This window comes from Aegilops tauschii, chromosome 5 (assembly GCF_002575655.3).
Source record: "Aegilops tauschii subsp. strangulata cultivar AL8/78 chromosome 5, Aet v6.0, whole genome shotgun sequence".
NCBI classification, from domain to species: Eukaryota; Viridiplantae; Streptophyta; class Magnoliopsida; order Poales; family Poaceae; genus Aegilops; species Aegilops tauschii.
This window is the reverse complement of record NC_053039.3, coordinates 510,105,503-510,166,450: the sequence shown is the minus strand read 5'-3', so window position 1 is coordinate 510,166,450 and position 60,948 is coordinate 510,105,503. Positions and strand designations below refer to the sequence as shown.

At 44.7% G+C, this 60,948-nt stretch overlaps 13 protein-coding genes and 1 pseudogene across 13 annotated transcripts; all 14 read right to left on the bottom strand.

Annotated features, from left to right (window-relative positions):
- Nucleotides 1–13,491: 13,491 nt before the first annotated feature.
- Nucleotides 13,492–14,982, bottom strand: LOC109746655 (putative ripening-related protein 4). The gene is made up of 2 exons (XM_073498706.1): nucleotides 14,447–14,982; nucleotides 13,492–13,861 (listed from the first exon to the last, which is right to left on the bottom strand). Exons 1-2 carry the CDS (start codon nucleotides 14,980–14,982, stop codon nucleotides 13,747–13,749), a joined length of 651 nt encoding a protein of 216 aa, XP_073354807.1. The 3' UTR covers nucleotides 13,492–13,746.
- Nucleotides 14,983–15,944: 962 nt separating this feature from the next.
- Nucleotides 15,945–17,457, bottom strand: LOC141022449 (putative ripening-related protein 4). Its single transcript, XM_073498707.1, has 2 exons — nucleotides 16,922–17,457; nucleotides 15,945–16,342 (listed from the first exon to the last, which is right to left on the bottom strand). The coding sequence occupies exons 1-2, from the start codon at nucleotides 17,455–17,457 to the stop codon at nucleotides 16,228–16,230; spliced, it is 651 nt and encodes a 216-aa protein (XP_073354808.1). The 3' UTR covers nucleotides 15,945–16,227.
- Nucleotides 17,458–19,326: 1,869 nt separating this feature from the next.
- LOC109746654 (putative ripening-related protein 4) lies at nucleotides 19,327–19,935 on the bottom strand. The gene is made up of 2 exons (XM_073498705.1): nucleotides 19,856–19,935; nucleotides 19,327–19,801 (listed from the first exon to the last, which is right to left on the bottom strand). The coding sequence occupies exons 1-2, from the start codon at nucleotides 19,933–19,935 to the stop codon at nucleotides 19,327–19,329; spliced, it is 555 nt and encodes a 184-aa protein (XP_073354806.1).
- Nucleotides 19,936–21,804: 1,869 nt separating this feature from the next.
- Nucleotides 21,805–22,416, bottom strand: LOC141020574 (putative ripening-related protein 4). The gene is made up of 2 exons (XM_073498704.1): nucleotides 22,337–22,416; nucleotides 21,805–22,282 (listed from the first exon to the last, which is right to left on the bottom strand). Exons 1-2 carry the CDS (start codon nucleotides 22,414–22,416, stop codon nucleotides 21,805–21,807), a joined length of 558 nt encoding a protein of 185 aa, XP_073354805.1.
- Nucleotides 22,417–24,286: 1,870 nt separating this feature from the next.
- LOC109746653 (putative ripening-related protein 4) lies at nucleotides 24,287–24,898 on the bottom strand. Its single transcript, XM_073498702.1, has 2 exons — nucleotides 24,819–24,898; nucleotides 24,287–24,764 (listed from the first exon to the last, which is right to left on the bottom strand). Exons 1-2 carry the CDS (start codon nucleotides 24,896–24,898, stop codon nucleotides 24,287–24,289), a joined length of 558 nt encoding a protein of 185 aa, XP_073354803.1.
- Nucleotides 24,899–26,770: 1,872 nt separating this feature from the next.
- LOC141022448 (putative ripening-related protein 4) lies at nucleotides 26,771–27,382 on the bottom strand. Its single transcript, XM_073498703.1, has 2 exons — nucleotides 27,303–27,382; nucleotides 26,771–27,248 (listed from the first exon to the last, which is right to left on the bottom strand). Exons 1-2 carry the CDS (start codon nucleotides 27,380–27,382, stop codon nucleotides 26,771–26,773), a joined length of 558 nt encoding a protein of 185 aa, XP_073354804.1.
- Nucleotides 27,383–29,253: 1,871 nt separating this feature from the next.
- On the bottom strand, nucleotides 29,254–29,865 carry LOC141022447 (putative ripening-related protein 4). The gene is made up of 2 exons (XM_073498701.1): nucleotides 29,786–29,865; nucleotides 29,254–29,731 (listed from the first exon to the last, which is right to left on the bottom strand). The coding sequence occupies exons 1-2, from the start codon at nucleotides 29,863–29,865 to the stop codon at nucleotides 29,254–29,256; spliced, it is 558 nt and encodes a 185-aa protein (XP_073354802.1).
- Nucleotides 29,866–31,737: 1,872 nt separating this feature from the next.
- Nucleotides 31,738–32,349, bottom strand: LOC141022446 (putative ripening-related protein 4). The gene is made up of 2 exons (XM_073498700.1): nucleotides 32,270–32,349; nucleotides 31,738–32,215 (listed from the first exon to the last, which is right to left on the bottom strand). Exons 1-2 carry the CDS (start codon nucleotides 32,347–32,349, stop codon nucleotides 31,738–31,740), a joined length of 558 nt encoding a protein of 185 aa, XP_073354801.1.
- A 1,871-nt stretch (nucleotides 32,350–34,220) lies between these two features.
- Nucleotides 34,221–34,832, bottom strand: LOC109746651 (putative ripening-related protein 4). Its single transcript, XM_073498698.1, has 2 exons — nucleotides 34,753–34,832; nucleotides 34,221–34,698 (listed from the first exon to the last, which is right to left on the bottom strand). The coding sequence occupies exons 1-2, from the start codon at nucleotides 34,830–34,832 to the stop codon at nucleotides 34,221–34,223; spliced, it is 558 nt and encodes a 185-aa protein (XP_073354799.1).
- Nucleotides 34,833–36,700: 1,868 nt separating this feature from the next.
- On the bottom strand, nucleotides 36,701–37,312 carry LOC141022445 (putative ripening-related protein 4). Its single transcript, XM_073498699.1, has 2 exons — nucleotides 37,233–37,312; nucleotides 36,701–37,178 (listed from the first exon to the last, which is right to left on the bottom strand). The coding sequence occupies exons 1-2, from the start codon at nucleotides 37,310–37,312 to the stop codon at nucleotides 36,701–36,703; spliced, it is 558 nt and encodes a 185-aa protein (XP_073354800.1).
- A 1,176-nt stretch (nucleotides 37,313–38,488) lies between these two features.
- Nucleotides 38,489–39,801, bottom strand: LOC109746650 (putative ripening-related protein 4). The gene is made up of 2 exons (XM_073498697.1): nucleotides 39,269–39,801; nucleotides 38,489–38,673 (listed from the first exon to the last, which is right to left on the bottom strand). The coding sequence occupies exons 1-2, from the start codon at nucleotides 39,799–39,801 to the stop codon at nucleotides 38,559–38,561; spliced, it is 648 nt and encodes a 215-aa protein (XP_073354798.1). The 3' UTR covers nucleotides 38,489–38,558.
- Nucleotides 39,802–41,644: 1,843 nt separating this feature from the next.
- Nucleotides 41,645–42,256, bottom strand: LOC141020575 (putative ripening-related protein 4). The gene is made up of 2 exons (XM_073498696.1): nucleotides 42,177–42,256; nucleotides 41,645–42,122 (listed from the first exon to the last, which is right to left on the bottom strand). The coding sequence occupies exons 1-2, from the start codon at nucleotides 42,254–42,256 to the stop codon at nucleotides 41,645–41,647; spliced, it is 558 nt and encodes a 185-aa protein (XP_073354797.1).
- A 1,822-nt stretch (nucleotides 42,257–44,078) lies between these two features.
- On the bottom strand, nucleotides 44,079–44,691 carry LOC109746649 (putative ripening-related protein 4; annotated as a pseudogene).
- A 1,859-nt stretch (nucleotides 44,692–46,550) lies between these two features.
- LOC109746648 (putative ripening-related protein 4) lies at nucleotides 46,551–47,162 on the bottom strand. Its single transcript, XM_020305763.1, has one exon. It carries the CDS (start codon nucleotides 47,160–47,162, stop codon nucleotides 46,551–46,553), a length of 612 nt encoding a protein of 203 aa, XP_020161352.1.
- Nucleotides 47,163–60,948: the final 13,786 nt, after the last annotated feature.

The following is a 60,948-nucleotide window of genomic DNA, read 5'->3' as shown; positions in this document are numbered from 1 at the left end:
TTACACCAGCCACTATGCATTCGCCTGCCATCGGGGAGAGTGAGATGAAGCCATCGAGATGGTTGTGGAGTATCTCAAGGCTCTGGAGGAATCTTTCGACAACCTCGTAGATGATCTTGTGGCTGCCCGCATGGACTTAGTCCGGGGCGGTCCTGCCAGCAGGAAGGAGCTTCTCCACACGGCGCCGCCCCTGACATTCGTCTCGTCTTCAGCCTCTTATGCGCCGGCCATTTTGGCCACTGCTCGCCGTCTGCCTACCACCGAGGAGTTCGACCGAGTCATCGCTCCTACTCCAGTCAGAGCCGCACCGCCTGCCGCACACGTTCTACCACCAGTCGCCCCCGCACCATCACCGCAGCGCAGCGTCACGCGCTAGGAGCCAGCTAGAGAGGAGGTGGAGGTTGACTCTCCTCGACTGCTGAGCCTTGCCATCGGCAAGGGGAAGGAGATCTTCACCATCTCCGACTGAGAGCACCGAGTAGCCGCGTGTTATGTCTGCCTGTATGGTGTGTTGTTTTATCTGTACGCTAGTTTGTATTGATGTGTTTGCTGCCTTCCGGAGTAGTACGCCAGTTTTTAATAACATGTCAGGATGTGTACGCGCATCCTGAGTGCTGTATCACGTGTTTGCTTTTCGCATGTAAGATTTATGTTAAGCACTTCTTCTCCATAAAAAATCATTTGTGTTTCTTTGAAAACCTTGAAGCCTTTTGATTATTGCCTTTGCGAGATTTTTCTTGTGCTACACAGTTTTTCTCATGGGTTTTGCACCCCAGACTGGAAAAATGTCTCGCCCGTGGACTCGCTCCATGCCCAATCAGCCAGAAGAGGTTTACGGGACACAGGCCAGCAATAATTTCACTCAGGGTCAGTCCAGCCAACAGGACAGTGAAGCAGCACTGTCCCAAGTATGCCGTCTCTTCGAGCAAAGCCAGCAATAGCACCAAGAGATGATGAACCATGTCATCAATATGGGAAACCACCGTGAACCCTATCAACCACATTCCAAGTTATCCGAGTTACAGAAGACTCGCCCCTCAACTTTTGCTCACACCGACAGACTGCTGGAAGCCTACGATTGGCTTCGTGAGATTGAAAGGAAACTGATTATTGCTCAGTGCTCAGATCATGAGAAGGTGCTTTATGCACCACACTACCTTACTGGAGCAGCCGCAGCATGGTGGGAAAACTTCCTACACATGCATCCCAGGGAACACAACATCACCTGGGAAGAGTTCAAGGAAGGCTTCCGTGGGGCACACATCCCCAGAAGCGTCCTAAAGATCAAGAAGAGAGAGTTTGATGACCTGAAGCAAAGAGGCATGTCAGTGACAGAGTACAATGGTCAGTTCACCCAGCTGTCTCGTTATGCCTACGACGAGCACATGACAGAAAGCAAGAAGATGGAAAAATTCCTGGACGGCCTGGCACCAGCACTGAGATGCCAACTGATTGTGCACACCTTTTCGGATTTTAAGACGCTGGTGGACAAGGCCATCACCTTGGAGAATGAGCGCCGTAGTCTGGAAGATATCCGTAAGCGGAAGAGGGACAAGACGACTCTTGCCCGCAGCAACCGAGGCAAGACTGAGGTCCCAAGGACAGACGCAAGGAAATCCACGACTACTGAGCCAAGGCCCGTCGGACAGTTTCATGCCAGGGACAAGGAGTTCACATACCGTCCAGGGGTCACCTGCTATGCTTGTGGTCAACAAGGGCATTATTCTAAACAGTGCCCGAAGCCAAGAGACTCGGCACCCAAGCCGAACAATGGTGGAAACAATCCAGCCCCCAAGCGCAACAACTTCAACCCCAGCAACAACCACAGGAAGGGTCACCTGAACCATGTGACCAGGGAAGAAGCGCAGAATGCCCCAGACATCGTGCTCGGTACGTTCCCTGTCAACACAGTACCTGCCACGGTTTTGTTTGATTCTGGAGCTTCCCATTCATTCGTTTCGAAGAATTTTGTTTCGCAACATGATTTTCCGATACTTCCCTTGGAAAAATCTATGATCATCAAGTCCCCCGGAAATAAGCAAATCGCTCAAGCTTACTGCCAAGGAGTGGTCATTGAGTTCGAAGGACTACAATTCCACGCGAATCTCATCGTGTTGGAAAGTAAAGGACTGGATGTCATTTTAGGGATGGACTGGTTGACCACAAACAAAGGATTCATTGACTGCTTCAATCGGACAGTGATTCTCACTCACCATCACGGCTAGACTATAAGAGTTTTCGCTCAAGAAAGGCCACGATCACAGAAACCAAAACTGAACAAAATGGACATTGCAGAACTGAGAAAAGTTCCAGTGGTATGCGAGTTTCCTGATGTGTTCCCTGAAGAACTACCAGGCATGCCACCAGACCGAGAGATCGAATTCAGCATCGAACTAGCACCTGGCACCGCTCCCATCTATAAGAAGCCGTATAGAATGGCACCCTCAGAATTGGTGGAGTTGAAGAAGCAGATAAAGGAATTGTTGGACAAAGGATTTATTCGAGCCAGCTCCTCACCTTGGGGTTCGCCTGTGTTGTTCGCCAAAAAGAAAGATGGGACACTGAGGCTGTGCATAGACTATCGAGCCCTCAGTATGGTCACCATCAAAAACAAATATCCGATGCCACGAATAAATGATTTGTTTGACCAGCTCGCACAGGCCAAGGTATTCTCAAAAATTGATTTGAGATCGGGATATCACCAATTGAAGGTACGGACGGAAGATATCCCCAAGACAGCTTTCACTTCCAGATATGGGTTATACGAGTTCACAGTGATGCCTTTTGGACTAACGAACGCCCCCGCATATTTCGTCCACCTCATGAACAAAGTGTTCATGAAATTCATGGACAAATTTGTGGTGGTATTCATTGACGACATTCTGGTTTACTCAACGACACCAGAAGAGCATGCTGAGCACCTCAGAATTGTTTTGGGAGAATTGAGGAAACATCAGTTGTACGCCAAATTTAGCAAGTGCGAATTTTGGCTAAGACAAGTTGGCTTCTTGGGCCATATACTGAACCAAGAATGCATGGCCGTAGACCCAGAAAAAGTCAAGGCCATACTGGACTGGAAGCCACCTGCCAATGTTACTGATGTGCGGAGTTTCCTGGGAATGGCCGGATATTACAGAAGATTTATTGAAAGTTTCTCCACTGTGGCGAAACCTATGACACAGTTACTCAAGAAGGACAAGAAATTTGTATGGACGGGAGCATGCGAGCAGAGCTTCCAAGAACTCAAGAAGAAGTTGACAACCGCACCGGTCTTAACTGTGCCAGACATACACAAGAGCTTTGAGGTGTATTGTGACGCATCCCGGAAAGGACTCGGATGCGTACTAATGCAGGATGGCAAGGTTGTCGCATATGCCTCCAGGCAGCTGCGAAAACATGAGCAAAATTACCCAACACATGACTTGGAGCTAGCAGCAGTCATACATGCACTCAAGGAGTGGAGGCACTTTCTGTTGGGAAATCACTGTGAAATATATACGGACCATAAGAGCCTCAAATATATTTTCACACAGCCAGAGCTGAATTTACGCCAACGACGCTGGTTGGAACTGGTCAGAGACTATGACGTCGGCATTCACTACCACCCAGGGAAAGCAAATGTAGTGGCCGATGCCCTTAGTCGAAACCCCAGCACGGACAATGAGGGTCCGCAAAACTTGAGGCCTGAGTTTCAGCGAGAGTTCGCTAGGCTCAACATGATATTAGTCTCTGAGGGCACCGTATCAAACCTGGAGATACAACCCACCCTGGTGGAACAAATTAAGAAGGCTCAACAGGGACATCCCAGCATCGAAGGCATAAAGAAGAAAATGAATCTTCGTAAGACTTCCGAGTTCATCACCGACAGTGAAGGAACATTATGGTACCGAGACAGACTTTGCGTGCCTAACATTGAGGAACTCAAGCAACAGATCTTGACGGAAAGCCACACCGCTCCATACTCGATTCATCCTGGAGGAACCAAAATGTACAAGGACATTCAGGAAAGATTTTGGTGGCACGGTATGAAAAGAGATATAGCCACATTCATTGCTTGTTGCGATTCATGTCAGCGCATCAAGGCCGAGCATCAAAAGCCAGCAGGGCTACTCCAACCAAACAAAATACCGGAGTGGAAGTGGGATGAAATAGGAATGGATTTCATCGTCGGATTACCCCGATCACAACGTGGGAATGACGCCATATGGGTTATCACAGACCGACTAACCAAGGTTGCTCATTTCATTCCCGTGAAGACTACCTACTCCACACAAAGACTGGCAAAGCTTTATCTCTCTCGTATAGTTTGCTTGCACGGAGTCCGAAAGACAATAATATCAGACCGAGGCACCCAATTTGTCTCCAAATTTTGGGATCACCTACAACAAGCTCTGGGCACGCAACTAGCTTTCAGTACAACATACCACCCTCAGACTGATGGACAAACGGAACGTGTGAACCAAATCCTAGAGGATATGCTAAGAGCCTGTGTGCTCACCTATGTATCCAGTTGGGAAGAGAGTTTGCCGTATGCCGAATTTGCTTACAACAACAGTTACCAAGCCAGCTTGCAAATGGCACCCTTTGAAGCATTGTACGGACGGAGGTGTCGTACCCCACTGAATTGGTCAAAAACAGGTGACAGCCGTATCTTCGGCCCAGACATGCTTAAAGAGGCCGAGGAGAAAGTTAAACAAATCCGGGACAGACTCAAGACAGCACAGAGCCGCCAAAAGAGCTACTATGCTCAGAAGCACCGTGAGGTCAGCTTTGAACCCGGTGATTCCGTATACCTCCGAGTATCTCCTATGAGGGGTCTGCAAAGGTTCAAAATAAAGGGGAAGCTAGCCCCAAGATTCATTGGACCATTTTGTGTAAAGGCACGAAGAGGCACGGTAGCCTACCAACTAGACCTCCCCAAGGAGCTGTCAGACGTCCATGACGTGTTCCACGTCTCACAGTTAAGAAAATGTGTGAGCAACCCAGAAAAGCATGTACCTCATGAGGACATTGATATGCAGCCAGATCTCACCTACAGAGAAAGACCAGTAAAGATTTTAGAAGAGTCTGAACGGAGGACCCGTCAGAAAACGACAAAGTTTTTCAGGGTTCAGTGGAGCAACCACACTGAGGATGAAGCTACATGGGAAAGGGAAGATTTTCTCCGGGCAGAGTATCCATATCTATTTGAGGATCAGCAGAAATCTCGAGGACGAGATTTTTCCTAAGGGGGTAGGTGTTGTGACACCCAAGTTTTTATTTGGATTTTTTTTAAAGATTTTTATTTGACTTGAGGGGAGTGATTTAAATTTTTCTTCAAGAGAACTCTCACTCTCAAATATTTTCTTTATGGCAAAAGTTTTATTTGGATTCAACCAAGATCTGTCTTTGGTCTTGGAGGTTCTTGCTTTTCACTTGGACTCAAGACAAAATATTTTCACTTGGGAAATGACTTTTGAAAATCTCCTTGAAATTTGCACTATGGCTTTTGGAAAGTCCTTTGCCACTTTCAACAAATTCCTTCTTGCCATGGCCCTAGTGCAAATCCTCTCCCCTAACCCTTCCCTCACCTTTGGATCATGTTTTACACCTAATCCAGCAAGTTGAACCTCCCCATGTATCTATTTCCATTTAAATCTTATTGAAACAAATTTCTGCCTTCTCTTCTAGCACTTGGAGAGTTACAAAGGAACTCCATTTTCTGTTTTGATTTTTGCCACCAAACCTTTTTCCCCTCCTAGTCCTTTGAACCCTCAATCAAGAACCATGAAGATCCACTGGTCTTCAGTTCAAAATTTTCAAACTACACCTGCTGCAAGTTTGGACCAGATTTGTCAAATTTGGTGAAATTTATTCAAAACCTTCTGCAAAAATTCCAAGTAAAATCAGGCAGCCTCTGGGTGCATTGAGTGGTCACCTCACCAAGTTACAGCTCCAGAAAAATTCATCTCATTGCAAAATCTTTTTGTCGAACACCTGCAGTGCACTGTCTATGTCAAGTTCAGAAAGTTCAGAGAACACTGCAGTGGCCTGCTGTCGTTTTCTTCAGAGAAGGACGTCGATCTCGCCCGTACCACCGCGTCGCCTTGCTCCTCGTCCCCGCCCTCTTGTTCCTGCACCGCACGAACGCCTGGCGCCTTGCGGGCGTCGGCGACGAGTAGCAGAAGGTGCGCCGCCCCTTGACCGACGCCGGCGGCGGCTTTGCGGGCGCCAGCGGGAGACACGGCGCCGACGACGCCACCCAGCGCTGCCCAAACCACCGGAGCTCGCCGCGTGGCCTTCCACTCCCCCGAACGCGTTGCCGCTCTCGTCGTGAACCGCAGGGCGCGGAGCGCGCTCTCTGCCGCCGTTGAGCCCGTGCGGTCACCTCACCGTGGACCGACGCCATTACGCCAAGACCGACCCCGTTTAGCTGTGAAACGACTCCAGTAACCTCCACTGATGCTGCCTGGCCACTCAAACCTCCTGCCAATCCACTGCTCCGCCGTAATTCTCCGTTCACGGCCACCCCGTCGATCTGCCTATAAATAGAGGCCCCGAGCTTCAACTCGAGCACCCACAATCCCTGCACTCCCCCTAGAGCAAGCCTAGCCACTGGAAGAGCCCCGAGGAGGTCTCCTTCCTCGACTCCGGCCGCCGCGACCCGCCACGGGATCCAGCCCGATTCGCCCCCGTGTGTGCTCCTCCGCCCCCATTCTCTTGCCAGTAGCTTCACCTTGCATCCCTCGTTCTGACCCGCGCCTCAATTCGTAGTTTGCAGCCCTCCACCGGAGTCCCCCATCCTCACCCGAGCCGCCGTCCGCCGGAGATAGTGTCGCCGTCGACGTGGTGCTCCCCGTTGGACGAGTCCACCACCCACCGACGCGGAAGAAGACGCTGAAGCTCTTGGTACCCTCCGTTTCTCCTAACTCGCCGTGGTTCGACGCCGGCGTCCACCGCAGTCTTCGGGCGCCGGCGAGCCTTTTGAACCTGACAGGTGGACCCCGCCTGTCAGCCTCTATTCTATTCTCCTTCGAACCGTTTTCTGTTGGCGCCTTCGGGCAAATACGTTTTCTCCTTTGCGCTTACGCATTCCCAACCGAAGCGTTTTCTGTTTTCTCAGTTAAAACCCTGGAACTCTTCTGTTTCATTACAGATAAGTCCCTGGACAGAAACCTTTATAACTTTTTAATAAAAAGGAATTTTTGAGTGATTCTTTTTCTGACAATCTTCAAATTTTGTCTAGTTTTTTATGGGATTTATTTGAAAATTATTTGGAAAAGTTTCTGTGCAAGTGTTGGTTTTCACGTTAGTACCCGTTTCGTGATTGCCATAGGTTCCGGAAGAGGTGAAGGAGCCGCGAACTTCGCCGAGCTAGACTCCGACTTCTCCGAACTAGACTCCGACTTCTCCGAACCAGGCAAGCATGTTTTGAACATTTGATATGACAGGTGTTTTGCATGTTCGCATGAAAGTTTGTGCGTGGCATATGAGTGTCGGTAAATACCTCGTTGCTTGTAAGGCAACGACCCGGTTGTTCCAAAGTCGCGATGATCTCTGATGAGAGATGGCCTAATCATGTGGTGACATGAAGGGCAGCAAGGTGGTACTGTTGTAGCATACCAGCCTTGCGTCATCCGACTTTCTCCGACGTTAACGTGGTTGGAGCCACGTTATCGTTCCTTTCCCGCATGTTCCAAAGTTGCGATGATCTCTGATGAGAGATGGCCTAATCATGTGGTGACATGAAGGGCAGCAAGGTGGTACTGTTGTAGCATACCAGCCTTGCGTCATCCGACTTTCTCCGACGTTAACGTGGTTGGAGCCACGTTACCGTTCTTTCCCCTTTCCGTGCTACCACATGTCTCATTGCCAGGATGCGGTTTAGTAAGTTGGTAACCTCTTTCCGTGTACACACCAAACAGAGAGGCCGGGATGATGGTACCTTGGCCCAGGATTAAAGCCAGTCATCCGGTCAGGGGGCATGGGTGTTTCCGATTGGGACCGAGAGGGGGGGCACCCCCTTAAAGCGCGCGTATAGAAATTTGATCCCATGCTACGCGAGGTTGTAGCCTCCCCGTCTCAAGGTTTTTCTTGAATGTTGCCGAGGGTGATCCCTGGCTTCGGATGGTTGAATTGGGTGTGTACTGGTTAGACGTGTTTCTTCCAAAACACCGTAGACGGAACTAGTCCCCGTGACTACTGAAATCCGTTGGCTGTGGTTAAGTACAAACTCTGCAGAGTCAATTCTTTCCAAATCATCGTATCCATGATCAAGTAGTGTAAACATTATATCCATATCTATCCGTGTGAAAAACTTGTCCCCGGTGAACAAGCTCAAGTGGTAAATCCAGTTTTATTGTTATTCCTGTGGATGGACTAACTTTATATTTGTCGCATGCTTGTGATAATTTATGTTCCCGAACGATTGTATTATTGAGCTGGGATATAAGCCCTTTATGTGACGTCGCGCAGACGTCCGACTGTGGCGTGTACTTGTTTCTTACTTTAAATATAAGCACTTTATGTGATGTTGCACAGACGTCCGACTGTGGCATGCACTGTCTTTATTTTCTGTTGCAAGCCCTTTATGTGGTGTCGCCTCGACACCCGACTGTGGCATTATTATTCCGCATTTTCCGCTCGAGGAGTCTTTCAGACACTCGTTTGGCACCCGCATTATTATTCCGCATTTTCCGCTCGAGGAGTCTTTCAGACACTCGTTTGGCACCAGTATTATTATTCCGCATTTTCCGCTCGAGGAGTCTTTCAGACACTCGTTTGGCACCAGTATTATTATTCCGCATTTTCCGCTCGAGGAGTCTTTCAGACATTCGTTTGGCACCAGTATTATTATTCCGCATTTTCCACTCAAGGAGTCTTTCAGACACTCGTTTGGCACCAGTATTACTATTCTGCAGTTTCCGCTCGAGGCGTCATTCAGACCCTCGCTTGGCACCCAGTATTTATTATGTCTATGTCTGATCGCACTGGTTAACTTGTTCATGTGCTTCATGCTTACATTTGTTATACCTTATGTCCGAACTGTCTTGCGAGTACTTTCATAGTACTCACCTGGCTTGTTGATTTGGCCAGATGTTGACGAAGGCGATCTCTTGGATGAAGAGTTTGATAGCGCGTCCGATGCCTAGAGGAGTCCCAGTCAGTCCTGCGCGATCCCGGATATTGGTCACTTGTATTGTATACACTTCCGCCACCCGCTATAAGTCTTCTCGAGCCTCACTCCACCACCGTTATTATCGTGAGTTAGTAGTTTGCCACCCTACCCGCCGTCTTGTTTTAGCGGCGGGCATGTAATAAATTGTTGGGCAGTCTCTGCTCAACCTTGTATTATATTTAGTACTCCTGGTATTTTTCTTCTGTGACCAAGATATTGTCTACCAGTGAGAAGGAATTCTTCCTCGCTGGTCCGTAAAAGGGATTGGTCTCTCAATAATTATTTTATTGAAAAACCGGTCGTGACAATTTTTCCACACTACGCCAGTGTACCACACTGTGGTTTTACATCACTTATTGCCCTCTCACTGTAGCCGTTTTGTTTTTGTGCAATTGAAGGACTTCTTTGATAAAAACAAATTAATTTCAAAACAATTCTTGTTCAAAACAACTTTTAACAAATCTCGAGGACGAGATTTTTCTTAAGGGGGGTAGTGTTGTGACACCCCAAAATTTTGGCCTTGTTTTATCTATTAAAATGTTGCGAGGAAATAAAACTTTTCCATTTGTCAAGATTTACCCTTTTGTTATTATGGATTTTTACTTCAAGTGGAAAAACTCTCAAAGAGTGGATGTTGAACTTGAATACTCTCTATGATGAAACAATTATTTATTAGTGGATTCAAATGTTGCAAGATTTATTTTCTCAGAGTTTTATTCTTTTAAAATGATTTCTTTTTCATTTGGAGCCTGTTTTGCACTGCAACCACTTGACAAATGCATTTAAAATTTCCACCAAAATTTGGGGATGACATGTGATGTTCCCACATCACTTTTATGCAAAATACCTTTTGGCCATTGGGGATTTTGAGCTCTACACCAACTTTTCCAATCTGGTCCAGTAGGCACTTTTGCACTACAACCCATTTAAATATTTCTTTAAAAATTCTTCCAAGTGTTTGGAGATGTCAGTCGATGCATACAATTCATCTTCAAGCAAAAACCCAGTGATGTTCTTTGAAAAATTTGAGTGGATCAACCTCTTTTGCATTCTGGCCCAATTTGGTGATTTGTACTGCAACCATATTTTTCCTTCCTCTAGTAACCCTGAGCTTTTTCCTACTTGTAGCCCTCCCTTCAAAACCCTTAAGTCCAGGAGAGTGGACTCATTAGAGGTTTTTAAGTGCATGCTTTAAACCCTTTTTCTTTCTGTCCAAAACTGGAGTTTTGCAAAACTTGCACTAACAAGTTTCTGGTTTTGCCCAAGTGATCTTACCACCATCTCCTGCATCTAAAGAGACCCTGATCTGGAGACTTTGGCCACTCCAAGAGTTGCCTAAGTGCTTTTGGCATTCTGTCGAACACCTGGTGTGCACAGTCTGTTTTGGCATGAGTTCTTTGTTTGCACTATGATCTTGCTCCAATGACCCAACAACCTTGTCCACTGAGCTCCTAGCCACCCCTACCCTTGTTCTGTTCTTTGCCAGCCTCACCCAAGCTCTCAAGAGCGCGCTGGCATTGCGTCGAACACCTGCCGTGCGTGCTCTGGGCGCGCCCAGAGCGCACGTTTTGCACGCACGCGCACTGAGCCGACACGCCGCACTGCCGCACTTGACGCGACCCGTCCCTGGCCCCTACTGCATCGTTGAACCGCGCACTAGCCCGCTCCCTGCTCCACGGCATCTCTGGCGCCCTGCAGCGCTGCTGGCAGCGCCCTTGGTGGCACGCCGGCGTCGGCAGCGGCCTCTGCCATGTTCGGCACCGCCCAAACCACACCAGCGCGCCAGCTGCCCCTGGGAATAGCTCGATCTTATCCCAAAGCTCGTCGGAACGCATTCGTCGCCGCCACGACGCCCTGCAGCTATAGAAACGGCTGTCGCCGGCGATCTTATCTTCTGCCGCCGCAGAGCCAGCCTTGTCACGCTATAAAAGGGGACCCCGAGCCACTCCGAGAACTCAGGCGACATCAGACCCTCCTCGTAGAGCTCCCCTAGCAGTAGATTGACCGGAGAGGACCGTCTTCACCAACTCCGGCCAGTTCGGCCGCCGCCAAACTCCGGTGCGATACGTCGCAGCCAGCCACCCTTTCGCCCAACCAACGCCACCAGTAGTTTCCTCTAGTCCATGCGGAGCTGCCCAACTACCCAAGCTCGATCGGGGATCACCGGAGCCCAAAGATCACTTCGCCACCGTAGCCCCCTCCGCCGCGGAGCTCGCCGCCGGCGACTCCTCCCACCTCCGACGGCCCAGCGACCACCTAGGGGACCGCCTCGGTCTGGCCGTTCCATCCCCGCCCTTGGATGCCCGTGAGGCGCTGCCGTTCGTCGACGGCGATCGCCGGAGCCCCGCCCCCGTCGGGCAGAAGAGAGGAGAAGGAGGGAAGAACGGTCAAACCTGACCAGTGCGCCCTCTGGACCCACTGTCAGTGACCCGCGCGGCCGTCCTCTCTCTGTTTAAGTGAAGGCGCATAACTCCCGAGTGCGTCTCCTCTGCTGCGAAAGCGTATTTCTTCTGAATCGTTTTCTTTTCTGGTTTTATTTAAAAAACAGAGTTTGACCAGACTTTGACCAGCTTAACTTTTAAAATAGAGCTCCAAATGAGTTGATTCTTTTTCCTACCTCTCTCAAATTTCATCTAGTTTATTTTAAGATTTATTTCAAAAATATTTGAGACAACTTTTGGTACTGTGTTTGAAATATTTGTTATTTGTATATTTTGCAAAATAGGATTTTGGAGAAAAGGGAAAGCTTCCAAAAAGTGCATCCTTTGCATACTCTTGAAGGCAAGCATTTCTGAACTCTGGCATAATATTTTGTTGTGGTGTTCTAATACGATCACAACACCTTTTGACTTGGAGTATGCGTTAGCATTATGTATCGGTATAGTCTCGTACATGAGCACACTTTGGAGTTGTTTTGTGATCAGAGATGGATACACTAGTGACTTGGATCATCCTCGTAAGCTCCTCATGCATACTGGAAGGAAGCCGGGAGAGTCGTGGTCTTGGGTAGACACGAGCTTGTCCCTAGTCCCTCGTCGAGACGAGTATGTCCGGTCTGGCATGGTGAGGCTTGAGGAGTGGTGATTCATTTCACAAGTGGTAATATTGTTGGAGGATACTTGGACCACCTGTGTCGGTCGTAGATCGAGTCTTGATCAGTAGCTTCCCTATTTGTTGGTACCACCACTTGCCCCGGTCGCAGACGGGGTATGGTTCAGTAGGTTGTCAACCCCTTACCAAAGCACACACCGTACAGAGAGGCCATGGTGGAAGATACCGGGTGCATCCGGTAGGCAGGCCACCTGGTCCGGGGGCATGGGTGTTTCCGGTTGGGACCGAGAGGGGGGGCACCCCCTTAGAGCGCGCGAATAGAAATTTGATCCCATGCTACGTCGAGGTTGTAGCCTCCCCACTTAGAGTTTTGCTTGGCAGGTGTCGTGGGTGATTCCAGACACCGGTGAGTTAAGCTGGTGTGTGCAGGTCAGGCGTGTTTTCAATTAAAAGACCGTAGACGGAATTAGTCCCGATGGACTAAGTAAACCCGTCACTCATGGGAAAATGGTAATCCCTCTGCAGAGGATATATCCTGTTGGATAGTCATGTTCTTGAGTAAGGACCATAGTTTGAGTTGAATCTAGCAACGGTATTCGGATGGAGAATGATTTAACTAGAACTCAGTGACTGTTTTCGGATGGAGACACGGCTAACTGGATCATAGTACGGTTTTCGGATGGAGATACGGCTTGATTAGACCAGATTATCGATTTTCGGATGGAGAAACGACTGAACTAAATATTGTTTATGATTATGGCGCATATGGATTGTGATCTTTATTATTTTGGACTAACCATTTATATTATGTATTTTTATTGAGTATCCCTGGGATGGTTCTACCTCCTGGATATTCACCGTGATTATTCTCTTATAAGCCCTTTCTGTGGTGTCGCTCAGACGCCCGACTGCGGCATGCTTGTTGTTCATTTATCTTTTATAAGCCCTTTATGTGGTGTCGCCCCGACGCCCGACTGCGGCATTATTATCCTTGCAGTTTCCTCTCGAGGAGCCATTCAGACCCTCGCTTGGCACCAGTATTACTATTCTTGCAGTTTCCTCTCGAGGAGTCATTCAGACCCTCGTTTGGCACCCAGTACTTTACTTTGGATTATTTTTTAACCACATGTGTGCATCTTGGATTTTCCTGGTCAGCTGTTTTTGTGGGAAATGGAGTCCCATAGACGCAGATGTATCCAACCGCTTCCGCCCTCAACCATTAGAAACCAAGTGTTGTACTCCTAGGCCTAATGGTCTTGTACTACATATTTTTGTACCTCGCTTGGAATTCTTGTATCAAGTTGGTGCCTCATCAGCTAACAGTAATCCTGGGGCTGGTGGGCACAGGGCCGTTTTTCTGGGAAATTATATCCCGAAAACCCGGTCGTGACATATGAGTGACATACGTTTCCAAATTTCTTATATTATATATGGGATGGAATACACCAAGATTAAGGTGTAGCTCGGCAACATCAAAGTAATACACCACCGGATTAAATTATTACAGATGTAACGCACTAGAGTTTCCCTTTGTATATTCACTGGCAATTTGTTGTTTCGTGGTACTCGAAGCGCTTTTTAATTTCACCATCTCCATCCACATCGTTTAGGGTTCTCTCTTTTCTTAATACTGGTGTTTCTTTCCAGGAGGCACTGAAAGAACCGATTCTAGGAACAACTCAAAAATCATCGAGTTTTACCGCCCGAATAATTCAATGTTTTTGTGTATAAATAGTGAAATATATGTCTATGACCAGCATAACATCACATATGGTAGTGTGTGTATGTTTGTGTGTGTGTGTACTCAGTCATATATGCAAGGTCTTGTTGAACTAAAAATTGATGTATTTGACAATTTCATTTCATATTGTACCCAAACTGGGCAAATACATAAATCTCAAAAAAAATTAAATACACGTAAATAATACATATAGCACGGAAACAAGGTAAATACATAAATCAAGAAAAATATCATATACATGTGAATCGTAAATATAGCACCGAGACAGGACAAATACATAAAGTTGTGAAAATATCAAATACAAGCGAGTGGTGGCTTATTTTAATTAGCAGCAACTCTACCACCAAGAGAACAACGCACACATCTACGTTTCCGCATGTCTGCGTGTACATAGCTTAATGCAAGGTCTTAATGGCATAGCTCACACATCAGACCAAGTGATCTTGAACACTCCAATCTTCTCCTTGAGCCCCAACGCCTTCCACACGGCCGGTGACGCGTCTACGTCATTGTATGGGCACGGTGGCTCGAAGTTGTGCTCGGCGTCGCAGCCGTACACCGAGTCACACTCATCGACGACCTTGGCCAGCACGGCACGCCCGTTCCCGTTGATGCGGATCATCTTGTTGCACCTGCGCTTGCCGTCCAGGCGCAGCCACCCCGTGGACAACGCCACCACCAGCTCGGTGTCCTTGTGGAAGCGGTTGTCGCAGAACGATTTGCCGCCGCCGTCTCCACCTCGTGCGAAGCTGTTCAGAGTTAGGATCGCCGGCGTGTCGGCCGACACCGGGGGCGAGCACCTGAATTGCGGGTAGCGGTGACCGTCTTTACAGCAGACCGAGCCGTGATCCCTGTTGCAGTCGCCGGATTTGCCATGCAGGAAGCCACTGATGTGGCACCTGTCACGAAGATGTTTGGTCTCTGTAGTAACGTCCGCGCTGCTGCCCACAGACACGGAGACACCATGGACGCGTAGCTGTGACAGGAACATCACGAGAGCAAACATAGCTAATAGCTTCTTCAAGTTAGCCATGTCTGTGGGGTACTCACCTTGCTTGCAAATCTGCAATTTGTGCTTGTGCGTTTGTGAGGATATATTGGTTGATCCATGTTCTTTATATAGGGCCCAAGCCCCAAGGAACAACAACTGGGTTATCTAAGTCAGTCTCATTTCTTCGGTTTTGTAACCCAGAGATGGTTGATGTTCTCCAACCTTCGGGCTTGTAACATTTGGGCGTGCAACATATACTTTTAAACAACCGTCTCTTCTTTATTTTGTTGAATGAACTTTTGGCATGGAGCTTCAATTAATAGTCGAGGTGGAGACATGCGTGAACGTGCGAGTGAATGACATGCACAGTGAAGTAGTGTAAGTAACTAGTTGAGACTATCTATATCAAGAGTGATGTACGTTTCCTACTTGTATAATATCTGGGGGATGGAAGCCGGCAAGATTAAGGTCTAGCTCGGTAACATCAGAATAATATAAAGATAGATTGAATTGTTACAAATGTAACTCACTTGTGATTAACCTTGTATCTAGTTTTTCTTGTAATTTTCTATTTGGTGTTACTCAAAGCGCTTTGTAATTCCAGCAGCTACCTTCCACGCCCTTCTCCATACCAGGTGTTTTTTGGGAGGCACCGAAAGAATCGGTTTTTGGAAAAACTCAGAAATCTCGGTATTTTACCACCCATAGAATTCAAATGAATTTTGAATTCTATTTTATTGGGTATAAATATAAGTATGTTACCTGTAAATCATCAAATATGGTAGAGCATGCCCTGGTGGGAAATACCCTTTAGTTCATGGGTGTATATACACCTCACATAGAAAATAATAATGATATTAATAAGTCACAAAAGTTTGGAATTTTTTTTTGCAATAAATTTCACTTTCTTTTGCACTAATTGTGTCTCTTTCTTTGGTTTTGCAACCAACAGATGGTTGGTGTTCTGCAACCTTCGGGCTTATAACAACTGGGCGTGCAACAAATATTTTTAAAGAGCCGCCTTCTTTGTTTCACTGAATGGAATTTTGGCATGGAGCTTCCACTAATAGTCATTTTTGAATAACCGAATGAATGAAATTCACGGGAAAGTAGTGCAACTAACTAACTAGTTTATATATCCGTATGAATGACATACGTTTCCAATTTCTTATATTATATATGGGATGGAATACACCAAGATTAAGGTGTAGCTTGGCAACATCAAAGTAATACACCACCGGATTAAATTATTACAGATGTAACGCACTAGAGTTTCCCTTTGTATATTCACTGGCAATTTGTTGTTTCGTGGTACTCAGAGCGCTTTTTAATTTCACCATCTCCATCCACATCGTTTAGGGTTCTCTCTTTTCTTAATACTGGTGTTTCTTTCCAGGAGGCACTGAAAGAACCGATTCTAGGAACAACTCAAAAATCATCGAGTTTTACCACCCAAATAATTCAATGTTTTTGTGTATAAATAGTGAAATATATGTCTATGACCAGCATAACATCACATATGGTAGTGTGTGTATGTTTGTGTGTGTGTACTCAGTCATATATGCAAGGTCTTGTTGAACTAAAAATTGATGTATTTGCCAATTTCATTTCATATTGTACCCAAACTAGGCAAATACATAAATCTCAAAAAAAAATACACGTAAATAATACATATAGCACGTAAACAAGGTAAATACATAAATCAAGAAAAATATCATATACATGTGAATCGTAAATATAGCACCGAGACAGGACAAATACATAAAGTTGTGAAAATATCAAATACAAGCGAGTGGTGGCTTATTTTAATTAGCAGCAACTCCACCACCAAGACAACAACGCACACATCTACGTTTCCGCATGTCTGCGTGTACATAGCTTAATGCAAGGTCTTAATGGCATAGCTCACACATCAGACCAAGTGATCTTGAACACTCCAATCTCCTCCTTGAGCCCCAACGCCTTCCACACGGCCGGTGACGCGTCTACGTCGTTGTATGGGCACGGTGGCTCGAAGTTGTGCTCGGCGTCGCAGCCGTACACCGAGTCACACTCATCGACGACCTTGGCCAGCACGGCACGCCCGTTCCCGTTGATGCGGATCATCTTGTTGCACCTGCGCTTGCCGTCCAGGCGCAGCCACCCCGTGGACAGCGCCACCACCAGCTCGGTGTCCTTGTGGAAGCGGTTGTCGCAGAACGATTTGCCGCCGCCGTCTCCACCTCGTGCGAAGCTATTCAAAGTTAGGATCGCCGGCGTGTCGGCCGACACCGGGGGCGAGCACCTGAATTGCGGGTAGCGATGACCATCTTTACAACAGACCGAGCCGTGATCCCTGTTGCAGTCGCCGGATTTGCCATGCAGGAAGCCACTGATGTGGCACCTGCCGCGAAGATGTTTGGTCTCTGTAGTAACGTTCGCGCTGCTGCCCACAGAGACGGAGACACCATGGACGCGGAGCTGTGACAGGAACATCACGAGAGCAAACATAGCTAATAGCTTCTTCAAGTTAGCCATGTCTGTGAGGTACTCACCTTGCTTGCAAATCTGCAATTTGTGCTTGTGCGTTTGTGAGGATATATTGGTTGATCCATGTTCTTTATATAGGGCCCAAGCCCCAAGGAACAACAACTGGGTTATCTAAGTCAGTCTCATTTCTTCGGTTTTGTAACCCAGAGATGGTTGATGTTCTCCAACCTTCGGGCTTGTAACATTTGGGCGTGCAACATATACTTTTAAACAACCGTCTCTTCTTTATTTTGTTGAATGAACTTTTGGCATGGAGCTTCAATTAATAGTCGAGGTGGAGACATGCGTGAACGTACGAGTGAATGACATGCACAGTGAAGTAGTGTAAGTAACTAGTTGAGACTATCTATCTCAAGAGTGATGTACGTTTCCTACTTGTATTATATCTGGGGGATGGAAGCCGCCAAGATTAAGGTCTAGCTCGGCAACATCAGAATAATATAAAGATAGATTGAATTGTTACAAATGTAACTCACTTGTTATTAACCTTGTATCTAGTTTTTCTTGTAATTTTCTACTTGGTGTTACTCAAAGCGCTTTGTAATTCCTGCAGCTACCTTCCACGCCCTTCTCCATACCAGGTGTTTTTTGGGAGGCACCGAAAGAATCGGTTTTTGGAAAAATTCAGAAATCTCGGTATTTTACCGCCCATAGAATTCATATGAATTTTGTATTCTATTTTATTGGGTATAAATATAAGTATGTAACCTGTAAATCGTCAAATATGGTAGAGCATGCCCTGGTGGGAAATACCCTTTAGTTCGTGGGTGTATATACACCTCACATAGAAAATAATAATGATATTAATAAGTCACAAAAGTTTGGAATTTTTTTTGCAATAAATTTGACTGTCTTTTGCGCTAATTGTGTCTCTTTCTTTGGTTTTGCAACCAACAGATGGTTGGTGTTCTGCAACCTTCGGGCTTATAACAACTGGGCGTGCAACAAATATTTTTAAAGAGCCGCCTTCTTTGTTTCACTGAATGGAATTTTGGCACGGAGCTTCCACTAATAGTCATTTTTGAATAACCGAATGAATGAAATTCACGGGAAAGTAGTGCAACTAACTAACTAGTTTATATATCCGTATGAGTGACATACGTTTCCAAATTTCTTATATTATATATGGGATGGAATACACCAAGATTAAGGTGTAGCTCGGCAACATCAAACTAATACACCACCGGATTAAATTATTACAGATGTAACACACTAGAGTTTTCCTTTGTATATTCACTAGCAATTTGTTGTTTCGTGGTACTCAAAGCGCTTTTTAATTTCAACATCTCCATCCACATCGTTTAGGGTTCTCTCTTTTCTTAATACTGGTGTTTCTTTCCAGGAGGCACTGAAAGAACCGATTCTAGGAACAACTCAAAAATCATCAAGTTTTACTGCCCGAATAATTCAATGTTTTTGTGTATAAATAGTGAAATATATGTCTATGACCAGCATAACATCACATATGGTAGTGTGTGTATGTTTGTGTGTGTGTGTATTCAGTCATATATGCAAGGTCTTGTTGAACTAAAAATTGATGTATTTGCCAATGTCATTTCATATTGTACCCAAACTAGGCAAATACATAAATCTCAAAAAAAATAAAATACACGTAAATAATACATATAGCACATAAACAAGGTAAATACATAAATCAAGAAAAATATCATATACATGTGAATCGTAAATATAGCATCGAGACAGGACAAATACATAAAGTTGTGAAAATATCAAATACAAGCGAGTGGTGGCTTATTTTAATTAGCAGCAACTCCACCACCAAGAGAACAACGCACACATCTACGTTTCCGCATGTCTGCGTGTACATAGCTTAATGCAAGGTCTTAATGGCATAGCTCACACATCAGACCAAGTGATCTTGAACACTCCAATCTCCTCCTTGAGCCCCAACGCCTTCCACACGGCCGGTGACGCGTCTACGTCGTTGTATGGGCACGGTGGCTCGAAGTTGTGCTCGGCGTCGCAGCCGTACACCGAGTCACACTCATCGACGACCTTGGCCAGCACGACACGCCCGTTCCCGTTGATGCGGATCATCTTGTTGCACCTGCGCTTGCCGTCCAGGCGCAGCCACCCCGTGGACAGCGCCACCAGCTCGGTGTCCTTGTGGAAGCGGTTGTCGCAGAACGATTTGCCGCCGCCGTCTCCACCTCGTGCGAAGCTATTCAAAGTTAGGATCGCCGGCGTGTCGGCCGACACCGGGGGCGAGCACCTGAATTGCGGGTAGCGATGACCATCTTTACAACAGACCGAGCCGTGATCCCTGTTGCAGTCGCCGGATTTGCCATGCAGGAAGCCACTGATGTGGCACCTGCCGCGAAGATGTTTGGTCTCTGTAGTAACGTTCGCGCTGCTGCCCACAGACACGGAGACACCATGGACGCGGTGCTGTGACAGGAACATCACGAGAGCAAACATAGCTAATAGCTTCTTCAAGTTAGCCATGTCTGTGAGGTACTCACCTTGCTTGCAAATCTGCAATTTGTGCTTGTGCGTTTGTGAGGATATATTGGTTGATCCATGTTCTTTATATAGGGCCCAAGCCCCAAGGAACAACAACTGGGTTATCTAAGTCAGTCTCATTTCTTCGGTTTTGTAACCCAGAGATGGTTGATGTTCTCCAACCTTCGGGCTTGTAACATTTGGGCGTGCAACATATACTTTTAAACAACCGTCTCTTCTTTATTTTGTTGAATGAACTTTTGGCATGGAGCTTCAATTAATAGTCGAGGTGGAGACATGCGTGAACGTACGAGTGAATGACATGCACAGTGAAGTAGTGTAAGTAACTAGTTGAGACTATCTATATCAAGAGTGATGTACGTTTCCTACTTGTATTATATCTGGGGGATGGAAGCCGCCAAGATTAAGGTCTAGCTCGGCAACATCAGAATAATATAAAGATAGATTGAATTGTTACAAATGTAACTCACTTGTTATTAACCTTGTATCTAGTTTTTCTTGTAATTTTCTATTTGGTGTTACTCAAAGCGCTTTGTAATTCCTGCAGCTACCTTCCACGTCCTTCTCCATACCAGGTGTTTTTTGGGAGGCACCGAAAGAATCGGTTTTTGGAAAAACTCCGATATCTCGGTATTTTACCGCCCATAGAATTCAAATGAATTTTGTATTCTGTTTTATTGGGTATAAATATAAGTATGTAACCTGTAAATCATCAAATATGGTAGAGCATGCCCTGGTGGGAAATACCCTTTAGTTCGTGGGTGTATATACACCTCACATAGAAAATAATAATGATATTAATAAGTCACAAAAGTTTGGATATTTTTTTGCAATAAATTTGACTTTCTTTTGCACTAATTGTGTCTCTTTCTTTGGTTTTGCAACCAACAGATGGTTGGTGTTCTGCAACCTTCAGGCTGATAACAACTGGGCGTGCAACAAATATTTTTAAAGAGCCGCCTTCTTTGTTTCACTGAATGGAATTTTGGCATGGAGCTTCCACTAATAGTCATTTTTGAATAATCGAATGAATGAAATTCACGGGAAAGTAGTGCAACTAACTAACTAGTTTATATATCCGTATGAGTGACATACGTTTCCAAATTTCTTATATTATATATGGGATGGAATACACCAAGATTAAGGTGTAGCTCGGCAACATCAAAGTAATACACCACCGGATTAAATTATTACAGATGTAACGCACTAGAGTTTCCCTTTGTATATTCACTGGCAATTTGTTGTTTCGTGGTACTCAAAGCGCTTTTTAATTTCAACATCTCCATCCACATCGTTTAGGGTTCTCTCTTTTCTTAATAAGTGTGTTTCTTTCTAGGAGGCACTGAAAGAACCGATTCTAGGAACAACTCAAAAATCATCGAGTTTTACCGCCCGAAGAATTCAATGTTTTTGTGTATAAATAGTGAAATATATGTCTATGACCAGCATAACATCACATATGGTAGTGCGTGTGTGTTTGTGTGTGTGTGTACTCAGTCATATGTGCAAGGTCTTGTTGAACTAAAAATTGATGTATTTGCCAATTTCATTTCATATTGTACCCAAACTGGGCAAATACATAAATCTCAAAAAAAATTAAATACACGTAAATAACACATATAGTACAGAAACAAGGTAAATACATAAATCAAGAAAAATATCATATACATGTGAATCGTAAATATAGCACCGAGACAGGACTAATACATAAAGTTGTGAAAATATCAAATACAAGCGAGTGGTGGCTTATTTTAATTAGCAGCAACTCCACCACCAAGAGAACAACACACACATCTACGTTTCCGCATGTCTGCATGTACATAGCTTAATGCAAGGTCTTAATGGCATAGCTCACACATCAGACCAAGTGATCTTGAACACTCCAATCTTCTCCTTGAGCCCCAACGCCTTCCACACGGCCGGTGACGCGTCTACGTCGTTGTATGGGCACGGTGGCTCGAAGTTGTGCTCGGCGTCGCAGCCGTACACCGAGTCACACTCATCGACGACCTTGGCCAGCACGGCACGCCCGTTCCCGTTGATGCGGATCATCTTGTTGCACCTGCGCTTGCCGTCCAGGCGCAGCCACCCCGTGGACAGCGCCACCACCAGCTCGGTGTCCTTGTGGAAGCGGTTGTCGCAGAACGATTTGCCGCCGCCGTCTCCACCTCGTGCGAAGCTGTTCAGAGTTAGGATCGCCGGCGTGTCGGCCGACACCAGGGGCGAGCACCTGAATTGCGGGTAGCGGTGACCGTCTTTACAGCAGACCGAGCCGTGATCCCTGTTGCAGTCGCCGGATTTGCCATGCAGGAAGCCACTGATGTGGCACCTGCCGCGAAGATGTTTGGTCTCTGTAGTAACGTTCGCGCTGCTGCCCACAGACACGGAGACACCATGGACGCGGAGCTGCGACAGGAACATCACGAGAGCAAACATAGCTAATTGCTTCTTCAAGTTAGCCATGTCTGTGAGGTACTCACCTTGCTTGCAAATCTGCAATTTGTGCTTGTGCGTTTGTGAGGATATATTGGTTGATCCATGTTCTTTATATAGGGCCCAAGCCCCAAAGAACAACAACTGGGTTATCTAAGTCAGTCTCATTTCTTCGGTTTTCTAACCCAGAGATGGTTGTTGTTCTCCAACCTTCGGGCTTGTAACATTTGGGCGTGCAACATATACTTTTAAACAACCGTCTCTTCTTTATTTTGTTGAATGAACTTTTGGCATGGAGCTTCAATTAATAGTGGAGGTGGAGACATGCGTGAACGTACGAGTGAATGACATGCACAGTGAAGTAGTGTAAGTAACTAGTTGAGACTATCTATATCAAGAGTGATGTACGTTTCCTACTTGTATTATATCTGGGGATGCAAGCCGCCAAGATTAAGGTCTAGCTCGGCAACATCAGAATAATATAAAGATAGATTGAATTGTTACAAATGTAACTCACTTGTGATTAACCTTGTATCTAGTTTTGCTTGTAATTTTCTATTTGGTGTTACTCAAAGCGCTTTGTAATTCCAGCAGCTACCTTCCACGCCCTTCTCCATACCAGGTGTTTTTTGGGAGGCACCGAAAGAATCGGTTTTTGGAAAAACTCAGAAATCTCGGTATTTTACCGCCCATAGAATTCAAATGAATTTTGTATTCTATTTTATTGGGTATAAATATAAGTATGTAACCTGTAAATCATCAAATATGGTAGAGCATGCCCTGGTGGGAAATACCCTTTAGTTCGTGGGTGTATATACACCTCACATAGAAAATAATAATGATATTAATAAGTCACAAAAGTTTGGAATTTTTTTCGCAATAAATTTGACTTTCTTTTGCACTAATTGTGTCTCTTTCTTTGGTTTTGCAACCAACAGATGGTTGGTGTTCTGCAACCTTCGGGCTTATAACAACTAGGCGTGCAACAAATATTTTTAAAGAGCCGCCTTCTTTGTTTCACTGAATGGAATTTTGGCATGGAGCTTCCACTAATAGTCATTTGTGAATAACCGAGTGAATGAAATTCACGGGAAAGTAGTGCAACTAACTAACTAGTTGATACTATCCGTATGAGTGACATACGTTTCCAAATTTCTTATATTACATATGGGATGGAATCCACCAAGATTAAGGTGTAGCTCGGCAACATAAAAGTAAATACACCACCGGATTAAATTATTACATATGTAACGCACTAGAGTTTCCCTTTGTATATTCACTGGCAATTTGTTGTTTCGTGGTACTCAAACCGCTTTTTAATTTCAACATCTCCATCCACATCGTTTTGGGTTATCTCTTTTCTTAATACTGGTGTTTCTTTCCAGGAGGCACTGAAAGAACCGATTCTAGGAACAACTCAAAAAGCATCGAGTTTTACCGCCCGAAGAATTCAATGTTTTTGTGTATAAATAGTGAAATATATGTCTATGACCAGCATAACATCACATATGGTAGTGCGTGTGTGTTTGTGTGTGTGTGTACTCAGTCATATGTGCAAGGTCTTGTTGAACTAAAAATTGATGTATTTGCCAATTTCATTTCATATTGTACCCAAACTGGGCAAATACATAAATCTCAAAAAATATTAAATACATGTAAATAATACATATAGCACGGAAACAAGGTAAATACATAAATCAAGAAAAATATCATATACATGTGAATCGTAAATATAGCACCGAGACAGGACTAATACATAAAGTTGTGAAAATATCAAATACAAGCGAGTGGTGGCTTATTTTAATTAGCAGCAACTCCACCACCAAGAGAACAACGCACACATCTACGTTTCCGCATGTCTGCATATACATAGCTTAATGCAAGGTCTTAATGGCATAGCTCACACATCAGACCAAGTGATCTTGAACACTCCAATCTTCTCCTTGAGCCCCAACGCCTTCCACACGGCCGGTGACGCGTCTACGTCGTTGTATGGGCACGGTGGCTCGAAGTTGTGCTCGGCGTCGCAGCCGTACACCGAGTCACACTCATCGACGACCTTGGCCAGCACGGCACGCCCGTTCCCGTTGATGCGGATCATCTTGTTGCACCTGCGCTTGCCGTCCAGGCGCAGCCACCCCGTGGACAGCGCCACCACCAGCTCGGTGTCCTTGTGGAAGCGGTTGTCGCAGAACGATTTGCCGCCGCCGTCTCCACCTCGTGCGAAGCTGTTCAGAGTTAGGATCGCCGGCGTGTCGGCCGACACCGGGGGCGAGCACCTGAATTGCGGGTAGCGGTGACCGTCTATACAGCAGACCGAGCCGTGATCCCTGTTGCAGTCGCCGGATTTGCCATGCAGGAAGCCACTGATGTGGCACCTGCCGCGAAGATGTTTGGTCTCTGTAGTAACGTTCGCGCTGCTGCCCACAGACACGGAGACACCATGGACGCGGAGCTGTGACAGGAACATCACGAGAGCAAACATAGCTAATAGCTTCTTCAAGTTAGCCATGTCTGTGAGGTACTCACCTTGCTTGCAAATCTGCAATTTGTGCTTGTGCGTTTGTGAGGATATATTGGTTGATCCATGTTCTTTATATAGGGCCCAAGCCCCAAGGAACAACAACTGGGTTATCTAAGTCAGTCTCATTTCTTCGGTTTTGTAACCCAGAGATGGTTGATGTTCTGCAACCTTCGGGCTTGTAACATTTGGGCGTGCAACATATACTTTTAAACAACCGTCTCTTCTTTATTTTGTTGAATGAACTTTTGGCATGGAGCTTCAATTAATAGTCGAGGTGGAGACATGCGTGAACGTACGAGTGAATGACATGCACAGTGAAGTAGTGTAAGTAACTAGTTGAGACTATCTATATCAAGAGTGATGTACGTTTCCTACTTGTATTATATCTGGGGGATGCAAGCCGCCAAGATTAAGGTCTAGCTCGGCAACATCAGAATAATATAAAGATAGATTGAATTGTTACAAATGTAACTCACTTGTGATTAACCTTGTATCTAGTTTTTCTTGTAATTTTCTATTTGGTGTTACTCAAAGCGCTTTGTAATTCCAGCAGCTACCTTCCACGCCCTTCTCCATACCAGGTGTTTTTTGGGAGGCACCGAAAGAATCCGTTTTTGGAAAAACTCAGAAATCTCGGTATTTTACCGCCCATAGAATTCAAATGAATTTTGTATTCTATTTTATTGGGTATAAATATAAGTATGTAACCTGTAAATCATCAAATATGGTAGAGCATGCCCTGCTGGGAAATACCCTTTAGTTCGTGGGTGTATATACACCTCACATAGAAAATAATAATGATATTAATAAGTCACAAAAGTTTGGAATTTTTTTCGCAATAAATTTGACTTTCTTTTGCACTAATTGTGTCTCTTTCTTTGGTTTTGCAACCAAAGGATGGTTGGTGTTCTGCAACCTTCGGGCTTATAACAACTGGGCGTGCAACAAATATTTTTAAAGAGCCGCCTTCTTTGTTTCACTGAATGGAATTTTGGCATGGAGCTTCCACTAATAGTCATTTGTGAATAACCGAGTGAATGAAATTCACGGGAAAGTAGTGCAACTAACTAACTAGTTTATACTATCCGTATGAGTGACATACGTTTCCAAATTTCTTATATTACATATGGGATGGAATCCACCAAGATTAAGGTGTAGCTCGGCAACATCAAAGTAAATACACCACTGGATTAAATTATTACATATGTAACGCACTAGAGTTTCCCTTTGTATATTCACTGGCAATTTGTTGTTTCGTGGTACTCAAAACGCTTTTTAATTTCAACATCTCCATCCACATCGTTTAGGGTTATCTCTTTTCTTAATACTGGTGTTTCTTTCCAGGAGGCACTGAAAGAACCGATTCTAGGAACAACTCAAAAAGCATCGAGTTTTACCGCCCGAAGAATTCAATGTTTTTGTGTATAAATAGTGAAATATATGTCTATGACCAGCATAACATCACATATGGTAGTCTGTGTGTGTTTGTGTGTGTGTGTACTCAGTCATATATGCAAGGTCTTGTTGAACTAAAAATTGATGTATTTGCCAATTTCATTTCATATTGTACCCAAACTGGGCAAATACATAAACCTCAAAAAAAATTTAAATACACATAAATAATACATATAGCACGGAAACAAGGTAAATACATAAATCAAGAAAAATATCATATACATGTGAATCGTAAATATAGCACCGAGACAGGACAAATACATAAAGTTGTGAAAATATCAAATACAAGCGAGTGGTGGCTTATTTTAATTAGCAGCGACTCCACCACCAAGAGAACAACGCACACATCTACGTTTGCGCATGTCTGCGTGTACATAGCTTAATGCAAGGCCTTAATGGCATAGCTCACACATCAGACCAAGTGATCTTGAACACTCCAATCTCCTCCTTGAGCCTCAACGCCTTCCACACGGCCGGTGACGCGTCTACGTCGTTGTATGGGCACGGTGGCTCGAAGTTGTGCTCGGCGTCGCAGCCGTACACCGAGTCACACTCATCGACGACCTTGGCCAGCACGGCACGCCCGTTCCCGTTGATGCGGATCATCTTGTTGCACCTGCGCGTGCCGTCCAGGCGCAGCCACCCCGTGGACAGCGCCACCACCAGCTCGGTGTCCTTGTGGAAGCGGTTGTCGCAGAACGATTTGCCGCCGCCGTCTCCACCTCGTGCGAAGCTGTTCAGAGTTAGGATCGCCGGCGTGTCGGCCGACACCGGGGGCGAGCACCTGAATTGCGGGTAGCGGTGACCGTCTTTACAGCAGACCGAGCCGTGATCCCTGTTGCAGTCGCCGGATTTGCCATGCAGGAAGCCACTGATGTGGCACCTGCCGCGAAGATGTTTGGTCTCTGTAGTAACGTTCGCGCTGCTGCCCACAGACACGGAGACACCATGGACGCGGAGCTGTGACAGGAACATCACGAGAGCAAACATAGCTAATAGCTTCTTCAAGTTAGCCATGTCTGTGAGGTACTCACCTTGCTTGCAAATCTGCAATTTGTGCTTGTGCGTTTGTGAGGATATATTGGTTGATCCATGTTCTTTATATAGGGCCCAAGCCCCAAGGAACAACAACTGGGTTATCTAAGTCAGTCTCATTTCTTCGGTTTTGTAACCCAGAGATGGTTGATGTTCTGCAACCTTCGGGCTTGTAACATTTGGGCGTGCAACATATACTTTTAAACAACCGTCTCTTCTTTATTTTGTTGAATGAACTTTTGGCATGGAGCTTCAATTAATAGTCGAGGTGGAGACATGCCTGAACGTACGAGTGAATGACATGCACAGTGAAGTAGTGTAAGTAACTAGTTGAGACTATCTATATCAAGAGTGATGTACGTTTCCTACTTGTATTATATCGGGGGATGCAAGCCGCCAAGATTAAGGTCTAGCTCGGCAACATCAGAATAATATAAAGATAGATTGAATTGTTACAAATGTAACTCACTTGTGATTAACCTTGTATCTAGTTTTTCTTGTAATTTTCTATTTGGTGTTACTCAAAGCGCTTTGTAATTCCAGCAGCTACCTTCCACGCCCTTCTCCATACCAGGTGTTTTTTGGGAGGCACCGAAAGAATCCGTTTTTGGAAAAACTCAGAAATCTCGGTATTTTACCGCCCATAGAATTCAAATGAATTTTGTATTCTATTTTATTGGGTATAAATATAAGTATGTAACCTGTAAATCATCAAATATGGTAGAGCATGCCCTGCTGGGAAATACCCTTTAGTTCGTGGGTGTATATACACCTCACATAGAAAATAATAATGATATTAATAAGTCACAAAAGTTTGGAATTTTTTTCGCAATAAATTTGACTTTCTTTTGCACTAATTGTGTCTCTTTCTTTGGTTTTGCAACCAACGGATGGTTGGTGTTCTGCAACCTTCGGGCTTATAACAACTGGGCATGCAACAAATATTTTTAAAGAGCCGCCTTCTTTGTTTCACTGAATGGAATTTTGGCATGGAGCTTCCACTAATAGTCATTTGTGAATAACCGAGTGAATGAAATTCACGGGAAAGTAGTGCAACTAACTAACTAGTTTATACTATCCGTATGAGTGACATACGTTTCCAAATTTCTTATATTACATATGGGATGGAATCCACCAAGATTAAGGTGTAGCTCGGCAACATCAAAGTAAATACACCACTGGATTAAATTATTACATATGTAACGCACTAGAGTTTCCCTTTGTATATTCACTGGCAATTTGTTGTTTCGTGGTACTCAAAACGCTTTTTAATTTCAACATCTCCATCCACATCGTTTAGGGTTATCTCTTTTCTTAATACTGGTGTTTCTTTCCAGGAGGCACTGAAAGAACCGATTCTAGGAACAACTCAAAAAGCATCGAGTTTTACCGCCCGAAGAATTCAATGTTTTTGTGTATAAATAGTGAAATATATGTCTATGACCAGCATAACATCACATATGGTAGTCTGTGTGTGTTTGTGTGTGTGTGTACTCAGTCATATATGCAAGGTCTTGTTGAACTAAAAATTGATGTATTTGCCAATTTCATTTCATATTGTACCCAAACTGGGCAAATACATAAACCTCAAAAAAAATTTAAATACACATAAATAATACATATAGCACGGAAACAAGGTAAATACATAAATCAAGAAAAATATCATATACATGTGAATCGTAAATATAGCACCGAGACAGGACAAATACATAAAGTTGTGAAAATATCAAATACAAGCGAGTGGTGGCTTATTTTAATTAGCAGCGACTCCACCACCAAGAGAACAACGCACACATCTACGTTTGCGCATGTCTGCGTGTACATAGCTTAATGCAAGGCCTTAATGGCATAGCTCACACATCAGACCAAGTGATCTTGAACACTCCAATCTCCTCCTTGAGCCTCAACGCCTTCCACACGGCCGGTGACGCGTCTACGTCGTTGTATGGGCACGGTGGCTCGAAGTTGTGCTCGGCGTCGCAGCCGTACACCGAGTCACACTCATCGACGACCTTGGCCAGCACGGCACGCCCGTTCCCGTTGATGCGGATCATCTTGTTGCACCTGCGCGTGCCGTCCAGGCGCAGCCACCCCGTGGACAGCGCCACCACCAGCTCGGTGTCCTTGTGGAAGCGGTTGTCGCAGAACGATTTGCCGCCGCCGTCTCCACCTCGTGCGAAGCTGTTCAGAGTTAGGATCGCCGGCGTGTCGGCCGACACCGGGGGCGAGCACCTGAATTGCGGGTAGCGGTGACCGTCTTTACAGCAGACCGAGCCGTGATCCCTGTTGCAGTCGCCGGATTTGCCATGCAGGAAGCCACTGATGTGGCACCTGCCGCGAAGATGTTTGGTCTCTGTAGTAACGTTCGCGCTGCTGCCCACAGACACGGAGACACCATGGACGCGGAGCTGTGACAGGAACATCACGAGAGCAAACATAGCTAATAGCTTCTTCAAGTTAGCCATGTCTGTGAGGTACTCACCTTGCTTGCAAATCTGCAATTTGTGCTTGTGCGTTTGTGAGGATATATTGGTTGATCCATGTTCTTTATATAGGGCCCAAGCCCCAAGGAACAACAACTGGGTTATCTAAGTCAGTCTCATTTCTTCGGTTTTGTAACCCAGAGATGGTTGATGTTCTGCAACCTTCGGGCTTGTAACATTTGGGCGTGCAACATATACTTTTAAACAACCGTCTCTTCTTTATTTTGTTGAATGAACTTTTGGCATGGAGCTTCAATTAATAGTCGAGGTGGAGACATGCGTGAACGTACGAGTGAATGACATGCACAGTGAAGTAGTGTAAGTAACTAGTTGAGACTATCTATATCAAGAGTGATGTACGTTTCCTACTTGTATTATATCTGGGGGATGCAAGCCGCCAAGATTAAGGTCTAGCTCGGCAACATCAGAATAATATAAAGATAGATTGAATTGTTACAAATGTAACTCACTTGTGATTAACCTTGTATCTAGTTTTTCTTGTAATTTTCTATTTGGTGTTACTCAAAGCGCTTTGTAATTCCAGCAGCTACCTTCCACGCCCTTCTCCATACCAGGTGTTTTTTGGGAGGCACCGAAAGAATCCGTTTTTGGAAAAACTCAGAAATCTCGGTATTTTACCGCCCATAGAATTCAAATGAATTTTGTATTCTATTTTATTGGGTATAAATATAAGTATGTAACCTGTAAATCATCAAATATGGTAGAGCATGCCCTGCTGGGAAATACCCTTTAGTTCGTGGGTGTATATACACCTCACATAGAAAATAATAATGATATTAATAAGTCACAAAAGTTTGGAATTTTTTTCGCAATAAATTTGACTTTCTTTTGCACTAATTGTGTCTCTTTCTTTGGTTTTGCAACCAACGGATGGTTGGTGTTCTGCAACCTTCGGGCTTATAACAACTGGGCGTGCAACAAATATTTTTAAAGAGCCGCCTTCTTTGTTTCACTGAATGGAATTTTGGCATGGAGCTTCCACTAATAGTCATTTGTGAATAACCGAGTGAATGAAATTCACGGGAAAGTAGTGCAACTAACTAACTAGTTTATACTATCCGTATGAGTGACATACGTTTCCAAATTTCTTATATTACATATGGGATGGAATCCACCAAGATTAAGGTGTAGCTCGGCAACATCAAAGTAAATACACCACTGGATTAAATTATTACATATGTAACGCACTAGAGTTTCCCTTTGTATATTCACTGGCAATTTGTTGTTTCGTGGTACTCAAAACGCTTTTTAATTTCAACATCTCCATCCACATCGTTTAGGGTTATCTCTTTTCTTAATACTGGTGTTTCTTTCCAGGAGGCACTGAAAGAACCGATTCTAGGAACAACTCAAAAAGCATCGAGTTTTACCGCCCGAAGAATTCAATGTTTTTGTGTATAAATAGTGAAATATATGTCTATGACCAGCATAACATCACATATGGTAGTCTGTGTGTGTTTGTGTGTGTGTGTACTCAGTCATATATGCAAGGTCTTGTTGAACTAAAAATTGATGTATTTGCCAATTTCATTTCATATTGTACCCAAACTGGGCAAATACATAAACCTCAAAAAAAATTTAAATACACATAAATAATACATATAGCACGGAAACAAGGTAAATACATAAATCAAGAAAAATATCATATACATGTGAATCGTAAATATAGCACCGAGACAGGACAAATACATAAAGTTGTGAAAATATCAAATACAAGCGAGTGGTGGCTTATTTTAATTAGCAGCGACTCCACCACCAAGAGAACAACGCACACATCTACGTTTGCGCATGTCTGCGTGTACATAGCTTAATGCAAGGCCTTAATGGCATAGCTCACACATCAGACCAAGTGATCTTGAACACTCCAATCTCCTCCTTGAGCCTCAACGCCTTCCACACGGCCGGTGACGCGTCTACGTCGTTGTATGGGCACGGTGGCTCGAAGTTGTGCTCGGCGTCGCAGCCGTACACCGAGTCACACTCATCGACGACCTTGGCCAGCACGGCACGCCCGTTCCCGTTGATGCGGATCATCTTGTTGCACCTGCGCGTGCCGTCCAGGCGCAGCCACCCCGTGGACAGCGCCACCACCAGCTCGGTGTCCTTGTGGAAGCGGTTGTCGCAGAACGATTTGCCGCCGCCGTCTCCACCTCGTGCGAAGCTGTTCAGAGTTAGGATCGCCGGCGTGTCGGCCGACACCGGGGGCGAGCACCTGAATTGCGGGTAGCGGTGACCGTCTTTACAGCAGACCGAGCCGTGATCCCTGTTGCAGTCGCCGGATTTGCCATGCAGGAAGCCACTGATGTGGCACCTGCCGCGAAGATGTTTGGTCTCTGTAGTAACGTTCGCGCTGCTGCCCACAGACACGGAGACACCATGGACGCGGAGCTGTGACAGGAACATCACAAGAGCAAACATAGCTAATAGCTTCTTCAAGTTAGCCATGTCTGTGAGGTACTCACCTTGCTTGCAAATCTGCAATTTGTTCTTGTGCGTTTGTGAGGATATATTGGTTGATCCATGTTCTTTATATAGGGCCCAAGCCCCAAGGAACAACAACTGGGTTATCTAAGTCAGTCTCATTTCTTCGGTTTTGTAACCCAGAGATGGTTGATGTTCTGCAACCTTCGGGCTTGTAACATTTGGGCGTGCAACATATACTTTTAAACAACCGTCTCTTCTTTATTTTGTTGAATGAACTTTTGGCATGGAGCTTCAATTAATAGTCGAGGTGGAGACATGCCTGAACGTACGAGTGAATGACATGCACAGTGAAGTAGTGTAAGTAACTAGTTGAGACTATCTATATCAAGAGTGATGTACGTTTCCTACTTGTATTATATCTGGGGGATGGAAGCCGCCAAGATTAAGGTCTAGCTCGGTAACATCAGAATAATATAAAGATAGATTGAATTGTTACAAATGTAACTCACTTGTGATTAACCTTGTATCTAGTTTTTCTTGTAATTTTCTATTTGGTGTTACTCAAAGCGCTTTGTAATTCCAGCAGCTACCTTCCACGCCCTTCTCTATACCAGGTGTTTTTTGGGAGGCACCGAAAGAATCGGTTTTTGGAAAAACTCATAAATCTCGGTATTTTACCGCCCATAGAATTCAAATGAATTTTGTATTCTATTTTATTGGGTATAAATATAAGTATGTAACCTGTAAATCATCAAATATGGTAGAGCATGCCCTGCTGGGAAATACCCTTTAGTTCGTGGGTGTATATACACCTCACATAGAAAATAATAATGATATTAATAAGTCACAAAAGTTTGGAATTTTTTTCGCAATAAATTTGACTTTCTTTTGCACTAATTGTGTCTCTTTCTTTGGTTTTGCAACCAACGGATGGTTGGTGTTCTGCAACCTTCGGGCTTATAACAACTGGGCGTGCAACAAATATTTTTAAAGAGCCGCCTTCTTTGTTTCACTGAATGGAATTTTGGCATGGAGCTTCCACTAATAGTCATTTGTGAATAACCGAGTGAATGAAATTCACGGGAAAGTAGTGCAACTAACTAACTAGTTTATACTATCCGTATGAGTGACATACGTTTCCAAATTTCTTATATTACATATGGGATGGAATCCACCAAGATTAAGGTGTAGCTCGGCAACATCAAAGTAAATACACCACTGGATTAAATTATTACATATGTAACGCACTAGAGTTTCCCTTTGTATATTCACTGGCAATTTGTTGTTTCGTGGTACTCAAAACGCTTTTTAATTTCAACATCTCCATCCACATCGTTTAGGGTTATCTCTTTTCTTAATACTGGTGTTTCTTTCCAGGAGGCACTGAAAGAACCGATTCTAGGAACAACTCAAAATGCATCGAGTTTTACCGCCCGAAGAATTCAATGTTTTTGTGTATAAATAGTGAAATATATGTCTATGACCAGCATAACATCACATATGGTAGTCTGTGTGTGTTTGTGTGTGTGTGTACTCAGTCATATATGCAAGGTCTTGTTGAACTAAAAATTGATGTATTTGCCAATTTCATTTCATATTGTACCCAAACTGGGAAAATACATAAATCTCAAAAAATATTAAATACACGTAAATAATACATATAGCACGGAAACAAGGTAAATACATAAATCAAGAAAAATATAATATACATGTGAATCGTAAATATAGCACCGAGACAGGACAAATACATAAAGTTGTGAAAATATCAAATACAAGCGAGTGGTGGCTTATTTTAATTAGCAGCGACTCCACCACCAAGAGAACAACGCACACATCTACGTTTGCGCATGTCTGCGTGTACATAGCTTAATGCAAGGCCTTAATGGCATAGCTCACACATCAGACCAAGTGATCTTGAACACTCCAATCTCCTCCTTGAGCCTCAACGCCTTCCACACGGCCGGTGACGCGTCTACGTCGTTGTATGGGCACGGTGGCTCGAAGTTGTGCTCGGCGTCGCAGCCGTACACCGAGTCACACTCATCGACGACCTTGGCCAGCACGGCACGCCCGTTCCCGTTGATGCGGATCATCTTGTTGCACCTGCGCTTGCCGTCCAGGCGCAGCCACCCCGTGGACAGCGCCACCACCAGCTCGGTGTCCTTGTGGAAGCGGTTGTCGCAGAACGATTTGCCGCCGCCGTCTCCACCTCGTGCGAAGCTGTTCAGAGTTAGGATCGCCGGCGTGTCGGCCGACACCGGGGGCGAGCACCTGAATTGCGGGTAGCGGTGACCGTCTTTACAGCAGACCGAGCCGTGATCCCTGTTGCAGTCGTCGGATTTGCCATGCAGGAAGCCACTGATGTGGCACCTGCCGCGAAGATGTTTGGTCTCTGTAGTAACGTTCGCGCTGCTGCCCACAGACACGGAGACACCATGGACGCGGAGCTGTGACAGGAACATCACAAGAGCAAACATAGCTAATAGCTTCTTCAAGTTAGCCATGTCTGTGAGGTACTCACCTTGCTTGCAAATCTGCAATTTGTTCTTGTGCGTTTGTGAGGATATATTGGTTGATCCATGTTCTTTATATAGGGCCCAAGCCCCAAGGAACAACAACTGGGTTATCTAAGTCAGTCTCATTTCTTCGGTTTTGTAACCCAGAGATGGTTGATGTTCTGCAACCTTCGGGCTTGTAACATTTGGGCGTGCAACATATACTTTTAAACAACCGTCTCTTCTTTATTTTGTTGAATGAACTTTTGGCATGGAGCTTCAATTAATAGTCGAGGTGGAGACATGCCTGAACGTACGAGTGAATGACATGCACAGTGAAGTAGTGCAAGTAACTAGTTGAGACTATCTATATCAAGTGTGATGTACGTTTCCTACTTGTATTATATCTGGGGGATGGAAGCCGCCAAGATTAAGGTCTAGCTCGGTAACATCAGAATAATATAAAGATAGATTGAATTGTTACAAATGTAACTCACTTGTGATTAACCTTGTATCTAGTTTTTCTTGTAATTTTCTATTTGGTGTTACTCAAAGCGCTTTGTAATTCCAGCAGCTACCTTCCACGCCCTTCTCTATACCAGGTGTTTTTTGGGAGGCACCGAAAGAATCGGTTTTTGGAAAAACTCATAAATCTCGGTATTTTACCGCCCATAGAATTCAAATGAATTTTGTATTCTATTTTATTGGGTATAAATATAAGTATGTAACCTGTAAATCATCAAATATGGTAGAGCATGCCCTGGTGGGAAATACCCTTTAGTTCGTGGGTGTATATACACCTCACATAGAAAATAATAATGATATTAATAAGTCACAAAAGTTTGGAATTTTTTTTGCAATAAATTTGACTTTCTTTTGCACTAATTGTGTCTCTTTCTTTGGTTTTGCAACCAACAGATGGTTGGTGTTCTGCAACCTTCGGGCTTATAACAATTGGGCGTGCAACAAATATTTTTAAAGAGCCGCCTTCTTTGTTTCACCTAATGGAATTTTGGCATGGAGCTTCCACTAATAGTCATTTTTGAATAACCGAATGAATGAAATTCACGGGAAAGTAGTGCAACTAACTAACTAGTTTATATATCCGTATGAGTGACATACGTTTCCAAATTTCTTATATTATATATGGGATGGAATACACCAAGATTAAGGTGTAGCTCGGCAACATCAAAGTAATACACCACCGGATTAAATTATTACAGATGTAACGCACTAGAGTTTCCCTTTGTATATTCACTGGCAATTTGTTGTTTCGTGGTAGTCAAAGCGCTTTTTAATTTCAACATCTCCATCCACATCGTTTAGGGTTCTCTCTGTTCTTGATACTGGTGTTTCTTTCCAGGAGGCACTGAAAGAACCGATTCTAGGAACAACTCAAAAATCATCGAGTTTTACCGCCCGAATAATTCAATGTTTTTTTTATAAATATTGAAATATATGTCTATGACCAGCATAACATCACATATGGTAGTCTGTGTGTGTTTGTGTGTGTGTGTACTCAGTCATATATGCAAGGTCTTGTTGAACTAAAAATTGATGTATTTGCCAATTTCATTTCATATTGTACCCAAACTGGGCAAATACATAAACCTCAAAAAAAATTAAATACACATAAATAATACATATAGCACGGAAACAAGGTAAATACATAAATCAAGAAAAATATCATATACATGTGAATCGTAAATATAGCACCGAGACAGGACAAATACATAAAGTTGTGAAAATATCAAATACAAGCGAGTGGTGGCTTATTTTAATTAGCAGCGACTCCACCACCAAGAGAACAACGCACACATCTACGTTTGCGCATGTCTGCGTGTACATAGCTTAATGCAAGGCCTTAATGGCATAGCTCACACATCAGACCAAGTGATCTTGAACACTCCAATCTCCTCCTTGAGCCTCAACGCCTTCCACACGGCCGGTGACGCGTCTACGTCGTTGTATGGGCACGGTGGCTCGAAGTTGTGCTCGGCGTCGCAGCCGTACACCGAGTCACACTCATCGACGACCTTGGCCAGCACGGCACGCCCGTTCCCGTTGATGCGGATCATCTTGTTGCACCTGCGCTTGCCGTCCAGGCGCAGCCACCCCGTGGACAGCGCCACCACCAGCTCGGTGTCCTTGTGGAAGCGGTTGTCGCAGAACGATTTGCCGCCGCCGTCTCCACCTCGTGCGAAGCTGTTCAGAGTTAGGATCGCCGGCGTGTCGGCCGACACCGGGGGCGAGCACCTGAATTGCGGGTAGCGGTGACCGTCTTTACAGCAGACCGAGCCGTGATCCCTGTTGCAGTCGTCGGATTTGCCATGCAGGAAGCCACTGATGTGGCACCTGCCGCGAAGATGTTTGGTCTCTGTAGTAACGTTCGCGCTGCTGCCCACAGACACGGAGACACCATGGACGCGGAGCTGTGACAGGAACATCACAAGAGCAAACATAGCTAATAGCTTCTTCAAGTTAGCCATGTCTGTGAGGTACTCACGTTGCTTGCAAATCTGCAATTTGTTCTTGTGCGTTTGTGAGGATATATTGGTTGATCCATGTTCTTTATATAGGGCCCAAGCCCCAAGGAACAACAACTGGGTTATCTAAGTCAGTCTCATTTCTTCGGTTTTGTAACCCAGAGATGGTTGATGTTCTGCAACCTTCGGGCTTGTAACATTTGGGCGTGCAACATATACTTTTAAACAACCGTCTCTTCTTTATTTTGTTGAATGAACTTTTGGCATGGAGCTTCAATTAATAGTCGAGGTGGAGACATGCGTGAACGTACGAGTGAATGACATGCACAGTGAAGTAGTGTAAGTAACTAGTTTAGACTATCTATATCAAGAGTGATGTACGTTTCCTACTTGTATTATATCTGGGGGATGGAAGCCGCCAAGATTAAGGTCTAGCTCGGTAACATCAGAATAATATAAAGATAGATTGAATTGTTACAAATGTAACTCACTTGTGATTAACCTTGTATCTAGTTTTTTTTGTAATTTTCTATTTGGTGTTACTCAAAGCGCTTTGTAATTCCAGCAGCTACCTTCCACGCCCTTCTCCATATCAGGTGCTTTTTGGGAGGCACCGAAAGAATCGGTTTTTGGAAAAACTCAGAAATCTCGGTATTTTACCACCCATAGAATTCAAATGAATTTTGTATTCTATTTTATTGGGTATAAATATAAGTATGTAACCTGTAAATCATCAAATATGGTAGAGCATGCCCTGGTCGGAAATACCCTTTAGTTCGTGGGTGTATATACACCTCACATAGAAAATAATAATGATATTAATAAGTCACAAAAGTTTGGTATTTTCTTTGCAATAAATTTGACTTTCTTTTGCACTAATTGTGTCCCTTTCTTTGGTTATGCAACCAACAGATGGTTGGTGTTCTGCAACCTTCGGGCTTATAACAACTGGGCGTGCAACAAATATTTTTAAAGAGCCGCCTTCTTTGTTTCACTGAAAGGAATTTTGGCATGGAGCTTCCACTAATAGTCATTTTTGAATAACCAAATGAATGAAATTCACGGGAAAGTAGTGCAACTAACTAACTAGTTTATACTATCCGTATGAGTGACATTCGTTTCCAAATTTCTTATATGATATATGGGATGGAATACACCAAGATTAAGGTGTAGCTCGGCAACATCGAAGTAATACACCACCGGATTAAATTATTGCAGATGTAACGCACTAGAGTTTCCCTTTGTATATTCACTGGCAATTTGTTGTTTCGTGGTACTCAAAGTGCTTTTTAATTTCACCATCTCCATCCAGATCGTTGAGGGTTCTCTTTTTTCTTAATACTGGTGTTTCTTTCCAGGAGGCACTGAAAGAACCGATTCTGGGAACAACTCAAAAATCATCGAGTTTTACCGCCCGAAGAATTCAATGTTTTTGTGTATAAATAGTGAAATATATGTCTATGACCAGCATAACATCACATATGGTAGTGTGTGTGTGTGTGTGTGTTTGTGTGTGTGTGTGTACTCAGTCATATATGCATGGTCTTGTTGAACTAAAACTTGATGTATTTGCCAATTTCATTTCATATTGTACCCAAACTGGGCAAATACATAAATCTCAAAAAAAATTAAATACACATAAATAATACATATAGCACGGAAACAAGGTAAATACATAAATCAAGAAAAATATCATATACATGTGAATCGTAAATATAGCACCGAGACAGGACAAATACATAAAGTTCTGAAAATATCAAATACAAGCGAGTGGTGGCTTATTTTAATTAGCAACGACTCCACCACGAAGAGAACAACGCACACATCTACGTTTCCGCATGTCTGCGTGTACATAGCTTAATGCAAGGTCTTAATGGCATAGCTCACACATCAGACCAAGTGATCTTGAACACTCCAATCTCCTCCTTGAGCCTCAACGCCTTCCACACGGCCGGTGACGCGTCTACATCGTTGTATGGGCACGGTGGCTCGAAGTTGTGCTCGGTGTCACAGCCGTACACCGAGTCACACTCATCGACGACCTTGGCCAGCACGGCACGCTCGTTCCCGTTGATGCGGATCATCTTGTTGCACCTGCGCTTGCCGTCTAGGCGCAGCCACCCCGTGGACAGCGCCACCACCATCCCGGTGTCCTTGTGGAAGCGGTTGTCGCAAAACAATTTGCCGCCGCTGTCTCCACCTCGTGCGAAGCTATTCAGAATTAGGATCGCCGGCGTGTCGGCCGACACCGGGGGCGAGCACCTGAATTGCGGGTAGCGGTGACCGTCTTTATAGCAGACCGAGCCGTGATCCCTGTTGCAGTCGCCGGATTTGCCATGGAGGAAGCCACTGATGTGGCACCTGCCGCGGAGATGTTTGTTCTCTGTAGTAACGTTCGCACTGCTGCCCACGGACACAGAGACACCATGGATGCGGAGCTGTGACAGGAACATCACGAGGGCAAATATTAATAGCTTCTTCAAGTTAGGCATGTCTGTGAGGTACTCACGTTGCTTGCAAATCTGCAATTTGTGCTTGTGCGTTTGTGAGGATATATTGGTTGATCCATGTTCTTTATATAGGGCCCAAGCCCAAAGGAACAACAACTGGGTTATCTAATTCATTCTCGTTTCTTCGGTTTTGTAACCCAGAGATGGTTGATGTTCTGCAACCTTCGGGCTTGTAACATTTGGGCATGCAACATATACTTTTAAAATACCTTCTCTTCTTTATTTTAGTGAATGAACTTTTGGCATGGAGCTTCCATTAATAGTCGAGGTGGAGACATGCACAGTGAAGTAGTGTAAGTAACTAGTTGAGACTATCTGTATCAAGAGTGATGTACGTTTCCTACTTGTATTATATCTGGGGAATGGAAGCCGCCAAGATTAAGGTCACGCTCGGTAACATCATAATAATATAAAGATAGATTGAATTGTTACAAATGTAACTCACTTGTGATTAACCTTGTATCTAATTTTTCTTGTAATTTTCTATCTGGTGTTACTCAAATCTCTTTGTAATTCCAGTAGCTACCTTCCACGCCCTTCTCCATACCAGGTGTTTTTTTGGGAGGCACCGAAAGAATCGGTTTTTGGAAAAACTCAGAAATCTCGGTATTTTACCGCCCATAGAATTCAAATGAATTTTGTATTCTATTTTATTGGGTATAAATATAAGTATGTAACCTGTAAATCATCAAATATGGTAGTGCATGCCTTGATGGGAAATACGCTTTAGTTCGTGGGTGTATATACACCTCACATAGAAAATAATAATGGTATTAATAAGTCACAAAAGTTTGGAATTTTTTTTACATTCAATTTGACTTTCTTTTGCACTAATTGAGTCTCTTTCTTTGGTTTTGCAACCAACAGATGGTTGCTGTTCTGCAACCTTCGGGCTTATAACAATTGGGCGTGCAACAAATATTTTTAATCGGCCACCTTCTTTGTTTCACTGAATGGAATTTTGGCATGGAGCTTCCACTAATAATCTTTGGTGAATAACCGAGTGAATGAAATTCACGGGAAAGTAGTGCAACTAACTAACTAGTTTATACTATCCGTATGAGTGACATACGTTTTCAAATTTCTTATATTATAAATTGGATGGAATCAACCAAGATTAAGGTGTAGCTCGGCACCATCAAAGTAATACACCACCGGATTAAATTATTACAGATGTAATGCACTAGAGTTTCCCTTTGTATATTCACTGGCAATTTGTTGTTTCGTGGTACTCAAAGCGCTTTTTAATTTCACCATCTCCATCCACATCGTTTAGAGTTCTCTTTTTTCTTAATACTGGTGTTTCTTTCCAGGAGGCGCTGAAAAAACCGATTCTAGGAACAACTCAAAAATCATCGAGTTTTACCGCCCGAAGAATTCAATGTTTTTGTGTATAAATAGTGAAATATATGTCTATGACCAGCATAACATCACATATGGTAGTGTGTGTGTGTTTGTGTGTGTGTGTACTCAGTCATATATGCAAGGTCTTGTTGAACTAAAAATTGATGTATTTGCCAATTTCATTTCATATTGTACCCAAACTGGGCAAATACATAAATCCCAAAAAATATTAAATACACGTAAATAATACATATAGCACGGTAACAACGTAAATACATAAATCAAGAAAAATATCATATACTTGTGAATTGTAAATATAGCACCGAGACAGGACAAATACATAAAGTTGTGAAAATATCAAATACAAGCGAGTGGTCGCTTATTTTAATTAGCAGCAACTCCACCAAGAGAACAACGCACACATCTACGTTTCCGCATGTCTGCGTGTACATAGCTTAATGCAAGGTCTTCATGGCATAGCTCACACATCAGACCAAGTGATCTTGAACACTCCAATCTCCTCCTTGAGCCCCAGCGCCTTCCACACGGCCGGTGACGCGTCTACGTCGTTGTATGGGCACGGTGGCTCGAAGTTGTGCTCGGCGTCGCAGCCGTACACCGAGTCACACTCATCGACGACCTTGGCCAGCACGGCACGCCCGTTCCCGTTGATGCGGATCATCTTGTTGCACCTGCGCTTGCCGTCCAGGCGCAGCCACCCCGTGGACAGCGCCACCACCAGCTCGGTGTCCTTGTAGAAGCGGTTGTCGCAGAACGATTTTCCACCGCCGTTTCCACCTCGTGCGAAGCTGTTCAGAGTTAGGATCGCCGGCGTGTCAGCCGACACCGGGGGCGAGCACCTGAATTGCGGGTAGCGGTGACCGTCTTTACAGCAGACCGAGCCGTGATCCCTGTTGCAGTCGCCGGATTTGCCATCCAGGAAGCCACTGATGTGGCACCTGCCGCGAAGATGTTTGGTCTCTGTAGTAACGTTCGCGCTGCTGCCCACAGACATGGAGACACCATGGACGCGGAGCTGTGACAGGAACATCACGAGAGCAAACATAGCTAATAGCTTCTTCAAGTTAGGCATGTCTGTGAGGTACTCACGTTGCTTGCAAATCTGCAATTTGTGCTTGTGCGTTTGTGAGGATATATTGGTTGATCCATGTTCTTTATATAGGGCCTAAGCCACAAGGAACAACAACTGGGTTATCTAATTCAGTCTCATTTCTTCGGTTTTGTAACCCAGAGATGGTTGATGTTCGGCTACCTTCGGGCTTGTAACATTTGGGCGTGCAACATATACTTTTAAACAACCGCCTCTTCTTTATTTTGTTGAATGAACTTTTGGCATGGAGCTTCCATTAACAGTCGAGGTGGAGACATGCATGAACGTACGAGTGAATGACATGCACAGTGAAGTAGTGTAAGTAACTAGTTGAGACTATCTGTATCAAGAGTGATGTACGTTTCCTAGTTGTATTATATCTTGGGATGGAAGCCGCCAAGATTAAGGTCAAGCTCGGTAACATCAGAATAATATAAAGATAGATTCAATTGTTACAAATGTAACTCACTTGTGATTAACCTTGTATCTTATTTTTCTTGTAATTTTCTATCTGGTGTTACTCAAAGCGCTTTGTAATTCCAGCAGCTACCTTCCACACCCTTCTCCATACCAGGTGTTTTTTTGGGAGGCACCGAAAGAATCGGTTTTTGGAAAAACTCATAAATCTCGGTATTTTACCGCCCATAGAATTCAAATGAATTTTGTATTCTATTTTATTGGGTATAAATATAAGTATGTAACCTGTAAATCATCAAATATGGTAGAGCATTCCCTGGTGGGAAATACGCTTTAGTTCGTGGGTGTATATACACCTCACATAGAAAATAATAATGATATTAATAAGTCACAAAAGTTCGGAATTTTTTTCACATTAAATTTGACTTTCTTTTGCACTAATTGAGTCTCTTTCTTTGGTTTTGCAACCAACAGATGGTTGGTGTTCTGCAACCTTCGGGCATATAACAACTGGGCGTGCAACAAATATTTTTAAAGAACCGCCTTCTTTGTTTCACTGACTGGAATTTTGGCATGGAGCTTCCACTAATAGTCATTTGTAGTTTATACTATCCGTATGAGTGACATACGTTTTCAAATTTTTATATAATATATGGGATGGAATCCACCAGGATTAAGGTGTAGCTCGGCAACATCAAAGTAATACACCACCGGATTAAATTATTACAGATGTAACGCACTAGAGTTTCCCTTTGTATATTCACAGGCAATTTGTTGTTTCGTTGTACTCAAAGCGCTTTTTAATTTCAGCATCTCCATCCACATCGTTTAGGGTTCTCTTTTTTCTTAATACTGGTGTTTCTTTCCAGGAGGCACTGAAAGAACCGATTCTAGGAACAACTCAAAAGTCATCGAGTTTTACCGCCCGAATAATTCAATGTTTTCGTGTATAAATAGTGAAATATATGTCTATGACCAGCATAACATCACATATGGTAGTGTGTGCGTGTCTGTTTGTGTGTGTGTACTCAAGTCATATATGCAAGGTCTTGTTGAACTAAAAATTGATGTATTTTCCAATTTCATTTCATATTGTACCCAAACTGGGCAAATACATAAATCTCAAAAAATATTAAATACACCTAAATAATACATATAGCACGGAAAAGGGGTAAATACATAAATCAAGAAAAATATCATATACATGTGAATCATAAATATAGCACCGAGACAAGACAAATATATAAAGTTGTGAAAATATCAAATACAAGCGAGTGGTGGCTTATTTTAATTAGCAGCAACTCCACCACCAAGAGAACAACGCACACATCTAGGTTTCCGCATGTCTGCGTGTACATAGCTTAATGCAAGGTCTTCATGGCATAGCTCACACATCAGACCAAGTGATCTTGAACACTCCAATCTCCTCCTTGAGCCCCAGCGCCTTCAACACGGCCGGCGACGCGTCTACGTCGTTGTATGGGCACGGTGGCTCGAAGTTGTGCTCGGCGTCGCAGCCGTACACCGAGTCACACTCATCGACGACCTTGGCGAGCACGGCACGCCCGTTCCCGTTGATGCGGATCATCTTGTTGCACCTGCGCTTGCCGTCCAGGCGCAGCCACCCCGTGGACAGCGCCACCACCATCTCGGTGTCCTTGTGGAAGCGGTTGTCGCAGAACGATTTGCCGCCGCCGTCTCCACCTCGTGCGAAGCTGTTTAGAGTTAGGATCGCCGGAGTATCGGCCGACACCGGGGGGTGAGCACCTGAATTGCGGGTAGCGGTGACCGTCTTTACAGCAGACCGAGCCGTGATCCCTGTTGCAGTCGCCGGATTTGCCATGCAGGAAGCCACTGATGTGGCACCTGCCGCGAAGATGTTTGGTCTCTGTAGTAACGTTCGCGCTGCTGCCCACAGACACGGAGACACCGTGGACGCAGAGCTGTGACAGGAACATCACGAGAGCAAACATAGCTAATAGCTTCTTCAAGTTAGCCATGTCTGTGAGGTACTCACCTTGCTTGCAAATCTGCAATTTGTGCTTGTGCATTTGTGAGGATATATTGGTTGATCCATGTTCTTTATATAGGGCCCAAGCCCCAAGGAACAGCTAATTCACTCTCATTTCTTCGGTTTTGTAACCCAGAGATGGTTGATGTTCGTCAACCTTCGGGCTTGTAACATGTGGGCGTGCAACATATACTTTTAAACAACCGTCTCTTCTTTCGTTTAGTGAATCAACTTTTGGCATGGAGCTTCCATTAATAGTCGAGGTGGATACATGCGTGAACATCCCAGTGAATGCCATGCACAGTAAAGCAGTGTAAGTAACTAGTGGAGACTATCTGTATCAAGAGTGATGTACGTTTCCTACTTGTATTATATCTAGGGATGGAAGCCGCCAAGATTAAGGTCTAGCTCGGTAACATCAGAATGACATAAAGATAGATTGAATTGTTACAAATGTAACTCACTTGTGATTAACCTTGTATCCAATTTTTCTTGTAATTTTCTAATTGGTGTTACTCAAAGGGCTTTGTAATTCCAGCAGCTACCTTCCACGCCCTTCTCCATACCAGGTGTTTTTTTGGGAGGCACCGAAAGAATCGGTTTTTGGAAAAACTCAGAAATCTCGGTATTTTACCGCCCATAGAATTCAAATGAATTTTGAATTCTATTTTATTGGGTATAAATATAAGTATGTTACCTGTAAATCATCAAATATGGTAGAGCATGCCCTGGTGGGAAATACCCCTTAGTTCGTGGGTGTATATACACCTCACATAGAAAATAATAATGATATTAAGAAGTCACAAAAGTTTGGATTTTTTTTACAACATATTTGAATTTCTTTTGCACTAATTGAGTCTCTTTCTTTGGTTTTGCAACCAACAGATGGTTGGTGTTCTGCAACCTTCGGGCTTATAACAAATGGGCGTGCAACAAATATTTTTAAACAACCGCCTTCTTTGTTTCACCGAATGAAATTTTCGCATGGAGCTTCCACTAATAGTCATTTGTGAATAACCGAGTGAATGAAATTCACGGGAAAGTAGTGCAACTAACTTACTAGTTTATACTATCCGTAGGAGTGACATACGTTTCCAAATTTCTTATAATATATATGGGATGGAATCCACCAAGATTAAGGTGTAGCTCGGCAACATCAAAGTAATACACCACCGGATTAAATTATTACAGATGTAACGCACTAGAGTTTCCCTTTGTATATTCACTGGCAATTTGTTGTTTCATGGTACTGAAAGCGCTTTTTAATTTCACCATCTCCATCCACATCGTTTAGGGTTCTCTTTTTTCTTAATACTGGTGTTTCTTTCCAGGAGGCGCTGAAAGAACCGATTCTAGGAACAGCTCAAAAATCATCGAGTTTTACCGCCCGAAGAATTCAATGTTTTTGTGTATAAATAGTGAAATATATGTCTATGACGAGCATAACATCACATATGGTAGTGTGTGCGTGTGTATGAGTGCGTGTGTACTGAATCATGTATGCAAGGTCTTGTTGAACTAAAAATTGATGTATTTGCCAATGTCATTTCATATTGTACCCAAACTGGGCGAGTACATAAATCTCAAAAAATATTAAATACACGTATATAATACATATAGCACGGAAACAAGGTAAATACATAAATCAAGAAAAATATCATATACATGTGAATCATAAATATAGCACAGAGACAGGACAAATATATAAAGTTGTGAAAATATCAAATACATGCGAGTGGTGGCTTATTTTAATTAGCAGCAACTCCACCACCAAGAGAACAACGCACACATCTACGTTTCCGCATATCTGCGTGTACATAGCTTAATGCAAGGTCTTCATGGCATAACTCACACATCAGACCAAGTGATCTTGAACACTCCAATCTCCTCCTTGAGCCCCAGCGCCTTCCACACGGCCGGTGACGCGTCTACGACGTTGTATGGGCACGGTGGCTCGAAGTTGTGCTCGGCGTCGCAGCCGTACACCGAGTCACACTCATCGGCGACCTTGGCTAGCACGGCACGCCCGTTCCCGTTGATGCGGATCATCTTGTTGAACCTGCGCTTGCCGTCCAGGCGCAGCCACCCCGTGGACAGCGCCACCACCAGCTCGGTGTCCTTGTGGAAGCGGTTGTCGCAGAACGATTTTCCGCCGCCGTCTCCACCTCGTGCGAAGCTGTTTAGAGTTAGGATCGCAGGCGTATCGGCCGACCCCGGGGGTGAGCACCTGAATTGCGGGTAGCGGTGACCGTCTTTACAGCAGACCGAGCCGTGATCCCTGTTGCAGTCGCCGTATTTGCCATGCAGGAAGCCATTGATGTGGCACCTGCCGCGAAGATGCTTGGTCTCTGTAGTAACGTTCGCGTTGCTGCCCACAGACACGGAGACACCATGGACGCGGAGCTGTGACAGGAACATCACGAGAGCAAACATAGCTAATAGCTTCTTCAAGTTAGCCATGTCTATGAGGTACTCACGTTGCTTGCAAATCTGCAATTTGTGCTTGTGCGTTTGTGAGGATATATTGGTTGATCCATGTTCTTTATATAGGGCCCAAGCCCCAAGGAACAGCTAATTCAGTCTCATTTCTTCGGTCTTGTAACCCAGAGATGGTTGATGTTCTGCAACCTTCGGGCTTGTAACATTTGGGCGTGCACCATATACTTTTAAACAACCGTCTCTTCTTTAGTTTAGTGAATGAACTTTTGGCACGGAGCTTTCATTAATAGTCGAGGTGGATACATGCGTGAACATCCGAGTGAATGACATGCACAGTGAAGTAGTGTAAGTAACTAGTTGAGACTATCTGTATCAAGAGTGATGTACGTTTCCTACTTGTATTATATCTTGGGATGGAAGCCACCAAGATTAAGGTCTAGCTCGGTAACATCAGAATGACATAAAGATAGATTGAATTGTTACAAATGTAACTTACTTGTGATTAACCTTGTACCCAATTTTTCTTGTAATTTTCTATTTGGTGTTACTCAAAGGGCTTTGTAATTCCAACAGCTACCTTCCACGCCCTTCTCCATACCAGGTGTTTTTTGGGAGGCACCGAAAGAATCGGTTTTTGGAAAAACTCAGAAATCTCGGTATTTTACCGCCCATAGAATTCAAATGAATTTTGAATTCTATTTTATTGGGTATAAATATAAGTATGTAACCTGTAAATCATCAAATATGGTAGAGCATGCCCTGGTGGGAAATACCCTTTAGTTCGTGGGTGTATATACACCTCACATAGAAAATAATAATGATATTAATAAGTCACAAAAGTTTGGATATTTTTACAATATATTTGAATTTCTTTTGCACTAATTGAGGATGTTTGGTCTCTGTAGTAACGTTCGCGCTGCTGCCCACAGACACGGAGACACCATGGACGCGGAGCTGTGACAGGAACATCACGAGAGCAAATATTAATAGCTTCTTCAAGTTAGCCATGTATGTGAGGATATATTAGTTGATCCATGTTCTTTATATAGGGCCCAAGCCCCAAGGAACATCAACTGTTCATCCAACTGGATTATCTAATTCAGTCTCGTTTCTTCGGTTTTGTAACCCAGAGATGGTTGATGTTCTGCAACCTTCGGCCTTGTAACATTTGGGCGTGCAACATATACCTTTAAACAACTGTCAGTCTTTATTTAGTGAATGAACTTTTGGCATGGATCATCCATTAATAGTCGAGGTGGAGACATGCGTGAACATCCGAGTGAATGACATGCACAGTGAAGTAGTGTAAGTAACTAGTTTATCACTAGTAGGAAAAGGGGCTTTTACCCCGGTTCATAAGGGCCTTTAGTCCCGGTTCAGGAACCGGGACTAAAGGGTCGTTACTAATGCCCTAGCCCTTTAATCCCGGTTCTTACACGAACCGGGACTAAAGGCCGTCCACGTGGCCGGTGCGGGGAGCCCAGGCAGGAGGGCCTTTGGTCTCGGTTGGTGCCACCAACCGGGACCAATAGGCATCCACGCGTCAGCACCTGGCAGGAGCTGACGTTTTTGTTTTTTTTCAAAGGGGGTGGTTTAGGGGTTTTGGGGGGTTAATTTAGGTGTTTCATATATTGTGTTAGCTAGCTAATTAATAGAGAGAAGTGTCCTCTCTTATCCCCGTGCTTGGTCGACGCTACATACTATATACGTATGGAGAGGAGTAGACACGCTAGCTAGTAATCAAATGAAGGAAACAGAAGATCGTCATGAACATATGCATACAGAGAGAAGTGATATCGACCACCTCTCCTTCTCCGAGATATTGGTCGAACAACAAGTTCTCGTATATCTATCCGACACTACCGGCTACATATATACAATAATTATCTCTTACAATACAATCTCCTAATTATATTGTAGGAACACAGGGTCCACATAGTATTCTCCGTTTTCAGCGATCACGTGGTCAAGGAAGAATGCCGCCAATTCCTCTTGAATTCCTAGCATACGATCTTCTGCTAGGAGTTGATCCCGCTTCCGAAAAATCTAATTTGAAGAAGGGGGTCAATACATATATATATGAATAAATGAAACTCAACACAAATGATGGTAATAAAATAAAATTGTGAATATTATTGCTTACGCACTTCATATTGTTCTTCAGTGGAGCCCCACTCACAGGTATGGTAGCGGATGGACTCGCAAACGTAGTATCCACAGTAATTATTCCCGGGTTGCTGCCACAACCACTTTACAAGAAACAGAGGTCAATCAAACTGATAAGCAAGCATGCTAAATGGTATTGATCAAACTAGCGCTGAATCACTAGGAGATGCGCGGAACATGCTACTATAGTACTTACTTTCGGGTGTCTAAATTGCAGCTGGTTCGGCAGTCCCAGGGCTTTTGAGGTGAATTTTCTCCAAACCCTGCCAGACAAAGAAAACAATTACTTGATATCAGGAAATGAACAAAGTTGCTGATATGGTGGATAATGATCAATTTAACTTACTTCTGGAGCATTTGAGTCATGTTCGCATAGTCCTGAGGATCTTTTCGTCTCGAGTCTAAGACGGTTACTACTCCCGGCTCAAGCTTAATCTCTAGGAGAATATAGTGGAAGCTGCGCATGCATGCATAAGTCATCAATTACATTACCATAACCTGGACTAATAAGGGAAACCGAATATGCAGAAGACAGTAACACTCACTTGAAGTTGTAAGGAAAGAGTATTATATCTTTGTTTTGATTTAATACCAACGATTGGCCTCGGCTTCTTTGGGATGTTTTTCAACCGTATATGCATCTATGTGATTTGTGTTGATGAACCCAATATCACCGATTGTCTTTTCTTCAATTCGGCGATCTTCAATCTGCATAATATAGTGAGGATAAGTATAAATACATGCAATGAAAGAGCTGACCTATATAGAGAGACTTAATGACAAAAGTAGTACTACTTACAGACAGTAGCAAGTGATCGTTGTTTTATCGAGGGACTTTAGATTGTAAAACTGGAAGAAATCCTCAAATGGAACATTCAGCAGTTCAATTCCAACGAGGTCATGCTCCGGTTTAACTCTCAGCGTCAAAGTACTCATCCCATCAGACTCTCTGCAGGTTTTCATGTACCAATCATGTAGTCTTCGCATCATCGTGCTTAGAGAACTGACATCTTTGACGAGAGGCTTCCCGTAATGGTATTTGTGGTTGTCCACCTCCATGATTTCATAATGTACATCGTCGGGCAGGTAATCTCCAAGATTGCTATAACCGGGCACCATACCCGGATCATTAGCGACGATGTCTTTTGACACCTTGAGCAGGGGGCACAATTGGTTCGCTTGTTCGCCGAGCTGGGCAATTTTTTTCCCAGCTCGTCGTTCTTTCATCCTTTTATCACTGACAGTACTTCCCGACCGCTCCGCTTCGGCATATGCCTTTCCAAGAACGCGCTCATAGTTGCCTCTTGGCGGAGACTTTGGTGGTTTTGTCAGGGCAGCCAGAGTGCGCTTTGCTTTCACCGGATCTACCTTCTCCTCCGGGCATGTTTCTTTGCTTTGACCCCTTCAAAGAAGTTCTTCACTTCGGCTCGCACGATCTTCGCGTTCTCCTCCTCGGTCCTCTCATATGGTCACTTCTCTGGAGTCTTCAGAGAAGGACCGAATCTGTATTGCCTCCCGCCTCTGGCAGCTATACTGCTAGACGCCGGCAGAGCGGACGGAGCGGCTGCGGCTGTCTTCTTTCCTTGCTTACGAGGCAGAGGAGAAGGACTACGACGCGCCGGAGCAGCCACAGCGGCGGCGGGTCTCTTCCGCCCTTGCTGACGAGGCGGAGAAGGAGGAGGCTGGCTACTCTGGCGCGCCGGCGCTGGCGGAGAAGGAGGCGAAGTGCCGCCACGCGCCGTAGAAGGAGGTTGAGTGCCCTGATCACTCGCCGGAGGAGGAGGCGGAGTGCCCTTACTCGCCGGAGCCGTCCAGTTCGGAAGCTTGATGAGCTCCTTCCGCCATAGGCATGGAGTCCTCAGAGCTAAACCCAGCCGAGTCTCCCCTTCACCGGTAGGGTGGTCAAGCTGGAGGTCCTCAAATCCCTCCGTTATTTCATCCACCATCACCCTAGCATATCCTTCTGGAATCGGCCGGCAGTGGTAGGTTGCGCCGGGTTCAGTAGGTAAAACAGAGCCAACAGCCGCCTTGACTTTCAAGTTCTGCCATTCCGCCATAAGGTGGCAATGTTGAGACTCCGTGATAGCATCCACGGGGTAGCTAGGAGTAGCCGCATGCTCTAGCTGAGGCAGCTCGGTGGAAGCCACACTGCTTCTACGCTGAGATGGCGGTGTAGCTTCGGGGGCAGTTTCGGCATCTCTATTGCCGTCTCGTTCCTCTAGCACTTGAACCCTTTCACGCAGACGCTGAATTTGGATCTGCTCCACTTTTTTCCTCCTCTCCTGGGTTTTGTAACCGCCCGCGTCCGGAAAACCAGCCTTCCACGGAACGGAGCCTGGCGTGCCTCGTGTCCGTCCAGGGTGCTCAGGATTCCCGAGGGCCATTGTGAGCTCGTCGTTCTCTCTGTCTGGAACGAACGTCCCTTGCTGCGCTGCATCGATATAGTGCTTAAGCTTCTTGACGGGTATTGCAAGTTGCTCGTCCGTCCAATGACACCTCCCTGATACAGGGTCCAAGGTTCCGCCAGCCCCGAAGAACCAAGTCCGGCAACGGTCTGGCCAGTTCATTGTCTCTGGTTCGATCCCTTTATCAAGCAGATCCCTCTCAGACTTGGCCCACTTAGGCCGGGCTTTGAGGTAGCCACCTAACCCCGTGCGATGGTGAAGCTTCTTCTTCGCAGCATTCTGCTTGTTTGTCGCTGACATCTTCTTACTCTTTTCCGATGTCTTGTGGGCCACAAATGCGGGCCAGTGATCTCTGATCTTCTCATACCGGCCGACGAATTCTGGTGTCTCTTCTTTGTCGACAAATGTTTTCAGCTCATTCTTCCACCTCCTGAATAGGTCTGCCATCTTCTTAAGAGCATGAGACTTGATTAATCGCTCTATAACTGGCTTCTCCGGATCCTCCTCTGGCGGTAGGGTGAAATTTGCCTTCAGCTCAGTCCAAAGATCATCTTTCTGCATATCATTGACATAAGACACCTCAGGGTCTTCCTTCTTAGGCTTATACCATTGGCGGATGCTGATCGGGATCTTGTCCCTAACTAGAACCCCGCACTGAGCAGCAAAAGCATCCTTTGTCCGGAGGGGTTCAATCGGTTGGCCGTCGCGCGCGATTGCTGTGATCTCAAACCTTTCATCCGAGCGCAACTTTCTCTTCGGGCCTCGTCTCTTTACCGCAGTTGTGCTCGATCCGGAGGGCTAGAAAAAAGAAGAAAGACGAGTGTTAATTAATATGTGTACATACCAAAACAATGAATGCATCAATTAGCTAGTCAGCACAGGCTTAACTAATATATTTACCTGGCCGGACTCTGTTCGGTCACCGGAGCCGTCACCATGGGCTCCTTCTTGCACCAGCATTGGGTCACCGGAGCCATCATAATCATGTCTTTCCTCCTCCACTCTTCGATCACCACAGCCTGCTTCTTCACCCTGTTCTTCCAGACCATCATTGTCGTTAAGATACGACAAGATATCACCTCCGGCTAAGATTATGTCCCCCAACACATCTTCTGCTTGCTCATCTCGTCCGTGCTCCATTGTTTATGCAAATATTACAACATGGCAATTATTACACAAACATGACAGCAGGTGGATATATTAGTGCAAACGTAGATCTAGCTTATTCCGGGTTTGGGGTGGCCTAGGCAACCTTCAAGGGTAGGGGCGCGGCGGGAGGGGGTAGGAGACCGACATCTTTTTTTTCTAGGGTTTGGGTGTCCTCGAGAGTTTTGGTCGAGCGAGAGGGCCGGGGTGGTGCTCCCGTGGTATAAGTTATCACGGTCGAGAGGGGGTATATATATCGACCGTCCATCATGTCGAAGTTATCTGGGAGGGAGTTATATATATCGACAACGACGACATACATACACGGGAAAATATTGTTATCGGGGAGGGGGTATATATCGACCCCCCCACGTGTTGAAGTTATCGGGAGGGGGTTTTATATCGACAACGACGACATACATACACGGGAAAATAATGTTATCGAGGAGGGGGTATATCGACCCCCCTCGTGTTGAAGTTATCCCCCCTCGTGTTGAAGTTATCGGGAGGGGGTAATATCGACAACGACAACATACATACACGGGAAAATAATGTTATCGGGGAGGGGGTATATCGACCCCGCCCCCACGTATTGAAGTTATCAGGAGGGGGTTATATCGACAATGACGACATATATACACGTGAAAATAATGTTATCGGGGAGGGGGTATATCGACCCCCCTCGTGTTGAAGTTATCGGGAGGGGTATATATCGACGACGACAGACCCGATAAAACATAAGAAAATGAAGAAGAAATAAAAAGAGGAGAGAAGAAGAAAGGAATAGAGGAGAGGATTGAAGAAAAAAAAAGAAAAAAAGAAGAAGAAAAAAAGAGGAGAAGAAGAAAGGAATAGAGGAGAAGAAGAAAAAATAGAATATTTTCTATTTTTTCTTCTTCTCCTCTATTCCTTTCTTCTTCTCCTCTTCTTTTTCTTCTTTTTTCCTCTTCTTATTTATATCTCCTCTTCTTCCTCTCCTCTTCTTCTTTCTTTCCTCTTCTTATTTTCTTCTTTCCTATCCTTCTTTTTCTTCTTCTTCCCTTCCTAGCTAGATATATAAAACTTTTCTAAAATTGTAACTTTTGCATATATAAAACTTTTCCATGTGGATCATCATTTCTCATATATATCGAATATATATCCATTGTCATATATAAAAACTTTCTATATATGAACAAAAAACTTTCTATGAACAAAAAAACATTTTTGACATATATATTCATACATTTTGAACATCTACATACATACAAATTTTTTTGTTCACATATACATTATAGCCACATACACATATAGATCACATATGAACAAAAAAATTAAACTAATAAAAATAAAAAAACAGAGCCGGGGCGGCGGCTCTCACAGCGGGGGCGGCTAGGACGATGGCGACGGCGGGGGCGGGGGCGGCGAGGGCGACAGCGCGCGGGGCCGGGACGGGGCGGGGGCGGCGAGGGCGCCGGCGAGCACGCGCGGGCCGGGCGGGGGGGCTCGGGGCGCCAAGGCGGCGCGCGCGAGCAGGGGAGCACGAGGCGGGGCGGCGCGTGGGGGCAGGGCGACGGCGACGAGCACCGGGCGGCGACCCGTCGAGGCAAGGGCGCGGGGCGACGGCGATGAGGAGCGGGCGGCGACGGCGAGCACGGGCAGCCTGGCGGCGTCGGGGGCAACTAGCGAGGTATGTCAAAAATTTCCTAAGTGTGGACTTATATAGCAAAGCCTTTAGTCCTGGTTCGTGGCACCAACCGGGACTAAAGGTGGGCATTAGTCCCGGTTGGTGCCCCCAACCGGGACCAAAGGCCTCTTTTCAGCAGCCCAAAGGGCGGGAAGCGGCGGCCTTTGGTCCCGGTTGGTGGCACCAACCGGGACTAAAGGGGGGGCATTGGTCCCGGTTGGTGCCACCAACCGGGACCAAAGGCCTTGCGCTGCCCGCGGCCAAAAGTTTAGTCCCACCTCGCTAGTTGAGAGGGGCTCGGAGTGGTTTATAAGCCCCACTGCGGCTGCCCTCTCGAGCTCCTCTCAAATGCAGGCTTACGGGCCTAATGTCACACTGTGCTGTCTATTGGCCTATTGGGCCTTCTGCGGGCCTGAATCCTGGCCCAGGTTAGGTTTCTAGTCGTATTCAGGCCGTGCTGGCCCAATAGGTGGCAGTTTTTTTAAAAAAAAATCCAGTTTTTTGGTTCTGTTTTTTGCATTATTTATTTTCTTTTGTTTTTTTGCTTTATTTTTTAATTCTTTTTGCTTTTAGGTCAGCAAAATTATAAACTGTCTGTTAGTGCCATTAGTTTTAGAAAACATATAAACTTTCTATTAGTGCCATTAGTTCTTTATGAAAATTCTTTTTGCTGTATTTAGTTTTTTTGTTTTCTTTTTTGCTATATTTATTTTGTTTTGTTTCTACTTACAACAAAAAACTTATTTATTTTATTTTATTTTGTTTCTAATTACTTATTTATTTTACTTTATGATAATTCTTTCTGCTATTAAAGTTTCTATCAAAAAAAGTTCTTTATGAAAATTCTTTTTTGCTTTTAATGATTAAAAATAAAAAAAGAGGCGCAATGCGCGTTGATTTGCTTCAAGCCTTTCGGAATAGTGTAGACTGCACTGCACATAGCTCGATGCAGTCTACCATATTCCTCAAGGCTTGAAGCTAAGCAACGTGAGCATTGCGCCTCTTCTTCATCGTCTCTGCACTCAGGGCTTATAAACCGCTCCTAGTGCCTCTCAGCTAGCGAGGTGGGACTAAAAAACTGCTTAGCTAGTAAGAAACTCTAGTACCGGTTCGTGCCACGAACAGGTACTAAAGGTGCTCGTGGGGCCACAGCCTCATTAGTACCGGTTCGTGGCACCAACAGGGACCAAAGGGTGGAATTGGTCCCGGTTCGTGCCACCAACCGGGACCAATGGCCTTGCACAGTGGCGTGGTGGTGAGTTTAGTCCCACCTCGCTAGCTAAGAGAGAGTCGCACCTGTTTATAAGGTGCGGTGCGCCTGAGCTGTCGAGCTCCTCTCTAAAGCAGGCTTACGGGCCTAACCTCTCTGCACTCAGGGCTTATAAAGCATTTCAAATGAACTCTGAAAAGGTTGAAAGTTGGCATGGTATCATCATTTCATCCACATAGCATGTGCAAGAAAGTTGAGAGGGTTACGGCAAAAACTAGATGCACTTCTTGTACAAAATGGACAATGGTATCATACTCGTCTATTACAAAGTTGGCATGGTATCATCATAATAGTTGCGGGAGAAAGTCTTCACTTTTTCTTCGCGTGTGTCATTTGCTTATTGCGCCGTAACCATGGATATTCTTCATCGTTTATCAGGATGCTTGGGTCAGCCTTGACTTTGAAGGGAGGAATTTCATGAAACTTTTCATAATCTTCAGACATGTCTGTCTTGCCCTCCACTCCCACAATGTCCCTTTTTCCTGAAAGAACTATGTGCCGCTTTGGCTCATCGTATGATGTATTCGCTTCCTTATCTTTTCTTTTCCTCGGTCTGGTAGACATGTCCTTCACATAGATAACCTGTGCCACATCATTGGCTAGGACGAACGGTTCGTCAGTGTACCCAAGATTGTTCAGATCCACTGTTGTCATTCCGTACTGTGGGTCTACCTGTACCCCGCCTCCTGACAGATTGACCCATTTGCACTTAAACAAAGGGACCTTAAAATCATGTCCGTAGTCAAGTTCCCATATGTCCATTATGTAACCATAATATGTGTCCTTTCCCCTCTCGGTTGCTGCATCAAAGCGGACACCGCTGTTTTGGTTGGTGCTCTTTTGATCTTGGGCGATCGTGTAAAATGTATTCCCATTTATCTCGTATCCTTTGTAAGTCAATACAGTCGAAGATGGTCCCCTGGACAACGAGTACAACTCATCACAAACAATGGTGTCACCTCTGAGACGTGTTTCCAACCAACTGCTGAAAGTCCTCATGTGTTCACATGTAAACCAGTCGTCACACTGCTCCGGGTGTTTGGAGCGCAGACTGTTCTTGTGTTCATCGACATACGGGGTCACCAAGGTAGAGTTCTGTAGAACTGTGTAGTGTGCCTCAGACCAAGAATATCCGTCCCTGCATATTATTGAGTTCCCCCCTCCAAGCGTGCCTTTTCCAGTCAGTCTCCCCTCATACCGCGATTTAGGGAGACCTATCTTCTTAAGGCCAGGAATGAAGTCAACACAAAACCCAATGACATCCTCTGTTTGATGGCCCATGGAGATGCTTCCTTCTGGCCTAGCGCGGTTACGGACATATTTCTTTAGGACTCCCATGAACCTCTCAAAGGGAACATATTGTGTAGAAATACGGGCCCCAGAATGACAATCTCGTCGACTAGATGAACTAGGACGTGCGTCATGATATTGAAGAAGGATGGTGGGAACACCAGCTCGAAACTGGCAAGACATTCCGCCACATCACTCCTTAGCCTTGGTATGATTTCTGGATCGATCACCTTCTGAGAGATTGCATTGAGGAATGCACATAGCTTCACAATGGCTAATCGGACGTTTTCCGGTAGAAGCCCGCTCAATGCAACCAGACGCAGTTGCGTCATAATCACGTGGCAGTCATGAGACTTTAGGTTCTGGAACTTTTTCTCTGGCATATTTATTATTCCCTTTATATTCGACGAGAAGCCAGTCGGGACCTTCATACTGAGCAGGCATTCAAAGAAGATTTCTTTCTCTTCTTTCGTAAGAGCGTAGTTGGCAGGACCTTCATACTGCTTCGGAGGCATGCCGTCTTTTTCGTGCAAATGTTGCAGGTCCTCCCGTGCCTCAGGTGTATCTTTTGTCTTCCCATACACGCCCAAGAAGCCTAGCAGGTTCACGCAAAGGTTCTTCGTCACGTGCATCACGTCGATTGAAGAGCGGACCTCTAGCTCTTTCCAGTAGGGTAGGTCCCAAAATATAGATTTCTTTTTCCACATGGGTGCGTGTCCCTCAACGTCATTCGGAACAGCTAGTCCGCCGGGACCCTTTCCAAAGATTACATGTAAAACATTGACCATAGCAAGTACGTGATCACCGGTACGCATGACGGGCTTCTTCCGGTTATCTGCCTCGCCTTTGAAATGCTTGCCTTCCTTTCGACATTGATGGTTGGTCGGAAGAAATCGACGATGGCCCAGGTACACATTCTTCCTGCTTTTGTCCAGGTATATACTTTCATGTCATCTAAACAGTGCGTGCATGCGTGGTATCCCTTGTTTGTCTGTCCTGAAAGGTTACTGAGAGCGGGCCAATCGTTGATGGTTACAAACAGCAACGCGTGCAGGTTAAATTCCTCCTGTTTGTGCTCATCCCACGTACGTACACTGTTTCCATTCCACAGCTATAAAAGTTCTTCAACTAATGGCCTTAGGTACACATCAATGTCGTTGCCGGGTTGCTTAGGGCCTTGGATGAGAACTGGCATCATAATGAACTTCCGCTTCACGCACATCCAAGGAGGAAGGTTATACATACATAGAGTCACGGGCCAGGTGCTGTGATTGCTGCTCTGCTCCCCGAAAGGATTAATGCCATCCGCGCTTAAACCAAACCATACGTTCCTTGGGTCAGCTGCAAACTCAGCCCAGTACTTTCTCTCGATTTTTCTCCACTGCGACCCGTCAGCGGGTGCTCTCAACTTCCCGTCCTTCTTACGGTCCTCACTGTGCCATCGCATCAACTTGGCATGCTCTTCGTTTCTGAACAGACGTTTCAACCGTGGTATTATAGGAGCATACCACATCACCTTCGCAGGAACCCTCTTCCTGGGGGGCTCGCCGTCAACATCACCAGGGTCATCTCGTCTGATCTTATACCACAATGCACCGCATACCGGGCATGCGTTCAGATCCTTGTACGCACCCGGTAGAGGATGCAGTCATTAGGGCATCCATGTATCTTCTGCACCTCCAATCCTAGAGGGCATACGACCTTCTTTGCTGCGTATGTACTGTCGGGCAATTCGTTATCCTTTGGAAGCTTCTTCTTCAATATTTTCAATAGCTTCTCAAATCCTTTGTCAGGCATAGTATTCTCTGCCTTCCACTGCAGCAATTCCAGTACGGTACCGAGCTTTGTGTTGCCATCTTCGCAATTGGGGTACAACCCTTTTTTGTGATCCTCTAACATGCGATCGAACTTCAGCTTCTCCTTTTGACTTTCGCATTGCGTCCTTGCATCGACAATGACCCGGCGGAGATCATCATCATCGGGCACTGGTTCCTCTTGATCTTCAGCAGCTTCCCCCCTTGCAGCATCATTAGGCACATCGTCTGGTTCCTCTTGATCTTCAGCAGCTTCCCCCGTTGCAGCATCACCGTATTCAGGGGGCACATAGTTGTCATCGTCCTCTTCTTCTTCGCCGTCTTCCATCATAACCCCCATTTCTCCGTGCCTCGTCCAAACATTATGGTGTGGCATGAAACCCTTGTAAAGCAGGTGGGCGTGAAGGATTTTCCGGTCAGAGTAAGACTTCGTATTCCCACATGTAGGGCATGGACAACACATAAAACCATTCTGCTTGTTTGCCTCAGCCACTTCGAGAAAATCATGCACGCCCTTAATGTACTCGGAGGTGTGTCTGTCACCGTACATCCATTGCCAGTTCATCTGCGTGCATTATATATAATTAAGTCTGTCAAAAACCATTACAGAACATCATGAATAGATAATTAAGTGACCAAATTAATAGAAGTTCATCATCACATTAGAACCAAAGTACATACATAGTTCTCATCGAACAACATATATATAGCTCTCCAGAGCATCTAATTAATTAAACCATACATTGAAACTATGTAAAACATTTCAATGCGAAAACAAATGCGATCATAATCGCAACCAAGGTAACAATTGATCCAACGGCATAATGATACCAAGCCTCGGTATGAATGGCATATTTTCTAATCTTCAAGCGCATTGCATCCATCTTGATCTTGTGATCATCGACGACATCCGCAACATGCAACTCCAATATCATCTTCTCCTCCTCAATTTTTTTTATTTTTTGCTTCAAGTAATTGTTTTCTTCTTCAACTAAATTTAACCTCTCGACAATAGGGTCGGTTAGAATTTCCGGTTCAACCACCTCCTAGATAAATAAAATCTATGTCACGCTGGTCGGTATATTTGTCATAAACAATAAATGAATCAAATAGTTATAAAAAGATAATATATACCACATCCGAATCATAGACAGGACGAGGGCCGACGGGGGCGGATACCAAAACCATCGCACTATGTAATAAGAAGGAATAAAATATTAAGAAAATTAGACAAGTATCTATCTAAAGTAAGAATTTTTTTCTTTGAAAAAGAAGATAAGAACAAGAGGCTCACCACGGTGGTCCCGGCGACCAGATCGGCGCGGGCGGTCGACGGCGGTGAAGACGGGAATGGGACGTGACGGGCCGCTAAACCTAGACAAATCTCGAGGAAAATGGAGCTTTGAGGTCGAGCTTCGAGAGGAAAAAGCTTAACTAGTGTGGCTCGGGCATTTCATCAAACACCTCATGTGCATAGGAGGTGAGCTAGAGCACCACAAAGCCCTCCCCTCGCCGGCCAGAGAAAAACAGAGCACTGGAGTGCTCTGGTCACGGGCGAGGGGTATATATAGGCACCTCATTGGTCCTGGTTCATGGCATGAACCGGTACTAAATCTGGGCCTTCTGTCCCGGTTCATGCCAAGAACCGGGACAAATGGTTGTGGGCCAGGAGCGAGGACCATTAGTCCCGGTTCGTGGCTCGAACCGGGACAAATGGTTCCATACAAACCGGGACCAATGCCCACGAGGCCCCGGCCGGCCCCCTGGGCTCACGAACCGGGACGAATGCCCCCATGGGTCCCGGTTCGTGACTCAACCGGGGCTAATGTGAAAACTGCCCTGTGACCTATGCCCTGTTTTCTACTAGTGTGAGATTATATGTATCAAGAGTGATGTACGTTTCCTACTTGTATTATATCTGGGGATGGAAGCCGCCAATATTAAGGTCTAGCTCGGTAACATCAGAATAACATAAAGACAGATTGAATTATTACAAATGTAACTCACTTGTGATTAACCTTGTATCTAGTTTTTCTTGTAATTTTCTATT

What these genes read in the sequence shown, in the direction of transcription:
- LOC109746655 (XM_073498706.1), bottom strand. Translation starts at nt 14,982, where the DNA reads ATGGCTAACTTGAAGAAGCTATTAGCTATGTTTGCTCTCGTGATGTTC. An exon ending in CCATACAATGACGTAGACGC is followed by an intron (nt 13,862 to 14,446) that starts GTCACCGGCCGT and finishes CGGTTCTTTCAG; the next exon opens with TGCCTCCTGGAAAGAAACAC.
- LOC141022449 (XM_073498707.1), bottom strand. Translation starts at nt 17,457, where the DNA reads ATGGCTAACTTGAAGAAGCTATTAGCTATGTTTGCTCTCGTGATGTTC. An exon ending in CCATACAACGACGTAGACGC is followed by an intron (nt 16,343 to 16,921) that starts GTCACCGGCCGT and finishes CGGTTCTTTCAG; the next exon opens with TGCCTCCTGGAAAGAAACAC.
- LOC109746654 (XM_073498705.1), bottom strand. Translation starts at nt 19,935, where the DNA reads ATGGCTAACTTGAAGAAGCTATTAGCTATGTTTGCTCTCGTGATGTTC. An exon ending in CGCGTCCATGGTGTCTCCGT is followed by an intron (nt 19,802 to 19,855) that starts GTCTGTGGGCAG and finishes TCTTCGCGGCAG; the next exon opens with GTGCCACATCAGTGGCTTCC.
- LOC141020574 (XM_073498704.1), bottom strand. Translation starts at nt 22,416, where the DNA reads ATGGCTAACTTGAAGAAGCAATTAGCTATGTTTGCTCTCGTGATGTTC. An exon ending in CGCGTCCATGGTGTCTCCGT is followed by an intron (nt 22,283 to 22,336) that starts GTCTGTGGGCAG and finishes TCTTCGCGGCAG; the next exon opens with GTGCCACATCAGTGGCTTCC.
- LOC109746653 (XM_073498702.1), bottom strand. Translation starts at nt 24,898, where the DNA reads ATGGCTAACTTGAAGAAGCTATTAGCTATGTTTGCTCTCGTGATGTTC. An exon ending in CGCGTCCATGGTGTCTCCGT is followed by an intron (nt 24,765 to 24,818) that starts GTCTGTGGGCAG and finishes TCTTCGCGGCAG; the next exon opens with GTGCCACATCAGTGGCTTCC.
- LOC141022448 (XM_073498703.1), bottom strand. Translation starts at nt 27,382, where the DNA reads ATGGCTAACTTGAAGAAGCTATTAGCTATGTTTGCTCTCGTGATGTTC. An exon ending in CGCGTCCATGGTGTCTCCGT is followed by an intron (nt 27,249 to 27,302) that starts GTCTGTGGGCAG and finishes TCTTCGCGGCAG; the next exon opens with GTGCCACATCAGTGGCTTCC.
- LOC141022447 (XM_073498701.1), bottom strand. Translation starts at nt 29,865, where the DNA reads ATGGCTAACTTGAAGAAGCTATTAGCTATGTTTGCTCTCGTGATGTTC. An exon ending in CGCGTCCATGGTGTCTCCGT is followed by an intron (nt 29,732 to 29,785) that starts GTCTGTGGGCAG and finishes TCTTCGCGGCAG; the next exon opens with GTGCCACATCAGTGGCTTCC.
- LOC141022446 (XM_073498700.1), bottom strand. Translation starts at nt 32,349, where the DNA reads ATGGCTAACTTGAAGAAGCTATTAGCTATGTTTGCTCTTGTGATGTTC. An exon ending in CGCGTCCATGGTGTCTCCGT is followed by an intron (nt 32,216 to 32,269) that starts GTCTGTGGGCAG and finishes TCTTCGCGGCAG; the next exon opens with GTGCCACATCAGTGGCTTCC.
- LOC109746651 (XM_073498698.1), bottom strand. Translation starts at nt 34,832, where the DNA reads ATGGCTAACTTGAAGAAGCTATTAGCTATGTTTGCTCTTGTGATGTTC. An exon ending in CGCGTCCATGGTGTCTCCGT is followed by an intron (nt 34,699 to 34,752) that starts GTCTGTGGGCAG and finishes TCTTCGCGGCAG; the next exon opens with GTGCCACATCAGTGGCTTCC.
- LOC141022445 (XM_073498699.1), bottom strand. Translation starts at nt 37,312, where the DNA reads ATGGCTAACTTGAAGAAGCTATTAGCTATGTTTGCTCTTGTGATGTTC. An exon ending in CGCGTCCATGGTGTCTCCGT is followed by an intron (nt 37,179 to 37,232) that starts GTCTGTGGGCAG and finishes TCTTCGCGGCAG; the next exon opens with GTGCCACATCAGTGGCTTCC.
- LOC109746650 (XM_073498697.1), bottom strand. Translation starts at nt 39,801, where the DNA reads ATGCCTAACTTGAAGAAGCTATTAATATTTGCCCTCGTGATGTTCCTG. An exon ending in CCATACAACGATGTAGACGC is followed by an intron (nt 38,674 to 39,268) that starts GTCACCGGCCGT and finishes CGGTTCTTTCAG; the next exon opens with TGCCTCCTGGAAAGAAACAC.
- LOC141020575 (XM_073498696.1), bottom strand. Translation starts at nt 42,256, where the DNA reads ATGCCTAACTTGAAGAAGCTATTAGCTATGTTTGCTCTCGTGATGTTC. An exon ending in CGCGTCCATGGTGTCTCCAT is followed by an intron (nt 42,123 to 42,176) that starts GTCTGTGGGCAG and finishes TCTTCGCGGCAG; the next exon opens with GTGCCACATCAGTGGCTTCC.
- LOC109746648 (XM_020305763.1), bottom strand. Translation starts at nt 47,162, where the DNA reads ATGGCTAACTTGAAGAAGCTATTAGCTATGTTTGCTCTCGTGATGTTC.